Source organism: Rana temporaria, chromosome 2 (genome assembly GCF_905171775.1).
Source record: "Rana temporaria chromosome 2, aRanTem1.1, whole genome shotgun sequence".
Taxonomy (NCBI): Eukaryota; Metazoa; Chordata; class Amphibia; order Anura; family Ranidae; genus Rana; species Rana temporaria.
The window spans coordinates 507,632,738-507,704,826 of NC_053490.1; the positions used below are offsets into that span (position 1 = coordinate 507,632,738).

Consider the following 72,089-nt stretch of genomic DNA (forward strand, 5'->3'; position numbering starts at 1 on the left):
ATCCCAAAACCAAAATTTTTCCTGGGAAAATAGGGGGTCGTCTTATACGCCGAGTCGTCTTATACGCCGGAAAATACGGTACATTCAGTATACCTCAAACATGTACAGTATGCTGGTTTTTTTTTGGGGGGGGGTGTACATACGGTATTATCGGTATTTTCCTTCCGGTTTCCGGGTACTCACTCCCGCGGGAGTAGGAGTTACTGTGCAGTGCCGCAATGTCATCTGGGACTTCGCCCAGATGATTGACATGCCCGAGAAAAACTCCCCCCGGAGGATAAGGCGTGTCACGACTTTCCGAAAGTAGCCGAACTGCGAGCCGGTTCTATACGGCGCCTGCGCAGTCAGCTCTACACGGCTCCTAGTCGGTGCGCAGGCGCCGTTTAGAGCCGACTCGCAGTTCGGCTACTTTCGGAAAGTCGTGACATGCCTTATCCGCCGGGGGAAGTTTTTCTCAGGCACGTCAATCATATGGGCGAAGTCCCAGATGACATTGCGGCACTGCACAGGAACGCCCACTCCCGCGGGAGTGAGTACCCGGAAACCGGGAGGAAAATACCGATAATACCGTATGTACACCCCCCCCCAAAAAAAACGGCATACTGTACATGTTTGAGGTATACTGAATGTAGTGTTATATACAGGAACGCCCACTCCCGCGGGAGTGAGTACCCGCAAGTCGGGAGGAAAATACCGATAATACCGTATGTACACCCCCCAAAAAAGCAAAAAAAGGCTTTGAGGCTTTGAGGTATACTGAATGTAATGTTATATAGTTGGTTTTTGGGTGAACCTCCGCTTTAATGTCTGGAATGCCCAAGGTGTTCAAGAGTATCTACTGATTTAATGCAGATGCTTTGGAAGGGTCCCAAACTGTTCAGATATTGGCAGAATGTGGTAGAAACCATTAATCAGGCTTATCAAACCAAGATACAGGTAGACCCAGAATATATTTTCTAGGACATTTAGAAAAAGAACTATATACAAAGGAAATAATGATACCCATTAAAGTGGTTGTAAACCCTATTTAAAAAAAAAAAAACCTGCAAGACAAAGGCATAATGAGCTAGTATGCATAGCATACTAGCTCATTATGAATTACTTACCTTACATCGCAGCCCCCGCCGTGGTCCTCGCACCCCCCCCCCCACTTCGGCTGGTAACATCTCTCCCGGAGTGACTTCCGGGTATTGCGGGCTCTGGCGATGTGATTGGTCAAAGCCGCAATGACGATGATGCATGTGCACGGGAGTCACCGGTAACGGCACACTGACTGAAGCAACGACACATATGTTTGCTTTAGTGCGCATGTGCCGATGACATCGGCACATACAGGGGGTATCTCCTAAACCGTGCAGGCTTATGAGATATCCTGGGTAGCTCCAGGTAAGTCTTAATATAGGCTTACCTGTAGCATAAAGTGGTTGTAAATTATTTACAACCACTTTAATAGGGATTGGATGGGGTTAATAGACTATTTACCAGTTACAGAATAGTTAAGGTATGATGAATTAAGCAGATAGGATTGGTGTGCGGGGCTTTCTAATGGGACTGATTGGGGGAGAGGGATAGAGTATTTAAATATATATATATATATATATATATATATATTTTTTTTTTTTGGTAAAGTTGTTTTTGTATAGAATGAGAATTAGGGTTTCCAAAAGTATAATAAATGGATATAAATTAAAATTTCCAACATTTCCCTTATATATGAAACTATAATTATGTTTCTGGGACAAAGCATTTTTTAATGAGGTTATATAAAAAGAAACAAGCTCACATTGTATAAGTTTATAAATGGTGATGCCGCGTACACACGATCGGTCAATCCGATGGGAACGGTCTGATGGACGGTTTTCATCAGACCAAACCGATCGTGTGTAGGCCCCATCGGTTATTTATCCATCAGTTAAAAAATTTGAAACAAACAATCGTTTGTAGGCACTTCCATTGAATAAAAATCCACGCATGCTCTGAATCAAGTCGACGCATGATTGATAGCATTGAACTTCGTTTTTTTCAGCACGTCGTTGTTTTACGTCACCGCGTTCTGACACGATCGTTTTTTTAACCGATGGTGTGTAGGCACGACTGACCATCAGTCAGCTTCATCGGTTAACCGATGAAAACGGTCCATCAGACCGTTTTCATCGGATGGACCGATCGTGTGTACAGGGCTTAAGAGTTAAGCTGACCATTACAGCGATAGCTTAATAGAGAGGTGTTGCAGAATGGGGCTTATATTGAAGTCAGGAAAGCTGTGGCTCAGTATTTGCATACCACATATTTGGGAAATCTAGTGAATTGAAAAGCAAATCTGTTCTGAATCTGTGCTTACACCAGTTCACATATTTTCTAACATCATATTTAGAAACATATTTTTGTTAGCAATATTAATACAGTTCTGGCTTGATTTCACTGTGCTCATTATAACACGATCACACTGGAGTAACAGTTTTGCACCTTGTCCCACATTCTGTTGCGTTTTCCATAAACCGAACGTTGGCAACCCTAGGGCTGGTGAACAGCAGCTGTCAATTTTACATCCATGGATGCTAGAGGACGTTGTCTCAGCAATGCCTTTGGGTACTCCATACTTTTTAAACAAACATCCAGTTTATTGTCTTTCAGACTTTTGGGGGCCAGTGAGGGTAGACGTGTCCCAATGCCTCAGGTGTAGTGTTCATTTGCATAGTACCTGTGGTCAGTAGGAGGAATAATGCCCCATTATTGGTATTACTGGAAAAGGTCTAAAAAGCTGAGAACCCAAATCCACATCCCAATATGAAAGCGGAAAAAAAAAAAACACTGCACACTGTTTCTAATTCCCAGGTGGGTGTGAACCCCTCAACCCACTTTCCTATAAATACGTAAACAGCCAGACTCCACATCACAGCAGGGGGTACTCACCACAAGTGGAAAGTCCAAGTAAGTTACCACCATGGTTTTCACTACATTATGCTCATGATACTCCACTGAATTTGAACTGTTGTTAACCATTTACTTTTTGATTATTATCATTTTTAGATATATATCATCTTGTTAGTATTGCCTTACTTTTATCACTAACAATCCTTTTATTAGATCTAATCAACAGATATGATTTCTTTATAGCATACCATCCCCCAACAACCATACTTATGCTACAATATATCTCATATTTAGGGATCACTGTGGCATCTTGCCGATCCTCGTGGACTCCATTGCTTTTTGTGCCTCCTGACCCCTTTTTTTCCCCTTCCCCTCCCTCCCTCTTCCCCTCCTCTGGCCAACCCCAGCAGGTGACATCACTCACTCTTGATCGGTGCAACGTTTTGCAATTTGATGAAATACTACAACCTTACAACAGGGATCTCCAAACTACGGCCCTCCAGCTGTTGTGGGACTACACGTCCTATGAGGCATTGTAAAACTCTGACCTTAACAGACAAGACTAGGCATGATGGGAATTGTAGTTCTTGAACAACTGGAGAACCATAGTTTGGAGACCCCTGCCTTACAATATCCCAATACAGCCTTGTGTGACACGGATGATGGGACTGTAGAGTAACGCGGGACCTGCTTATGAAGTGGTTTCTAATGTGCCTGTGAATCCATTTAATGAATGGTCATTTTGCTAGTAAGTATCTTCAGACTTTAATTAATTGCCCCTCAATACCTGCCATGCTGTCCCCCTCCCCCCTCCATATTTTGCACATTTAATATACCTAATTAATTCTTCATATGTATTTTTTACGCTAGATTATGCAGCCTATCTTTAAATCCCTGAAGAAGGAATATAACAATTAACTCCGAAACATGTTGGGATTTCTGATTTTCATATGATTGATTTCAGTCTCTCACCTTGAGATCTTTTTCTATGACTCAGAAATCAGCTGTATATAACTCTTTAACATGACCATTGTAATTGTTTTTATAACAATCTTTTTATGTATATTCTATTTGTTTAACCACTTAAGGACCGGCCCCTTTATATTCATGTCCGTAGAATGGTACAGACAGGCAAAGGCACGTACAGGTACTTTGCCTTTAAGATGATACTGTGTGTGGCCGCACGCGACCCTTCCGCCTTTCCCATGAGTCGGACCGCAGGTCCCGCGGACTCGAACACCACGGGCATCCCCTCGATCGTCTCACGGAAGCAAAAAAATTATTAATAAAAATGCCATAAAACTATCCCCTATTTTGTAGACGTTATAACTTTTGCGCAAACCAATCAATAAACGCTTATTGTGATTTGTTTACCAAAAATATGTAGAAGAATACGTATCGGCCCAAACTGAGGAAAAAAAAAATGTATATATATTTTTGGGGGATATTTATTATAGTAAAAAATATTGATTTTTTTTTTAAATTGTCGCTCTATTTTTGTTTATAGCACAAAAAATATAAACCGCAGAGGTGATCAAATACCACCAAAAGAAAGCTCTATTTGTGGGAAAAAAAGGACACATCAATTTTGTTTAGGAGCCACGTCGCACGACCACGCAATTGTCAGTTAAAGTGACGCAGAGCCAAATCGCAGTGCCAAAAAGTGGCCCGGTATTTGACCAGCAAAATGATCCGGGGCTAAAGTGGTTAATAACATTTTGTAAAAAAAAAAATATTTATACTCCTGTACTCGGTTTCAACCCTTGTCCATGCAATTCCTGGGGCATCTTTCCCATCGTTGGTATCACTGGTAGTAATTGTTCCCCATACTTGGTGTACCCCATTATTGATATTAGTGGGAGAAATAGTGTCCCAACGTTGGTGTCAGTTGGGGGAATTATGCCTCATTGTTGGTATTAGTGTTAGGAATAGCACCTCAAATCAAGGGCCGGAAAAAGGCTAGCAAAGGGCCACATACGGCCGCAGTTTGGAGACCACTGCTTTAAACCATTCCTGTTTGGTGTTTGACGTTTCTTCTAAAGGTCTCATATCAACTGCAGAGAGATGGACATTTTTCTCTATCCCAACAATTACAACCCTCTTGTCATTTTGGAACTTTGCACTGTAATCAAAACTGTCCATGCTGTGAGTGCAACCCTTATAAAGTAAGTTTTTTTCAGACGAAAATGTGCAGTGCGTGCAATGGACAGACAGAAGCAAACTGGGTGTGGAAAATAGTTACAGGCTTGCTCACTAATTTTTTTTTAATACACCCATTAATGTGCCCAATATATTTTATGTTGATAAAAGAGAAAGAATAGCTGTGTCTGCAGACAAACCTATTAAGAGACATGACGCAACAAAGACTCTGTATCTTAGTTTTATCTGTTTATCTGGGTGTGAGTGGTTTCTTCCCTGCAAATTCAAAGCGTTGTCCAAGATAATTCTGTAAAATCATCTCCACTGAAGTCGTATTGTTCTGCTGGTTCTCCATTTGTTTTTCATTAATGATAAAATATTCTACATCAGCAGCAATGTACACCCACTGTCAAGGACCCTGACATGTTTATCAAGCAATAAATTAGGAATTTAAGATGTATTGACCGAGTATAGCCATGTTTAAGAGTCCCTACCCAATGCAAATGGATTCCTTTCAAATGATGGATTAAAATTCAATAAACACATCCAAGTATTCATGGGAAAATGTATTTAAAAGTTCTTTAGAATTCTTATTAGTCTGTTACAGACAAATAAAATAGTTTTTTTTTTATTTTAATATAATGCATGGGGATTGCAAATGTAAATCATTTTGTCATTACATAGAAATATCTAAAAATTGTTTAATCATAGAGCATCAGATGAATATTAGAAACCAAACGTAAGCAAAAGGGGAGAGTTAAAACCATGAAGGACCCTAAATAGTTCTTTGGCAACATTACATAAAAAGTCACCATTTTTACTTGGCTATGGGAGCTTTTGTACTGTGTTCAGAAAGAGGAGACTTTGGTTCACAATTGGCACCATCGATCTTATGCCACGTACACACGATCATTTTTCGGCATGAAAAAAAAATGAAGTTTTTCAGCATGTCCAAAAAACGATGTTTTTCCAACTTCATCATTAAAAACGATGTTGCCCACACACCATCGTTTTTGAAAAATGATGAACAAAGCGCGGTGACGTACAACACGTACGACGGCACTCTAAAGGGGAAGTTCTATTCGCCTTTGGGCTGCTTTTAGTTGATTCCGTGTTAGTAAAAGACGATTTGCGCTTTCTTGTCTGTTACAGTGTGATGAATATGCTTACTGCATTATGAATGGTAGTTTTACCTGAACGAGCGCTCCCGTCTCATAACTTGCTTCTGGGCATGCACGGGTTTAAAACTTTAAAAAACGACGTGAAAAAATTCAGGATGTTCAAATTATTTTTTTGTCGGAAGCCGAAAAATGATGTGAAGCCCACACACGATCATTTTAAATGACGTTTTTAAAAACATATTTTTTTTTAATGCCCGAAAAATGATTGTGTGTACGCGGAATCATGCTGTTTAAACTGTATTAGAGTCCATTTTTACCCACCTTGTTTAAGGTGCAGGCTGCTTTAATTCCTTTTTCCAAAATACAGTGGGCTCCCCCGTTCCTCTGGGTTCCCACAAGAAGCCTCTTGGTTCCGTAACACACTTAGGGAATATAAACTTCCTTGATTTCCAACCTTGTCAGTCCAAAGAGACCATGCTGATGAGATAGAGGTACCTGTGCATGAGATCCATCACCAGGTGTCTGGTCCCCCACTGTGTTATCCAACCTGCAGGCAGCTGGTTTGGGGCACAATCATAGGCGTGCGCACAGGGTGTGCTGGATGTGCCTGGGCACACCTTAATCACCCTGTGTGATGCAGATTTCCCTGCTAAATGCCCCTACCCCCATAGTAGCTGAGGCTACAAAGAAAGGAACTGGGGAATCTCTTCCATCAGTGCCTTTCTCTGTTATTTCACCAAAGCCTCTTAATGGGGCTCCTAGCAAATTGTAAAAAAAAATATATATATACAAAAAAATATTATTAAAAAAAATAAAAATTGTAAAAAATAATAACAAAATAGAATAAAAAAAAAAAAAAAAATGACTGACACACTATCATCCCTACTGACACCATCCACTGTGTGTGTTTGAGCTTTGGGGTACACACCCTAATGCAATAGGCTGCGCACGCCTATGGGCACAATAGCAGCTTCAGTCACTGCAAAGGACACTACTTCAACTATCTCCAGGGTGCTGAGCTTCCAGTGGGGTGGTCCTGCTCCTATAGCCATTCACTTGAGTATCCAGAATGAAGATTCCTTATGCTACTTTCCTGTGGAACAGCTCTGAGTAACCCTCCAGCTGGCCACCTGGAGGGGAAACTGCTCCTAGAAAGCTTTTGGTATTGTAATAGATGTATTCCCTATTATTTGTTCTGTGTTTAATGCATACACCCTTACCAACCTGTTTGCATTGTCAATTGTTCCTGCGTTCATTGCTTAAAAAACACCATTGCTGTTTGATCATTTGGCTGATACCTCTACACTACAAAATCAAGTCAGATAGTAGACTTATTTCACTCACTCACATCCAGCAATTGCTATTATCGACTCAAATTCTTCCCTCTATCTGCTATCAGTTGGGGAAAAAGCACTTTCCAGCTTTCCAGCTTCAAATAGATCAACATGCACCCCCTCTTCTAGTGCCATTCCCATCAACACACCCACCCAGAAATCCCCATGCTTGGGGTGTGCTGAATCAATTAGATGACAAGTGGTAGTAAACTGGAAAATAAAAAACCTTTACCATGCAAGGCATACTAGAACATTATGGGAAACTTGCCTTAAAGCGAATGCATGCCGCACGCGGATGTCACTGTTTACGGCAGAGAGCTCTAATGGAATTGCACAGGTATGGCTTTCCTTGAGAGCGTGCCATTGACATCACCGGCAGCTACACAAGTATCTCCTAAACAGTGCATGCCTTATTATATGCTTACTTGTAGGTAAAACATAAATAAATGGCTTTTACTACCACTTTAAAGTGATTGTAAAGTCTCGTCCCCCCCCCCTATAAAAATAACAAACATGTTATACCTACCTGCTCTGTTGCAGTGGATTTGCACAGAGCAGCCCAGATCCCCCCTTCTTGGGTCCCTCTTCTGTGATCCTGGCCCCTCCCTCTTGGTGAGAGCACACACAGCAAGCAACTTGCTAAAGGGCCCAAGAGACCCGAGTCACAGCTCCCTGTGTCCATTCAGACACGGAGCCCAGACCTGAGCTCGTCCCCTCTCTCTCCTCATTGGCTAGCTCTCCTCATTGGCTCGGTAGCCAATGGCGCCGCTGCTGTGTGTCAGCCAATCAGGAGGGAGAATCTCGGACGGCTGAGACACTCATGGGCATTGCTGGACCTCAGGTAAGTATTAGGGGGAGAGAGAAAGGGACCTCAGGTAAGTATTAGGGGGGCTAAACATAGAATGCATTAGGATGAAAAACCTTCTAACTTTACAACCCCTTTAAGCACTAGAGGAATCCTCCCCAACCTGACCACTTACACATAAAGAGACCTCTCTACAGTTCCACAACTTGTCAAGATTAGTTCAACAATGGTGCATTTTGTATGCAAAAGGTTTTTCTTAAAAAATAAACCTAATTCAACTTGCAATACACATACCATGCAATATAACTGTTTTTTTTTGTTTGTTTCTAATTTCTAACACGATCGGAAGTTCCGACAAGAAAAAACGTTTTTTCCGACGGAATGTTGGCTCAAACTTGTGTTGCATACACACGGTCACACAAATGTGGTCGGAAATTCCGACCGTCAAAATAGCGTTGACGTACAACACTACGACGAGCCAAGAAAAATTCAGTTCAATGATCCCGAGCATGCGTAGGATTTTTGTGCATCGGTATTGCATTCAGACGATCGGAATTTCCGACAAGAACTTTTCCCGTTGAAAAAATTGGAAAACCAGCTCTCAAATTTTTGCTGTCGGAAATTCCGACAGAAAATGTCCGATGGGGCCTAAACATGGTCGTAATTTCCGACCAAAAGCTCACATCGAACTTTACTTGTCGGAAATTATGATCGCGTGTACACGGCATAGGAATATTTATCAAAAGAGGAGCAAAGTGGACCACAAAAAGACTTATTGGTCCGTGTCCGGTTCCTCTGATTAAAAATTCCAGATTACGTTTAGCTCTTGAGCTCTTTTATTTGTGAAGTTTCCTAAAATGTACATCTTGTAGTGATTTCTGGCAGGCACTGGCGCAGGTGTAAACAGATTTGGTCTTGTACAGTCTGCTGAATGTCATATTGGCCGCTACCCTGATACTTTTCTTCATCACTGTGATAGTTGGAGATTCAAGAACTCCACAACTCTGATGCCAGTATCAGACTGGATTTCATTTTTGAGTAACTTGTTAAATCATATCAGGTTGTGGGGTGTATAATCAAATCAAGCCATCATTCATTTAAATCAAAGTTGACATTTAGTATTAAACATTGGAAAAGCTCTCGTAAATTTGGTAGGTCTCTACTTTTCACCTACATTTTCTCTTGTCTGTTTTAATTCTTTGTTTTATATACAACATTTTATGTAGTAATAATACATAGTCTGTGGTATAATCCTCAAACATAAACCCAACTGAAGTTTCAGCCCAAAATAAAAATGAAATCTGTGTGCAGCAGTTCTATGTTTCAGCTTTGTTGTATTTTGTAAATCGCCCCTCAGTCCCAACAGAAAAGTTCTATCCTCCCAGTGTGCTGTTCAGATATAAGCTATGGGAATCGTTGAGAGCAACGATTCCCATAGCTCCCTGTAGCTGGCCAGCTAAGACCTGTCCTAGGTTAAGGTGACCAGATTTATGATATGAAATCTGGGGACATATTTTTTTTTTTTTACTAGTAATGGCGGCAATCAGTGGCTCTCTGCCTGTCGCCGCCGCCGCTGCCGCCCGCCTCTGAGCCTCTCGAATCTTACTCTCCGGGCCCCGGCTACTACTCGATGGGGAGCAGAGGAAGATCACTCCACCAGGGAAGGCAAGGAGATAAGCAGGCAGGAGACTGGCTGGGACTTGAGCCAAGGCAGAAGAACATGTGAGCGGAGCTGAATGGGCATGCACCCGAAACTGAAGAATTTTCCCTCCGCTCCGACCAGCAAATGATCATCAGAATGGTGCTCAGATAATGGGAAAAAAATAGACCTCCCCCTAAGCTAGTAGGAGCGGCGGAGCTCCTGACTGTCTTTGAAATTGCCCCAGCCCCTGTTCAAATCCAATCCGGGGACAAAACTGGGGACAGACTTGGTCCGAGGACAGTGTCCTCAATCGAGGGACTGTTCCCTGAAACCGGGGATGTCTGGTCACCCTATCCTAGGTTGCTAATGTGACTTACATGCATATACAGCTAGACCTGTTAATAACCTTAATACAGTTCATATGCTCATATGTGAGAGATAAAAGCAGAGCCATTTACTGTGACTTTATATATGGATGCCATGTAACAGTTGTATATTGTATTCACAGAAGCAAAAAGAGAGAATATGCCTTTTAAGATTTGTTGTGTGACTGCAAGGTAAGCTCAAGACCCAGCAGAATTGAAACCAGAAAGCATAGAGTTAAGCTTTTGTGACTCATCAGGAGTCTTGGCCAATCACAGCCAATCTTGCATTGAGCAGGAGTCTTGGCCAATCACAGCCAGCCTTACACCCATTTTGTCTGGAAAATTCCCCAAAAAATTGTGCTGGGGTTCATTACACCAGAGAGAGAAGATCTAAGCAGACACACACCAGTGTTTTATGGAATCAAGTGGCCAAAATTTCCACCAACCTGCAATAGCAAATGTGCGCTCAAACAGCAAACTGCAATAGCAAATGTGCTATCAAATACCAAACATCAAACGAACAGCAAATTTAAATTCCAAACTGCTATAGCAAACGTGCTATCAAACTGCAAACAGCAATATAGAGCAAGTAAAACTATTGATTAAGCCTCAGAGAGATCATAAAGTGTTTAAATAATTTAAAGTAAGAGTACAGATACTGAAGAGAGAAATATATCTACCATTTTATGTAGAATGACAAGATTGAACAGTTGAACCGCCATTTGTTATACTTTATTCAACACGTGTTTGTACATGGACTGCCTGCTGCGAAATTGTCAGTGTTATATGAAGAAAAGCTGAAGTTAATAAAGAAGTTATCTCAAGAGTTTTGTGTGCTCTTTAAACCTACTGCTTCTGTAAAACGGCGCTAGAGGAATTATAGAGTAACAGATAGTCTTGTTTGGAATAAAAGATCAGAGAAATCAAAATTCTTCTAATGCCACAGCACATAAAGGCACTTCATAGTGCTGCGCCTGCCACACTCCCAACTGACCCTGATTTCAGGGGACTGTCCCTGATTCGGTCCCTCTGCCCCTCCTTATTTGTCCCTCATTTTGGTCTGATTTATAAAGATGTATAAGAAATGCTTTTCTTCCAATTTCTAAATGGCTGCATTTGTAAATTTCAAAAGCCAATATAAAGGAATAATAGTGGTAGAAAAATATAGTGAACTTTTATAAACCACAATGGTGTAGAGAGACTGGAAGGGTAGTACTGTAAAGTGTGCCAACCCCATTTTACCCAGATTTCACAAGTGGGCAACAAAAACAGTCAGATTAAAACTGACTGATTAAAAAAGTTCTGTGCTAGGCAGTCAAAAGACACAGAACATTTAACACAAAATAATCCTGCTATAGTGTCTGGCATGAATGCAGAGTCAATCTGGGAGAACTGTGGAGTAGCCAGGAGGGCTGATACGCCGTCGTATCCCTGTTTCTAACTATGCGGCTGATTCATAGAATCAGTTACGCATAGCTAGTCCTAAGATCCGACAGGTGTAATGGACTTACACTGTCGGATCTTAGGATGCAGTACCGCGGCCGCCGCTGGGGGCATTTCTCGTCGAAATCCAGCATCGGGTATGCAAATTAGCACTTACGGAGATCCACGAAGCTTTTTCCCTTCGTTAAGTCTCCGTAAGTGTTAGTTTGCAGTCGCAAAGATAGGGCTACTTTTACAAAGTGTAAAGTTAGTACACCATGTAAAAGTATACCTGTCTTTCCCGCGTCGCTGTCAAATTTATTTAAAAAAAAAAAAATTTCCGCCGCATCTCTTTTTACCCGTCGCGATTCACAAAACTCGGCGCAATGTAATGTAACGCAAAGCACGTCGGGAAAATAGCGTCGGGAGCATGCGCAGTACGTCCGGCGCGGGAGCGCGCCTAATTTAAATGGGACTCGCCCCATTTGAATTGGCCCGCCTTGCGCCGGACGGATTTAAGTTACACCGCTGCAAATTTCCAGGTAAGTGCTTTGTGGATCGGACACTAACTTGTGTAATTTGCGGCGGTGTAACTTAAATCACAAAAGTTACGTTGCGCCCGCTGGTTGTGGATCTGGCCATGGGCATCCGCTCCATAGGGCAAGGGGGGGCAATTGACCCCCCCTGGAAAATCGAAAAGGTGTTGAAGAGTCTAGTGGCCGTGGGTTGTCTGAGCGGTCTTGGCCCGGATGTCACACATTTACAGCGAGCAGAGTGAAGCCGCCTCCCCCTCCGGTGTTTATGTGTACACAGGGGGAGGGAACCTACTGTGCCTGTGCCGCGCTGATGGCTGATCTAAGGTACTGAATGAGATGGGGGAGGGGGGTCCATCTGTGCTGAAGGGGGGTCTGTGCTGAATGGAGGGGTCTGTGCGGAATGGGGGGGTCTGTGCTGAAGGGGGGGTCCATCTGTGCTGAATAGAGGGGTCTGTGCAGAATGGGGGGTCTGTGGGGAAGGGGGGTCCATCTGTGCTAAATGGAGGGGTCTGTGCTGAAGGGGGGTCTGTACATTCTCTAGGCTATATGTATATGGGCATGGAGTGAAGCTGAATCATCTCAAGAGCTATTTCACACTGCCAGATGACCGCGTTATCGGTTTAAGAAAGGGTTAAATGCGACTGTGTATCACTGCTGCCGAAGTGCCCCCCTCTGAAAAAAATTCAGCGGACGCCCATGGATCTGGCCCATAGTTTTTATTCATTTTCCTCTGTTAGGCAAGATGGCTACATAGAAGAAGGTAAGTGACAACTGTTTTTTTAAAGGTCTGCAGTTTTGACTAATAATAAACATCATCACATGATCCTACTGGGCCCCCCGCTGCTTCCTCTGCATCTGCTGATTCCTTTGGCCTCCCATTTTTCTGTGGCTCCTCCTGTGTCCTCCCTTTTTGCATTTTCCTCATTCCGATGCTTCATCTGGCTCCTCCTATTTTTGCTGTTTTCTCTGGGTCCTCCAGGTTCTGCTGCTTCCCATTGGTCCACCTGTTTCTGCTTTTTTCCATGGGTCCTATTATTTTGATGGTTCTCCTGGCTTATCGTGTTTCTGTTGAATCTCCTAAGTCTACCTATTTCTGCAGTTTCTTGTGGGTCATTCTGTTCCCTTCATGTCCTCTGGGTCTTCCTGCTTCTGCTGTTTCAACTATTCTCTCTGGGTAAAACTTTTTCTTCTGCCTAACCTTTGTTAACTTGTTTCTGATACTTATTGTGACGGTATGATATCCCCGTCAACGTTCCCTTCTTCCCATAACGACAATCACCCCAATATTCCACGAGGAGGGATATCCCTGGAATCGCCCAGAAAGCCACACATGAGACAAGCTTACTGCTGGAACAAGACAGTTTATTGACACAAAAACTCAGCTTATATGTGGTTACAGCCTGTTAGGAACGCCCCCCCTCACACAGTGGGGTTTCCCATACAGATTATAGGAGACAAGTCGGAGCCGACCATGCAGACACGTTTCTTTAGATAAAGACATCACTGGAGTTAATTACTACACTGAAGCAATCAGAATAATTAACATACCACTTCTCTAATCATTTAGCCTGATGATACAATACACATCTTTTAAGGGTAAACACAGATCTTCTTTACACAACACAATAGATCAATTAACCTTTAGAATAATGAGGGGACATTAGCACGTCAATAACCTGTCAGAGCAATGAATCACACATGAAATTCCTTTCTACCTCTAAACCATATGGCTAGCAGGGAGCAGTACACTGAGACATATAGGCAAATGTATCACAATGGCCCCCCTTTTGCTCCCTGCTCCGGCAAATCCGGTTGGACCTTCCCTGGTCCAGTAGGGTTGACGGGTTCAGAGCTTTTAGTCCGAGGTTAACTCCGTTTGGCATGACTGACCTCCCTTGACAACTGCTTCAGACTCAGGTATGTCACCGGGTCGTCAGATCACACGCCGGTCAGTCCCCAAGTCTTTGTGCGATCTGCAAAGTCACCAGAAGTCAGTGTGAAGCCAGCGAATGGGTCTGTGCGCCGCCGTCTAGGTGTCCCGCTATGGGAGGGGGCAGGTTATGGCTCGGAAGTGACAATCACAGGAGATTCATAAAAAGAAAAAGTTATATTTGTTGAAATGCTGTAGCACTGGTGCTCAGAGTCCGGGGGGGGGGGGGGGAAGGGGACTCAGAGCCCCATAAGGTCAGCCACCCCCTGCTCCCTCCGCAGCCGCCAGTTCTCCTCTTGGAGCTTCTCCAGCTCCATCTCCAGTTCATGGAGCCTGGGGGGGTCAGCCTGCTGTGACCTCAGGTGGTTGTTCTCCTCCTCCATGCGGCTTATGCACTCCTCCAGCTCTATGTACTCACGGATCAGCTCCTGCTTGCTCATGTCCTGCAGGCTCTCCACGTGGTCCTTCATCATCAGGAACTGGGTGGTGGTGTAAGGGGCCACCGGTGGGCCCTTGGCGAACATCTCGGCCCGCATCTGGGACGCCCGCTGCGATTCCATCTCCTCCAGTCGCTTCTTCTCCTCCCAGGTCCGCTGGTTAAATAACTTCCAGGACCTCTTCTTCTTGGAGGGTAGCTGGCGGTGCCTCTTTCTGCCCAGCTCCCTCCAAGGCCCCTCTGGCTCATGGCTGTCGCCCATGACCAGCTGACAATGGTGTTCCCTGTTGTCCGTAATAACAGATTGTACCATGAGGGCTTCGTAAGGGGTGCCCAATGGTTCTTCCTGACCCAGCTCCTGGGGATCCCAAGCTGAGTCTACACAATGGGCTGCTGCTGGTGGGCGGTACCCAGGTTGAGACCAATTTGACCTGGTGTTGTCATTCATGGGGCAATTCTGCTTGAAGTGACCCAACTGTTTGCACCGGAAGCAGCGTTGTTCGTTGTCCTCCTGGCGTGGGTAGCGAGGGCTATATGTCATCGGTCTGTTAGGCGGTTGGTATCTAGCGGCTGGTGGGTGTGAGGGCGCCGTTGGTTGTGGGGGTTGTACCCGTGGTGTGACCTGGTTTGTCTTGCGAGTATCCGCATATTCATCCGCCAACTTCGCGGCCTCTGGTAGAGTCATGGGCCTGCGATCTCTCACCCAATCCTTGACGTCCGTCTGGATGTGATTGTAAAATTGCTCCAGGAGCATTAGTTGCAAAATGTCCTCTGCGGTGGTGGCCTGGCTGCTGTTAACCCAGTTAGAGGCCGACAGGGACAGCTGGCATGCCCATTCCGCGTAAGAGTCTTTCGTGGTTTTGCGTGAGTCCCTGAACTTCTGTCGGTGGGACTCTGGGGTTACTGCATAACGAGCCAGGAGCACTTCTTTAACCCTGGCGTAGCTATGGATATCCTGATCTGGCACGGTCCGAAAAGCATCAGAAGCTTTGCCTGACAGTTTGCCTGACAATATTGCAACCCACTCTCCTCTAGCTATTCGGTGCAGGTTACATTGTCGCTCAAAATCCGTCAGGTAGTTATCAATCTCACAGTCCTTTTCATCAAAAGCTTTAAAAGCGCTAAACGGAATCTTCCTTGCGTCTGCTGTGCTGTACTCACTGTTCGTAGAAGGTGCGGCTGCTTGTTGGACTGCTGCCAGTTTTAACTGTAGCTCTGCGTCCCTTATTTCTTTAGCCTTCTGTAGTTCTGCGTCCCTTATTTGTTTATCCTCCTGTAGCTCTGCGTTTACTAACATGTCCATCACTTTCAGCACCACATCCGGCGTTGGGTTCGGGCCGAACCAAGCTAGCTTCTCTCTCATTAGCTTGTTGGCTGGCGATTCCTCCTCCTGAATCACTGGTGTCTCCATCTCTTGTACTGCTGGCGTTGCTGCAATCCCGTCCTCCTGGTCTAGCTCCATTGATTCTGCTATGATGACCCGCTTGGTTTTGTTGATAGCAATCCTTCCACGAACTTCCAGTAGTTCTTCCAGTGTCTGCTTGGAATCCGGGTGTAAAGGGGAATAGAAGGGAAGATCCCACTGCTGCCACCAATTGTGACGGTATGATATCCCCGTCAACGTTCCCTTCTTCCCATAACGACAATCACCCCAATATTCCACGAGGAGGGATATCCCTGGAATCGCCCAGAAAGCCACACATGAGACAAGCTTACTGCTGGAACAAGACAGTTTATTGACACAAAAACTCAGCTTATATGTGGTTACAGCCTGTTAGGAACGCCCCCCCTCACACAGTGGGGTTTCCCATACAGATTATAGGAGACAAGTCGGAGCCGACCATGCAGACACGTTTCTTTAGATAAAGACATCACTGGAGTTAATTACTACACTGAAGCAATCAGAATAATTAACATACCACTTCTCTAATCATTTAGCCTGATGATACAATACACATCTTTTAAGGGTAAACACAGATCTTCTTTACACAACACAATAGATCAATTAACCTTTAGAATAGTGAGGGGACATTAGCACGTCAATAACCTGTCAGAGCAATGAATCACACATGAAATTCCTTTCTACCTCTAAACCATATGGCTAGCAGGGAGCAGTACACTGAGACATATAGGCAAATGTATCACACTTATCCTGGGTCTACCTGTTTGTGCTGCCTCCTCTGGGGTCCACCTTTTTCTACTGCTTCGCCTGGGTCTATCTCTCTCTGCTTTTTTCTATGGGTTCACCTGATTTTTCTGCTTCCCCCGGGTCCACCTGTTTTCTGCTTTTTCCAGTGGGCCACTGGTGTATACTGCTTCTTCTAGGTCAGGGATCCTCAAACTATTGCCCTCCAGCTGTTGCGGAACCACACATCCTGTGATGCATTGTAAAACTCTGACATTCACAGACATGACTAGGCATGATGGGAATTGCAGTTCCTGAACAACTGGAGGGCCGTAGTTTGAAGACCCCTGCTCTAGGTGCTCCTGTATCTGCTCCTTTTTGAGACCTCCAGTTTCTGATGATTTTCCCCCGGTCCACCTGTTAATACTGCTTGTACTATTCCCGCTACTGTAGCCTACTTAGGATTTTTCCACACTCCTGACATATTTTTAGTGTCATGGAATGTTCACCAGCACCCCATTTACTACTCCAAATCTCTTTATCTAGGCACCAGGCCCGTCGCTACAAGGCAGGCAAACCAAGCAATTGCTTGGGGCCCCCGAGCTGGCCTGGGGCCCCAAGCAGGGTCCTTGCCGCGCTTCCTATATGCTGCAGCCGCCTGAGCGCTCTATAGAGAGCCTGCAGCACTGCTGCCTCGAGTCATCACTTCTCCTCCTCTGTAGAGTAGCCAAACTCCTCTTCCTTCCTCCTGTCAGTCCAGACTCCGGCTGGGTATCGCGCGGTACAGGAGATTCAGTTTCCTGTTCCCGGCCGGACTGACAGGAAGTGCACACTGAGTCAGTGCAGTCTTTATAGCATCATGGGCCCCTGGGCAAAGTAATGCTCTGGGGCCCCTACAATGATGACATACAGGTAAACAGACATCAAGTAGGTATCAGGCTTGACTGCCTCCCCTGTGTATCTATTACTCTCAGTGCCATCACAGGCCCCCAATTTTGGGGCAGCGTGGGCTCAAGGACCAGCTGCTTTGGGGAACGTGCAGGGGACCCCATGCAGCTGGGGCCCCTGGGCAGTGCCCAGGTGTGCCCTCTCATTAAGACAGCCCTGCACTGAGTGCTCACTTCCTTTCAGTCTGGCCGAGAACAAGAAACTGAATCTCCTTCCGCGCGGTACGGACCCGGGGCCCAGGGGGGCGTAAAAAGTACATAGGGATGAAGGGGGGGGGCAGGAGATTAAAAATAACATGGGGGGGGGGGTTTGCGTGTGTGGGGGGGGCAGGGGTTGGGGGGCCTCCATGTCCATTTTGCTTGGGGCCCCCAAATTCCTTCAAACGGCCCTGCTAGGCACTATAACTAGACTTTCTCAACCTACCCCAAAGGAACTCTTAAAATAGTTTACGGGTCTTGGGGAAGCCTTGCTAAAAACCTTTTCCTCTGAGATCATTGGCACAATTGCCTCTTATATTGATGGTTAGTGGGAAGAATACAACCATTACAATGTTGGTCAGTAAGCTACTCTTGCAGGCAGATTAAAAAGATAATTGATGTCATGCATCTGGCTCTGTCGCGAGGCATTGGTCCTGGAAGTATGCAGGGGCCATCAAATGGGAGGTCAATCAGCCACAGCTCAAGGAATCCCTGGACTACTCTGGACTACTCTGGATTTTTCGGAATTTCGGTTTTCTCTCTATGTCGAATAATCTTGGACTAATAGAGTTAGGTTAGGCACATTTGTCCACAGACTCGATAGACACAGATTGCTTTGCTATTGTCGCCGTCATGTCGAATCTTCTATCTATATGGAACTGTTGTCGAAACAAAACGAAAATAAAGCATTTTTTATGTTGGATTTTTCGGATTTCGGATTCTTCTGCGTTTGTTATTATTTGTTAAAACGAAAAGCGAAAATCCCCGAAATTCGGACGAAAATGCATTCAGATGAAAACAAATGCACATGTCTAGTATTTATGCCCCGGGGGACCTGAGGACATAACCACGCACATACAGTATAAGCATAACCAAAAGTGGGCTGCTATAGCTATAGTGTGCTGCAGCATTGACCATAGTTTGTGAGTTGGCAAACAACCCCTACAACCATATCCTAATTACACAATGCCTAAAAAACCCCAAAAAAGTATACTTTAATTTTGCTACATTGAAGAGAAGAAAATGCCCAATAAAGTTATTTTTTTACTAGGAACATTATGAAAATTCTTATATCAGAGTCTCCGGGGAAATAGAGGAATAGTGACAGATGTAATATCAATAAACATAATAATAATTGATTTCCAAGGGTGAAAAATGGGAAATTAGGAGCTTTTTTGGCCATGAGTACACGATGATTAATTTAATGTTCATCTTGTCTTTTGCTTTGGATTGAACAGTTTCGTTTGTCAGCAATAACAGCAAATTGCTCATTTAAATGGCCATCCCGAGGAAAATAGATTAGTACCAAATGATAATACCAAGAGGTGAGGAGGAGATGGATGGTTGCTTAACGCTTCATTTCACCTTGGTTTCATTTTTAATTATTTTTAAATTTATGCATTTAGAAATGTATGCCTTAGTGCAGAACTCAAGCCAAAAATCATAAGCTCAGGATCCTAATGTCAACCCATCAGTAACTTTTGAATTTGGATGAAAAAACTACTCATCTCCATATGTAGCAATAGTATAAACAAATCTACAAATTTTCTTGAGCTATAGTCAAGTGACTGGAGTGGGCGAGACAAGCACATTGAGAGATGTCAAAGCTTTGTTCAATCAGACTGGCTTGTTATTCAGGCAGAGCAGGCGCCATATAAAAGTTATGTGTAGAGACCTTTCAGGACCCCTTATACAGTACCTGTCAGTAGCACTTTTTTAGTTGTTACAGTAACAGAGTCTCTTTAAGGAGTTAAAGTGGATTTAGCATCAGAATTTTTTTTTTATGTTATGTACATGCATGTAAAGCAATGTTTAAGGGTAAAACTTCCAGATATACACTATGGGGCAGATCCACAAAGCGAGCACGCCGGCGTATCTACTGATACGCCGGTGTACTTTCAAATTTCCCGCGTCGTATCTTTGTTTTGAATCCTCAAAACAAGATACAACGGCATCTGGGTCAGATCCGACAGGCGTACGTCTTCGTACGCCTTCGGATCTAAGATGCAATTCTTCGGCGTCCGCTGGGTGGCGTTCCCATCGTAATCCGCATCGAGTATGCAAATTAGCTATTTCCGACGATCCACGAACGTACGAGCGGCCGCATTCTTTTATGTCGTCTCTAGTCGGCTTTTTCCGGCGTATAGTTAAAGCTGCTGTTTCGTGGCATATAGTTAAACCTGCTATGTTAAGTATGGCCGTTGTTCCCGCATTTAATTTGATTTTTTTTTTTTCGTTTGCGTAAGTCGTCCGTGAATCGGGATGGATGTTATTTACGTCCACGTCAAAACAATGACGTTCTTTGCGCAGTTCGTTTGGCGCGGGGACGCGCTTCATTTAAATGAAACACGCCCTACTCGCCGATTTGAATTAGGCGCTGTTACGCCGCGAGAGATACACTACGCAGCCGTAACTTACGGCGCAAATTCTTCCAGGATTCAAACCAAAAAAAGTAAGTTACGGCGGCGTAGCGTATCTCAGATACGCTGCGCCAGGGCAGATCTTTCTGAATCTGCCCCTATATTGTCAAAAGTATTGGGACACCTGCTTTTACACGCATATGGGGGTAGATCCACAAAGAAAGTACGTATCAATAGATACGCCGGCGTAATTTAAAAATTCCCACGTCGTATCTTTGTTTTGAATCCTCAAAACAAGATACGATGGCATCTTGGTTAGATCCGATAGGCGTACGTCTTCGTACGCCTTCGGATCTTAGATGCAATTTTTCGACGTCCGCTAGGTGGCGTTCCCGTCGTAATCCGCGTAGAGTATCCAAATTTGCTATTTCCGACGATCCACGAACGTACGAGCGGCCGTCGCATGTTTCTATGTCGTTTCCGCTCGGCTTTTTCCGGCGTATAGTTAAAGCTGCTATCTGGTGGCGTACTCAATGTTAAGTATGGCCGTCGTTCCCGCGTATAATTTTGAAAATTTTACGTTGTTTGCGTAAGTCGTCCGTAAATGCGGCTGGACGCCATTTACGTACACGTCGAAAACAATGACATCCTTGCGACGTCATTTGGAGCAATGCACCCTGGGAGTTTTGACGGACGGGGCATGCGCAGTTCGTTCGGCGCTGGGACGCGCTTAATTTAAATGAAACAGGCCCCCTACCCGCCCAATTTAAATTTCCGCGCCCTTACGCCGCGAGAGATACACTACGCCGCCGTAACTTACGGCGCAAATTCTTTCAGGATTCAAAGGAAAGAAAAGTAAGTTACAGTGGCGTAGCGTATCTCACATACGCTGCACCCACGCAGATGTATGTGGATCTTCCCCATGAACTTTAATGGCATACCAGTCTTAGGCTGGCCATACATTATACAATTTTCTTGTTCAATTTTCTTTAGATTTACCTTTAACTATGTAGTACAAGGACCTACCTGTTTGCGTACAAATGAAAAGTGTTTAGGTTTGACCTCATATTGTATTGTTTTGGTAAATCTAAAGGAAAATGTAACAAAAAAAATGTATGGCCAGCCTAAGTCCATAGGGTTCAGTATTGAGTTGGCCCACCCTTTGCAGTTATAACAGCTTTAACTATTTTGGGAAGGCTGTCCACAAGGTTTAGTAGTGTGTCTATAAAGAGCCAATGACAGCGGGCCCTTTACCACGTGATCAGCTGTCAGCCAATGACAGCTGATCACGGAATCAACCAGAAGACGGTTACCTTTTTTTTCACGCTGTTAGCGTGAAGAAAAGAAGAAAGCTGTTTACCGGCTTCTGTTAGAGGGACATCATTCTTCTTAGTGCCCAGTCCACCAGTGCTGCTAATGAGTGCCCTCCAGTACTGCTAATCAGTGCCCACCAGTGCCATCTATCAGTGTCCATCAGTACTGCTAATCAGTGCTCACCAGTGTCTCATCATCAGCTCCTCATCATCCGTGCCCACCAGTGCCACCTATCAGTGTCGCCTCTTCGTGCCACCTATTAGTGCCCACTGGGGCCACCCATCAGTGCAACCTCATCAGTACCTCCTGATCAATGCCCACCAGTGCCGCCTCATTAGTGCCCATCATTGCCACCTATCAGCACTCATCAGTGCCACCTATCAGCGCACATTAGTGCCACCTATAAGTGTTCATCAGTGGGCCTCAACAGTGCCCATCAGTGCAGCCTATAAGTGCCCATTAGTGTCACCTCATCAGTGCCTATCAGTGAAGGAGAAAAATTACCTGTTTGCAAAATGTTATAACAAAATGTGAAAAACGTATTTTTTTCTTTTTACTTTTTGGTCTCTTTGTGTTTGTTTAGCAAAAAAAAAAAAAAAACAGTGGTGATTAAATACCACACAAATAAAGTGCTATTTGTGTGAAAACATGTGTACAGTGTTGCTCAACCGTGCAATTGTCATTCAAAGTGTGACAGCGCTGAAGGCTGAAAATTGGCCTGGGCAGGAAGGGGGGTATAAATGCCCAGTAAGCAAGTGGTTAAAAATGATTCTGTTGCTGTATATTGGGACACATCAGGAATGAGTTCATGCAGGCCTGTAAAGTTACTGACAAATCCACTTTAAGAGAACTGCATTAGAATACCACATGACTTTTATTTTCAATAATTCCAGATTAGAAAAAAACTTTTACTGTCAGCAAAAATCTAAGCTTGTTTTCTTCTTAAAGTCAGTTAAACACATTAACATTTTTGCCTTCTAAATAAAAAAAAAGTCCATTCAATCCTTAGTATTTCATGGTTGACTTCTTTCTGGAATGTGATTTGTCTTATGTACAGAAGGGAAATAGCTGTACAAATTTAGCACTGTTATCCTAGTAAAACTTGCAAAGGTGGAGCCAATTATTTACTGATGTCTCGATGAGCCGGAGACATGCGTCTCGGTACACCCAGGAATGCTGCCCAGTGATGTACTGCCAACCATCGGGGTGTGGGGAAATTATAGAGCTTAGAAATACATATTTGGTAGTGAAAACTGGAAACCCCCATCTCTGGGAGAAATAATATTACCAATAAACAAGCAGTGAAACTGTAGTGACAACATCCCCATTAAAGCTTAAGTCCACTTTTATGTAAAAAAAAAAAAAACCTATTGCTGAGCAATTTTACAAATAAAAAAAAATTGCAGCTTTGACTTCCTTACACTGACAGCAAAACAACTTTACAGAGATTCTAAACCTACACTAATACACTACCGTATTTGCTGGCATATAAGACGACCTTTTGGATGCAAAAAAATGCATCCAAAGTCAGGGGTCGTCTTATACGCCGGATCTGTCTCCGTCAAGCTGCCTAGACTTTTTTTTTTTGGGGGGGGGGGGGTAGTTAGATAAGCCAACTTTTTTTTTTAATTACCGTATTTGCCAGCGTATAAAATGACTGGGCGTATAAGACGACCCCCTATTTTTCCAGGAAAAATTTTGGTTTTGAGATATACTTGCCGTATAAGACTACCCCCTTCCTACTAGTCTGTCTGGAAGCTGAGGGGTAGCCAGAACAACCGCTGACAGGAACAACCACTGACAGAAACAGGCATTTTTCAAATCTCACTGTGCCATTCCATTACATGCCCCACTGTGCCATTCCATTACATGCCCCACTGTGCCATTCCATTACATGCCCCACTGTGCCATGCCATTACATGCCCCACTGTGCCGTGCCATTACATGCCCCACTGTGCCGTGCCATTACATGCCCCACTGTGCCATTCCATGCCTCCACTATGCCATTCCATGCCCCTACTGTGCCATTCCATGCCCCCACTGTGCCATTCCATGCCCCACTGTGCCATTCCATGCCTCCACTGTCCATCACATGCCTCCACTGTCCATCACATGCCTCCACTGTGCCGGACAAAACGATCTCCCTACCTTATTTTTTTGCTGCGGACATCCATGTTTCAGGCTGCGGGCATCCATGATTTAAAAGCCGCGCCTCCTCCTCAGACTGTTCCGTGATAGGCGGAACACTCATTTTCCCAGCAGGGCCTCTGTTTAGTGTTCCGCCTATCACAGATGCCTTCTCATCCTCGCACGAGAGGACGTCCGTGATAGGCACAGTGGGGCATGGAATGGCACAGTGGGGGCATGGAATGGCACAGTAGGGGCATGGAATGGCATAGTGGAGGCATGGAATGGCACAGTGGGGCATGTAATGGCACGGCACAGTGGGGCATGTAATGGCACGGCAAAGTGGGGCATGTAATGGCATGGCACAGTGGGACATGTAATGGAATGGCACAGTGGGGCATGTAATGGAATGGCACAGTGGGGCACGTAATGGAATGGCACAGTGAGATTTGAAAAATGCCTGTTTCTGTCAGTGGTTGTTCCTGTCAGCGGTTGTTCTGGCTACCCCTCAGCTTCCAGACAGACTAGTAGGAAGGGGGTAGTCTTATACGGCAAGTATATCTCAAAACCAACATTTTTCCTGGAAAAATAGGGGGTCGTCTTATACGCCCAGTCATTTTATACGCTGGCAAATACGGTAATTAAAAAAAAAAAAGTTGGCTTATCTAACTACCCCCCCCCCCCAAAAAAAAAAAGTCTATATTTTGCAGCTTACCAGTCCTTGGAGGTGGTGGTTACATTCGTGTTCTTTATTTCAAGCTTGAAAGATTTTTAGTAAGTACAGAAAATTTCCTGTCGATCTTCTCAGAAATGTAGTGTCCTTCCTGTGAGCTAAAAAGAAAGTATAAACAACCTAAGCTCTCTTTTGTAAAATATGAGTCCAATCAATCACTCAATCAATCAACCTGTTATGGATATAAACAAAGGCAGTTTAAAGTCCAGCCTGTGTGACAATCATGGCTCCTTTCATTGATACAGTGGAGGAGCAAGTGTAGCACAAGAGGCATGAAAGGTGTTATTCACAGAATTATTATGTAAAAAGAAAGAAAACAAATACAATCACCACATCTAAGGACTGACTGGTAAACATCAATTTATACAGTATGTATAATTATTTGTTTTGAGGATTAATACTTAAAGCGGAGTTCCACCCAAAAGTGGAACATCTGCTTTTTGGAATCCTCCCCCCCCTCCGGTGTCACATTTGGCATCTTTCAGGGGGGAGAAGGGAGCAGATACCTGAGTAATCCAGGTATTTGTTCCCACTTCCGGGCATAGATCACTGTGGTAACCTACGCCACGTCCGGCGCCTACTCCGTCCCCCCCACTGTCTTCTGGGAGACACACAGGTCCCAGAATACAGCAGGGACCAGTGGGATTGCGCAGCGCGACTCTTGCATGGGCAGTAGGGAACCAGGAAGTGAAGCCGCAAGGCTTCACTTCCTGATTCCCTTACTGAAGATGGCGGTGCCTCCACCCGAGAGCCGAGGGAAAGATCGCCTTCGGGTGCCAACATCGCGGGTGCCCAGGACAGGTAAGTGTCCATATATTAAAAGTCAGCAGCTGCAGCATTTGTAGCTGCTGACTTTTAATATATATTTTTTTCGGCGAAACTCCATTTTAAAGTAATTCCACATGGCAGAATCAAACATTTTCCTGTTTTACAGTTCTTAACCTGATTTAAAATAATATGGTAGTGTGTACATACGTTTATATGGGATGACTGTATTTCTACAAATGATAGGAAAAAAAATGATAATTATAAATCTGTTACATCTGATAATAAACCTTATAAATCTGATATTAATAAATCTGATATTAATAAATTAAGTATACAGGGCCAGATTCACAGATGAAATACGCCGGCGTATCTACTGATACAAATAAACAAAAACCAAAAGGTTGACGCTGCGCTAAATTAAATATTGAATTATAAATGTAAATAGCTGCTAGCACTAAATTGTGTACAACAACTTGGTAACATAAAAAAGAAAAAAACAGTGCAGCGCTAGTGAGTGATATTGTGCTCATATAAATTAATAATAAACAAAAAAAGTCATTCTGGAATAAACTGAAAATATAGCCAGAATAGGAAAAAACATAAAAATGCAGATGGATATATGAAAAAAAAGTCTTAAAAAGCCACGAAACAAAGTTCATATGACTCTATCCAGTAATTTTCCTTGTGAAAGAGAAGTGGATTGTGCAGACAATGTGAAAGACTCTTGATTGATGTGAGGTAAGCTGTCACCAATACACCCGTGAGGAAGGATAAGATTGCCTGCTTACCAGATGAAAAGACTGTTTTGCATCAGTCTAATAGGGCCTGTGGGAAGTCTGGTCTCCCAATACCTTAGCCGTCAAGATAACCACGGTATAGCTCAGCATACAATCCAAAGAGTCATAAACCAAAAAAAAAGAGAAGAAGGACCTCTCATAGCGTATAACGTTTAAAAATAAAAGAGGGTTTAATAAAAATTGCACTTACAATTAGGCAATATAAATACAGCATGGATAGCAAAACGTCTCCGATCTCTTGTTCCGATGCTTCTCGCTACTCGGTCAGGAAAACACAGCCGGCGTTCAGGACGGAACGCGATGACGTCACGGCACCCTACGATCGTTTCGTCGCTAATGGACTTCAACGGGGGAGTAAGCCGGATGTTGACGTCAGCGCGCTAGGTGTTTAAATACCCACGGGTTCCATACTGGAAAACTCGGGGAGAGTCCTCATAGTGACTGAGGGCAAAATAATTGAGTAGCGAGAAATGGAAAAGTGTTCTAATCATGTTGTACATAACGTATCAGATTAAATAACGATATATATTAGTACAGAACGCGGGGGTGTTTAATAACTGGTAGCGGAGCATCGAATAATGAAAATAAGATCGGAGGTTAACAATATATGCAAAAAGATTGTATCATAAATTTGCATAATCATAAAAATCAATCTATATTTAATTAGAAAAGATCTATATCATAAAAATCATCTATATTTAATTAGAGAAGATCTATAAATTAATTTAAATTTTGATAATGATTATGATAATTAAAATTGGAATAAAAAATTAATAATTTTTTTTTTTTTTTTTTTTTTTTTTTTTTTTTTTATTATGAATTATTTAAAAAGCAGTTTATATCCCAATCTACGTTAAGTCCGAATGGAATAAAAGATTTCATAGAAAAAATCCAGCGAGTTTCGAGCCTAGATATGGCCCGAACCATATTAGTACCACGCCAATGAGGACGAATGTTATCTATGGCAAAAAAACTTGTCCCCTTTAATTGTCTCCCATGGAATTTATCGTAATGTTTCGAGAGGTTATGTTTAGGGAATCTTTTATTCCATTCGGACTTAACGTAGATTGGGATATAAACTGCTTTTTAAATAATTCATAATAAAAAAAAAAAAAAAAAAAAAAAAATTATTAATTTTTTATTCCAATTTTAATTATCATAATCATTATCAAAATTTAAATTAATTTATAGATCTTCTCTAATTAAATATAGATGATTTTTATGATATAGATCTTTTCTAATTAAATATAGATTGATTTTTATGATTATGCAAATTTATGATACAATCTTTTTGCATATATTGTTAACCTCCGATCTTATTTTCATTATTCGATGCTCCGCTACCAGTTATTAAACACCCCCGCGTTCTGTACTAATATATATCGTTATTTAATCTGATACGTTATGTACAACATGATTAGAACACTTTTCCATTTCTCGCTACTCAATTATTTTGCCCTCAGTCACTATGAGGACTCTCCCCGAGTTTTCCAGTATGGAACCCGTGGGTATTTAAACACCTAGCGCGCTGACGTCAACATCCGGCTTACTCCCCCGTTGAAGTCCATTAGCGACGAAACGATCGTAGGGTGCCGTGACGTCATCGCGTTCCGTCCTGAACGCCGGCTGTGTTTTCCTGACCGAGTAGCGAGAAGCATCGGAACAAGAGATCGGAGACGTTTTGCTATCCATGCTGTATTTATATTGCCTAATTGTAAGTGCAATTTTTATTAAACCCTCTTTTATTTTTAAACGTTATACGCTATGAGAGGTCCTTCTTCTCTTTTTTTTGGTTTATGACTCTTTGGATTGTATGCTGAGCTATACCGTGGTTATCTTGACGGCTAAGGTATTGGGAGACCAGACTTCCCACAGGCCCTATTAGACTGATGCAAAACAGTCTTTTCATCTGGTAAGCAGGCAATCTTATCCTTCCTCACGGGTGTATTGGTGACAGCTTACCTCACATCAATCAAGAGTCTTTCACATTGTCTGCACAATCCACTTCTCTTTCACAAGGAAAATTACTGGATAGAGTCATATGAACTTTGTTTCGTGGCTTTTTAAGACTTTTTTTTCATATATCCATCTGCATTTTTATGTTTTTTCCTATTCTGGCTATATTTTCAGTTTATTCCAGAATGACTTTTTTTGTTTATTATTAATTTATATGAGCACAATATCACTCACTAGCGCTGCACTGTTTTTTTCTGTTTTTTTCTTTTGTATCTACTGATACGCCAGCGTATTTTCAAATTTTCTGCGTCGTATCTTTAGTTTGAATCCTCAAACCAAGATACGACGGCATTTGGCTAAGATCCGACAGGCGTATGGCTTCGTACGCCTTCGGATCTTAGGATGCAATACTTCGGCGCCCGCTGGGTGGAGTTCTCGTTGTTTTCTGCGTCGGGTATGCTAATTAGCTGTTTACGGCGATCCACGAAGCTACGCGCGCTCGTCGCATTCTCTTACGTCGGCTTTTCCCGTCGTAAAGTTACGGATGCTATTTCAATGGCTTATATTTAGACTAGCCATGTTAAAGTATGGCCGTCGTTCCCGCGTCGAATTTTGATTTTTTTCTTTGCGTAAGTCGTCCGGGAATAGGAAAGGACGTAACGCACGTCGCCGTTCAAAAAATTACGTCGGTGCAACGTCATTTCGCGCAAAGCACGGCGGGAAATTACAAAACGGAGCATGCGTAGTACGTTCGGCGTGGGAACGCGCCTAATTTAAATGATACATGCCCCATTTGAATTAGGCGGGCTTGCGCCGGATGGATTTACGCTACGCCGCCGCAAGTTTACAGGCAATTGCTTTGTGAATCAAGCACTTGCGCTGAAAACTTGCGGCGGTGTAACGTAAATGGGATACGTTACGCCGCCAGAATTGTACATGAATCTGGCCCACAGAGTGCAGGGCGCCATTGATGCTGGGTATCATTTAGCCTGATAGAAGACTATTGATGGACCTCAGAGGCAGACTTATGCCTAGTACACACGATCGTTTTTTCCGACGGTCAAAAGACTGCCAGGAAAACCGAGGGAAAAGAAGTAGTTCTAATAAACAAAAAAAAATTAATCGGGAATCAGGTTTTAACATATCGTTATTACATCATAATAATAACAATATTAACCTCCTGGGCGGTGTTCCCGAGTCTGACTCGGGGTGAGATTTTTGGGCAAGGATCGGTAACCCCGAGTCAGACTCGGGCTCGCCTCGCTGGATGTACAGGGAGTTTTACTTACCTTGTCCCTGGATCCAGCGATGCCACCGCGCTGTGTGAGCGAGCAGGACCTCGCTCGATTCACACAGTGCCTCCGTGTGACGCCGATCTCCGTTCCCTGCGACGTTACGACGCACGGGGACGGAGAATGGCGCCAAATTCAAAAAAGTAAACAAACACTATACATACAGTATACTGTAATCTTATAGATTACAGTACTGTATGTAAAAAATACACACCCCCCTTGTCCCTAGTGGTCTGCCCAGTGTCCTACATGTACTTTTATATAATAAAAACGTTTCTTTCTCCCTGCAAACTGTAGATTGTCCATAGCAACCAAAAGTGTCCCTTTATGTCAAAAATAGTTTTAGATCAGCTAAAAAACAGCGATAATAAATTATAATCACTTGCAGAATTGTGCGATAGCGATTTGTGGGGAAATTCGTCATAAAAAAAAAAAAATAATGACAGCGACAATTCTGCAACTGAGCAAATTTCAGTGATTTTGATTTGATTACATTATTGAATAATTTTTATTATAATTATATTATTATTTGTTATAATTATTTATAATTATTTATTATATTATAATTTATAATTTTGTTTTTAAAAAAATGTCATACCCGGGATGCCTATTAGAAGCTTGTTTGGTCAGATTTAAGTGAGTTATTTCTAAAAATGACAGACCTACAATATAAAACGCCAAATTTCCTTGCAAATAATGGTACCGCTTTCAGCATGTTTTTTCTGAAAGAATCATACCACCAGGGAGGTTAATAATAATAATTATAATCACTGTCATAGTACTGCTATGAATTATTATTATTATTATGTCTTCTAATATTTTACCCACTAATAACAATATTAAACAATAGTAGTGTCAGTTCTGTACAGCTGCTGATCTTTGCACACTGCTTGTGCTCTGGCAATAATTCCATATCACATTACTAGCTCTTCAAAAGACTTTCACCTTGAAACTATTTACACACAGCTATTAATTATTATTCAATATTTCACTATGATTGATTATAATTTGAAAACCATATGGCTCACTTTATATATTGGTAAATAAATTCCATAGCATTCAATTATTGCTTTTTGTTTGTTTTTTATGTTTTTTAGTTACTAGTTATGAGGTATTTGAGTGTATTTTTAAAATATATTTTCTTGGTACTGACTTCTTTTAAAAAACTTTATTTAGTAGTGTAGTGGTAAATATAGGATCAAACATAGCATTCATGCTTATAAACTTAGCATTCATTAACTTATGGAAAAAAAAAATCAAAACAAATTGCTCGGAGCTGGGCTTTAAAAACAGAAAGCAACAGGTGTTTCCAGGTGTTGGGGACTCCATTGTGTAAGGCAATCTTAATATATTTATTATGTAAGTATCGATGATTGAAATAGCACTTACATTTTGCATATGTTATAAAGAATATTTGTGTACATTTACAATCATTATTGTAGATCATTCTCCCCTTAAAGTCCTCTTGAGGAAGTGGGTTCTTCATGCGAAACATGTTGCGGTATTAACAAGATGGATTGTGGATCCCCCCCAGTGTATCACATATTGGATGCAACACTGACAAATGAAGCAGACGTCCGCTAGATGGAATCTGTTTTTATTTTTGCATCCTAATAATAATGTACTGTATATTATTTTTTTTCAAATAAAAGTTTAAAAAAATGTATTATCTGTTATCCTCATGCACCTCACAATTCCACAATGTCCTCCTTTTTGGTATCATATTTGATTGGGATGTGGTACCATTGAACACTGAGGGGCAGATCCACGTAGATCGGCGCTTCTCTCCGCCGGGCGTAGAGTATCTAAGATACACTACGCCGCCGTAACTTATTTTTTTTCGAATCCTCAAAGAATTTGCGCCATAAGTTACGGCGGTGTAGTGTATCTTTGGCGACGTAAGGGCGCGGAATTCAAATGGATGTGATGGGGACGTGTTTTATGTAAATACGTTGTGACCCGACGTAAACAACGTTTCCTTTTAACTGCTCATGTGCCGTCCATGGGGGTATCCCAGTGCGCATGCTCGAAAATTAAACCGGAACAAGCCAATGCTTACGACGGTGACGTCATTCTACGCAAATCCCTATTCGCGAACGACTTACGCAAACGACGTAAAAAATTAAAAATGCGAGGCGGGAACGACGGCCATACTTAACATTGAGTACGCCACCATATAGCATATACCATATACGCCGGAAAAAGCCGAACGCAAACGACGTAAAAAAAAGCGCCGGACGTACGTTCGTGGATCGCCGTAAAATACTCTACGCGGAAATCGACGGAAACGTCACCTAGCGGCCGCCGAAAGAATGCACCTGAGATCCGACGGCGTACTAAGACGTACGCCTGTCGGATCGATCCGAGATGCCGTCGTATCTTGTTTTGTGGATACAAAACAAAGATACGACGTGCAAAATTTGAAATTAATCAAGAGATACGCCGGCGTAATTCTTTTGTGGATCTGCCCATGACTCTTGCTATATTTTACTACAAACCCCTATATGAATATGAAATCAAAAATAAGGTTTTAAAAATGATCACTGGTTAAACAGACCCATACCCTGGGCTTGTGATTAGCTATATGCTGAAAGTGCAATGCATGTGTATATAATGCCTCGTTTCCACTGAGCGTAATGGTTCGGGTCGATACAGTTTGGAAGGGTTAGAATGGTCCGTTCTATTCAGGTGAGCGTTTCCACTGCAAGGGGCCATACAGGGTTTAGAAAAAATGCCTAGAGTGTCCGCCAATCAGTGGAATTTATTGTACCATTTTCTATGGCCCACATCTGAAGCATGACCCAGAATGGTGCGGTATGGTTCGGTTGTATGGGCCGCTTTCATAATCGAAACACTCAAAATAGCATACCGTACCGAACCAACCTGAACCGATCCGCTACTAAGGATATTAGAATGGTAAAATACATTTTCATTAATAATTTTTTTTTCTTAAAAGCCTTCCCATTAACCCTCCTGGCGGTATCCCCGAGCGTGACTCGGGGTGGATTTTTTGTGCCAAAATCGGTAACCCCCGAGTCACGCTCGGGGTAGCTATGCAGAGCCTGCAGCGCGCGCTGGCTTACCTTGTTCCTGGATCCAGCGATGCCACTGCGCAGTGTGAGCGAGCGGGACCTCGCTCGATTCACACAGTGTCCTCCTGTGCCACCGATCTCCGTTCCCTGCGACGTTACGACGCACGGGGGCGGAGAACGGCCTCAAATTCAAAAAGGTAAACAAACACTATACATACAGTATACTGTAATCTTATAGATTACAGTATTGTAAGAAAAAAATACACACCCCCCTTGTCCCTAGTGGTCTGCCCAGTGTCCTTCCTGTACTTTTATATAATAAAAACGGTTCTTTCTCCCTGCAAACTGTAGATTGTCCATAGCAACCAAAAGTGTCCCTTTGTGTCAAAAATGGTTTTAGATCCGCTAGAAAACAGCGATAATAAATTATAATCAATTGCAGAATTGTGCGATAGCGATTTATGGGGAAATTCGTCATAAAAAAAAAAAATAATGACAGCAACAATTCTGCAACTGAGCAAATTTCAGTGATTTTGAGTTGATTACATTATTGAATAATTTTTATTAGAATTATATTATTATTTGTTATAATTATTTATAATTATTTTATATTATAATTTATCATTTTTTTTTTTTTAAATGTCATACCTGGGTTGCCTATTAGACTCTGGTTTGGTCAGATTTAAGTGAGTTATTCCTAAGAATTACAGGCCTACAGTAAAAAAACGCCCAATTTCCTTGCAAATAATGGTACCGCTTTCAGCATCTTTTTTCTGAAAGAATCATACTGCCAGGGAGGTTAAAGATGGATATGCATTACTTTAATGCCGCGTACACACGATCGGTTCAACCTGTCTGATGGACCGTTTTCATCGGTCAAAACCGATCGTGTGTGGGCGCCATAGGTTAGTTAACCATCGGTTAAAAAAAAGGCAACTTGTTTTAAAATTAACCGATGGATTCCTACCCAGTAGGACAAAACCGATCGTTAGTAGGCACAACCATCGGTTAAAAATCCACGCATGCTCAGAATCAAGTCGACGCATGCTTGGAAGCATTGAACTTCGTTTCTTTCAGCACGTTGTGTGTTTTACGTCACCGCGTTCTGACACGATCATTTTTTTAACCGATGGTGTGTTGGCGTGACGGACCATCAGTCAGCTTCATCGGTTAACCGATGAAAACGGTCCATCGGTTCGTTCTTATCGGATGGACTGATCGTGTGTACGCGGCATTAGATGCTCCAAAACATACCAAAAAAATGTGCAGCATTCTGGCAGTGCACTGCAAAACGCTTCTGCTGCCAAGGTGCGATGAGGTGCCACACAGAATCTCACCTCATACATTTCTAACCCCTTTTTTGTCAGCACATTCTCATCGTATCATATAGTTATTCTACAAATATCATTTCAATGCACTGAATAATATTGATAAGGGTCAGAGACTTCTTTTATTTAATGTGTGTCTTGAATTAAAGTGCACTTCTTCAGGAAGATCACTTATATTCCAATGGTGTAGAACTTGTAAGGAAGACACATACAGTATCTCACAAAAATATTTCCACCCCTCACATTTTTGTAAATATTTTATTATATCTTTTAATGTGACAACACTGAAGAAATGACACTTTGCTACAATGTAAAGTAGTGAGTGTACAGCTTGTATAACAGTGCAAATTTGCTGTCCCCTTAAAATAACTCAACACACAGCCATTAATGTCTAAACCGCTGGCTACAAAAGTGAGTACACCCCTAAGTGAAAATGTCCAAATTGGGTCCAATTAGCTATTTTCCCTCCCTGGGGTCATGTGACGTGTTAGTGTTACAAGGTCTCAGGCGTGAATGGGGAGCAGGTGTGTTAAATTTGGTGTTATCGCTCTCACTCTTACATACTGGTCACTGGAAGCTTAACATGGCACCTCATGGCAAAGAACTCTATGAGGATCTGAAAAAAAGAATTATTATTCTACATAAAGATGGCCTAGGCTATACGAAGATTGCTAAGGCCCTGAAACTGAGCTGCAGCAAAGTGGTCAAGACCATACATCGGTTTAACCTCGCCATGGACGACCAAAGAAGTTGAGTGCATGTGCTCAGCGTCATATCCAGAGGTTGTCTTTGGGAAATAGATGTAGGATTGCTGCAGAGGTTGAAGAAGTGGGGGGGGCAGAATGTCACTGCTCAGACCATACAACTCACACTGCATCAAATTGGTCTCTAACATCCACCAGCTCTGTGATTTCATCATAGAGGTATGGAAGAGGACTCCAGTGACAACCTATGAAGCTCTGGTGAACTCCATGCCCAAGAGGGTTAAGGCAGTGCTGGAAAAAAATGGTGGCCACACAAAATATTGACACTTTGGGAACAATTTGGACATTTTCACTTAGGGGTGCACTCACTTTTGTTGCCAGCGGCTTAAACATTAATGGCTGTGTGTTGAGTTATTTTGAGGGGACAGCAAATGTACACTGTTATACAAGCTTCATTACATTGTAGTAAATTGTAATTTCTTCAGTGATGTCACATGAAAAGATATAATAAAAAATTTACAAAAATATGAGGGGTGTACTCACTTTTGTAATATACTGTATATTGAATTTCCCAAATTCTTCAGTGCTTCCAGTAATGCCGCGTACACATGCTCGGAATTTCCAACAACAAATGTTCGATGGGAGCTTTTGGTCCAAAATTTCGACCATGTGTAGGCCCCATTGCACGTTTTCTGTCGGAATTCCCGACAACAAAATTTTGAGAGCTGGTTTTCCAATTTTCCGACAAAAAAAAAACATTCTCGTAAATTCCGAGCGTGTGTAGACAATTCGGACGCACAAAATTCCACGCATACTCTGAATCATGTACGAGACAGAGGCGCTCGGTCTGGTAAAACTAGTGTTCGTAATGGAGGTAGCACATTCGTCACGCTGTAACGGACTGAAAAGCGCAAAGCTGAAAAATGTGAATCGTCTCTCACCAAACTTCTACTAACACGAGACTTGGTATGAAACTTCTGTTTTATTGTGCCGTCATACGTTCTGTACGTTCTTGATGTTCGCAATTTCCGACAACATTTGTGCGACCATGTGTATGCAAGACAAGTTTGAGCCAACATCCGTTGGAAATGTATTCACGATTTTGTTGTCGGAATGTCCGATCGTCTGTACACGGCATTAATAGTTAGACTTATAGACAATCTGCAAAATATAATGCTCCAGTGGGTAGGGTAGGGTGGCTATCATCTCATGCCTTTGGTACCAGAAACATCCCAAATAAAAGGTATACATATTTTTTGGACATTGCAATACACAATATGGCTACAAGTTTCTGGGCACCCCTCCAATATATTGTGTTTAGGTGTCTTCAGTGAAGGGTGCTGTTATTGCTACAGCATACATAGCTATGACCTTGTGACATCAGTTTGGGCAAGGTACTTTCAGTTCTAGCATGACTGTCCCTGTGCACAATCTCAGCTCCATAAAGATATAGGTTGATGAGTTTGAACTTGAAATTCCTGATGTCAGCCCTATTGAACACCTTCGGGATTAACTAGATCACCATTTGCTAGCCAGGTCTTCTTGCCCAACAACAGTATCTGACCACATAAATTCTCTTTTTGGTCAAATGGGCACAAATTCCAGCAGACACACTCCAAAAACAACTTCCAGAAGAGTTGTTAGAGCCACTAAAGAGGACCAACTCCATATTAACCTCCTTAGTGGTATTCCCGAGTCTGGCTCGGGGTAAGATTTCAGTACCAAAAGCGGTATCCCCGAGCCAGACTCTGGGCCGCCTCGCAGCATCCACAGGCACAAGTTACTTACCTTGTCCCTGGATCCTGCGATGCATCCCCGCTGTGTGAGCGAGCGGCGTGCTCGCTCGATTCACACAGTGCCTGTGTGCCGCCGATCTCCGTACCTTGCGACGTTACGACACACAGGGGCAGAGAATGGCGCCAAATTCAAAAAAGTAAATAAACACATTACATACAGTATATTGTAATCTTACAGATCACAGTACTGTATGTAAAAAATACACACATGTACTTTTATAAAAAAAAAAATAGTTCTTTCTGCCTGCAAACTGTAGATTGTCCATAGCAACCAAAAGTGTCCCTTTATGTCAAAAGTGATTTTAGAGCAGCTAGAAAACAGCGATAATAAATTATAATCACTTGCAGAATTGAGCGATAGCGATTTGTGGGAGAATTCGTCATAAAAAACTAAAGTAATGACAGCGATAATTCTGCAACTGAGCAAATTTCAGTGATTTTGATTTGATTACATTATTGAATATTTTTTTTTTATAATTACATTATTATTTGTAATAATTATTTATAGTGATTTATTATATTATAATTTATGATTTTGTGTTTCAAACTTTATCATACCTCTACTAGACTCTTGTTTGAACAGATTTAAATGAGTTATTCCTAAGAATTACAGGCCTACAATGTAAAACGCCAAATTTCCATGCAAAATAATTGTAACGCTTTTGGTACATAATTCCAGACATAATCATAGGTCATATGTATGAGAAGTATCCACAAGCAAATTCTCTTTTTGGCCTAATGGGCGCAAATTCTAGCAGACACACTCAAAAAACTGATAGGAAGGCTTTCCAGAACAGCTGTTAGAGACACAAAAGAGGACCAACTCCATATTAATGCCCATGGTTCTGACATGGCTTGGAATGGTCAACAAGGTCATATGTGTGAGAAGTATCCACAAACTTTTGGCCATATTGCGTACAGGGATGTAGTTACCACAATGTGAACATTAGATTAGGTAAACAGAGTTTTCTCCAGATTTAGGATGACTCTATTGCTATAAGCTGAGAGTATACAGGGTAATAAATGTAGTCTTTAGACCCCCATTGCATAATCTCCTTGGGTCGTGCTCCTTTTTGAGACATGACTGCCTACATTTGGTTTCCGTACTCTCAACCACATTTGAGGCAGCTTCCCCATGTTATTAAACTAGCATTACCTTCTTCCATGCCTTTGGCTTGACTCATGCATTAAGAAAACAATATCAACTTCATATAACGGCTTTATCTTCCCATCATGCGGTTTTAAAGAGGAAACAGAAAGCATTTAGAGGGACTAAAATCAGCCAGAAAATTCTAGGCTTTCTCATTAAAAGCCTTACAATTAGACCTGTGTTGTTTTGCTCATTGGCTCCTGGTCCTTCTTGCATTGCATTTGGACCTTTAATAAATTATTAATCTCAAAGTTAATAATTAATGTTAATTAGTGCTATAAGCTAATTTTCACCAAGAAATGTGAACAAAGGTCGCAACTTGTTAACAGCTGATGTGAAAGCTTTAATTTCCCATGTTTTTTTTTTCTTAAAAATGGTGTATGATTTGCCAGACAGTTTTCAGTATCTGCAAGAAAAAAGTAGGCACTGGCCGAAGTCAGATCATATGAGTCTGTGTGTTAAAAGATTTCAAGAGTTGTTGAAATGCAGTTCATGGAATCTAAAGCAGAGAAAAACATATGGAGTAAACGATACTTGTAAAAACAGGTAAATTTCAGTTTATTAAACTAAACTTAAAGGTTATTTGTATAGCGCATTAATATTAATAGTATTATTATTATTTTTTATTATTATTATTAATAACAATAATAGTAGCAGTAGTACCTCATATACTACCTATTGCAATATTTTCACCATATTAGCTTTTTTTTTTTTTAAATATCGTTTCATTGAATTGGATTCCTTTTTTAATTTATCCTTATAGTTTTTGTTTTTCATTATTTAAAAAAAAAAAAGAATTTAAAATACAGTTGTAATTTAAAGAGAACAAAATTAGATGTTCAATTAGTTGAATACTAGTTTTTCTTCTATAGACCTGTGTTTAAAATAGGAGAAAATAAAGTTATAGTGATAGATTTTTGTTTTATTTTGCCAAAAAAAATAAAACACACAAAACCTGATTGGTCACCCTTTTGTGGAGAGCTTTTTTCTCCCTTTTTTTTTAAAGAGGCCTCATCATATAAATGTTTATGAAACAAAAAAAAACATTACAGCTAAAAGCAAACATAACAGCCTTTTAACTTAGATTTAACCTTTTATTATGAAGTATAAATCAATATTATGTTATATGATTTATAATACATTGTTTTTATTTTAAACACATGTTTTGTTTTTTGTTTTGTATGCTGCATTTTATGTATAAATTGCATTTGCTTGCTTGATATATATATTTTTTGCAATTTTTAGATTGACTTGGTCCATAAATTGGGAAGAAACAAATTCTGAACTACACTATTGTGAATATTCTTTTATTTGCTCTCAGTAACAAGGATTCTACCTTGTAAGCACTAAGTAACAAGGGGAGTCTTTGTCACTAAGGGGAATTAATAGCAAAAAGCAGTGAATGCTGAAGGACAATGTAATGGTGATGGTGTAAGTATAACTTACATATTCCAAGAATAAAATTAGTAAGCTGTTTTTCCTTCTTCTGCTGCCCGCTGTCTTATCAGATTTTTCCACATGCATATAAAAAGTATTACTCTTCCAACATGATAGAGTCAGTGAGCACGGTTATCTTTTGTGTTCAGTGCAAGAGGTTGCTCAAAGTTTATTATATTTTATTATTATATATTTTTATATATTTTATATATATTTTTAATTGTTTTTTTATATTATATATTTTTTTAATCTGAGCAGCTACAAATACTGCAGCTGCTGACTTTTAAAATAAGGACACTTACCTGTCCAACACACCCGCAATGTCGACACCCGAGGCCGACCCATCTCTTGATGTATGTAATGTAAAACCTTAACGTTTTACACCCACTAACACACAGCTCCGCAAGGTAGAGAGCGCCTGACTCTCCTGCTCGCCCCCTTCCCCCTCAAGGGAGGGGGCGAGCACGACACTCCACACCAGGGAGAAAGCCTTGCATTACTGTGTGGAGTTACAGACAGAAGAACAGGAAGTGAGGATGTCTCAGAAGAAATAAGGACATTTAAAAGCAAAATGGAAGGATGAGGTAAGTGAAGGAGGACTGCACTAAGGTAAAGGAAGCTATTTAGGGATTTTTTTTTTACCTTTACAACCCCTTTACGTTGATTTTTACCATTTATCACTTAGTGCCCTTATGGCAATTTATATGTGTTCATGTTCACGTTTATTTTTTAAGCTTATTGTCACATTTTAGGTTTAACGCGACTCTATACATATGTTTCCTAGCTTAGAGCTAAGTCTGCATGTAAAAGATGAGAAAAATTATAATATATATATATATATATATATATATATATATATATATATATATATATATATATATATATATAATACATGAAGAACTATTATCAAAAGGATTATCCACATTGATATAGCAGCATACAATATGTTTTGCTATGGTGGGCCTTTAAAGCTCAATTCCAGCCAAAACTATGGAAGAGTAAATATGTATGTTTTATTGCCATCTGTGGCCCCATTAGAGAGATTTCAAGTCATTTTCTGTTCCTGTGACAGCATGATATGAACTGAGGGGAACACTTGTCATTGTGAGAGAAAGGCACAGGCAGTAGTCATAACCTGGCAGAGGTTCTGATCTTCACTTAGTAAAATTTGTCATCTTAAGTTGCTCTTCAAACATCATTTCAGCTGCTTAGTGAGGTTTTTGTAGTTTCCATTTGTGCTTTGTGATAATATTTTTCAGATCAGAAGTTAAATACTATTTATAGAAAAGTCTTTTAAACTTTTTTGGGTAAATGAAAATGTGATCATTTGTAAAAGTTTATTTACAGAGCTGTATTCATAGACTAGCACTGAGACAAGAATAACAGTTTTTATATTGATGTGCCCTAGCATGATGCCTACTGTTGGGAAATATTCTCCCTATTTGAGCCACCAGATAACGCTTTGCACAGCTGTTGCCTCTGAATCCCAGCAGTTGGTGACAGCTCAGGTTCCCGATTACGTAACCACATGCTGGCTGCAGATGAAACTGTAGCCTGAAAATAGCATTCTTCGTCTGTATAATAATGTAACTGTCAAATACATTGACAGTATTAAAATAAAATAGCAGATTAAATATAAAAAATTGAAAAAGACAGGTTAACAATTTTTTTCAAGATTTTTGCCCATTGTCAGTCTACAGGGTGTCCCAAAAAGCTCCATACATAGGAAAAATTATGTATTTCTTGAATATTTCTATTGTACTTACTTGGTCACAGAAGACACAGGGTCCTTCTTCCTTTTAGCTTCTTGTGTGGCCCCTAGTGATGCTGTTATGATATCAGCGCTGTTCTTTGTAGAATTGTACTGTGAGTTGAGGCAATTGTGATAATGCACCCCCAGGAGATGGGTTGATGATGTTGTAGACTCAAAAGAATTGGTTTGTAGGAAGCATGTTGTCACTTAACCAGGAAGAGGACTGGTGGTGGACCATGGAGAAGTGAGTCCTCGTAGGACAACCCCGGGGAATATTGCAGTGAAAGCTGCTTTTTTGTATTTCTAAAGCTGTTAGGCAATAGATTAAGAAGAAAACTGGGATTGGGATTCACCTCCTGACGGTGCTCCTTTCCTTGTGACTTGTTTGATAGTTACAACAGTTCAGTAATCACTGGGGAATTAGAGAGGCAAGTGCAGTATTCACAAAGCACTTGCTCCGTAAGTTGCGGCGGCGTAGCGTAAATTGGCTGGCGTAAGCACGCCTAATTCAAATGTGGAAGAGGTGGGCGTGTTTTATGGAAATTATTCGTGACCTCACGTAAATGACGATTCGAACAAACGGCGCATGTGCTGTCCATGGACGTATCTCAGTGCGCATGCTCCAAATCACGTTGCAAAAAGTCAATGCTTTTGACGTGAACGTAACTTACGCCCAGCCCCATTCACGGACGAGTTACGCAAACAACGTAAAACTTGAAAAATTCAACGGCTGTCTGACGTCCATACTTAACATTGGCTGCGCCATCTTTTTGGTGGTTTATCTTTACGCCTGAAAACGCCTTACGTAAACGGCGTATCTTTACTGCGACGGCCGTGCGTACGTTCGTGAATAGGCGTATCTTGCTGATTTACAAATTCTAGGCGTAAATCAGCGTACACACCCCTAGCGGCCAGCGTAAATAGACAGCTAAGATACGACGGCGTAGGAGACTTACGCCGGTCGTATCTTAGCAATATTTAAGCGTATCTCAGTTTGAGCATACGCTTAAATATACGACGGCGCGGATTCAGAGTTACGACGGCGTATCTACTGATACGCCGTCGTAACTGTACCTGAATCTGGCTAAAAGTGCGTGCAGGTGGAAGGAAGAAGAGGACTTTTGTAAATAGGAAAGAAGTTGCCTGCCTCTGTGTTTGAACATTTTCAAGTTGTGCATCCCATAATTCCTTAACCCTATCCAAGTTATCATTCCCTAATAAAAAATAAAAAAACAACAAAAACAAGCCAAGGACTGTTTTCAGCAGTGGGGAACTGGGACATCAGCGACTCCTTCGGTGGTATTGTTACAGTCACTTGACTGGTGCTTGTGGACTGCTTTTTGATGAAAATGTTACAGATTAAAACAAATATGTTGTGTATTGCATGAAATGTATTAAAAAAACATGTCAAATTACCGAAAGGTCCCTTTTAAGATGTTACTGTATAATTACCAAGGTATGCACCGCTCTGGCAAAAAGTGTTCAATTGTTTATTCATTACAAACAGCAACTGCTAAAAACCACCCACCCCATTACCTGAAGCCAAGGGTTGGGTTGATATGTAACATTTTGGGAAAAAATACATTACATAGTAATATTTGCAAGTCCTATCAGTAATTTCTGAATAATCTGATCTCTGTGTTTGACCAAATTTAACTATTTCTTGTAATATTAGTTACCTAATCTTGCGCTCTTTTTTTAAGCAGTGTGTCACAATCACTCGCAGTCCCATTATCATCGATACGTCTTTGTGAATTCAATTCAGCGCTGGACACTCGCCAGTGGAATGTTGCCCTGATAAAAGCACCTTCAAATCTAATTTAAGGTCATCCTCCCTATTATCACCGGTGTTAGCATCATCTCCCTCCTCAACATCCGTTTGGAAATCTGAATTGTGAATGTTATTATTGCCGCTAATGATGTCATGACTTGGAACGCGGTTATCAGCATTTGTCTGCTTAATGGGACAATGTCTAACTTACTTATAACAGCGCATTAGCTGTTACCTTCTACTTAAATTTTTTTAATTAAATATTGTAGAAGATGGAAACAGTGCACATGAAGGTAGCAATATCCCGGCTAGGGTAACTCTATGGAGCCACAAAAGCCAAGCAATTTAGCGTTAAAGATTAAAGTAGAGCAAAGTGGCAGCTACTACAGTGATCCTCTGCTTCCACAGAGATGGACCAATAAACTATGCAAAATAAATACAGTAATACCTTGGATTGTGAGCATGAGTCATTTCGGAAACATGCTTATAATCCAAAGCACTCCTATATCAAAGCGAATTTCCCCATAAGAAATAATGGAAACTCAGATGCTTCGGGCCAGATTCACATAGAACTGCGGCGGCGTAACGTACCGTAGATACGTTACACCGCCGCAAGTTTTCATCGCAAGTGCCTGATTCACAGAGCACTTGCGATGAAAACTACGCCGGCGGCCTCCGGTGCAAGGCGGGCCAATTCAAATGGGCGTGTGCCATTTAAATTACGCGCGCTCCCGCGCCAGACCTACTGCGCATGCTCCGTTTCGCAAATCCCGTCGTGCTTTGCGCGCCGTGACTTCATTTTTTCGAACGGCGACGCGCGTAGCGTACTTCCGTATTCCCGGACGTGTTACGCAAACGACGTTCATTTTTAAATTTCGACGCGGGAACGACGGCCATACTTTAGACAGCAATACGTTTGCTGACTAAAGTTAGGGCACCTAAAACGACGACTAACTTTGCGACGGGAAACTAGACTAGCGGCGACGTAGCGAACGCGAAAATCCGTCGTGGATCCGCTGTAACTCCTAATTTGCATACCCGACGCTGGTTTACGACGCAAACTCCCCCCAGCGGCCGCGGTACTGCATCCTAAGATCCGACAGTGTAAAACAATTACACCTGTCGGATCTTAGGGATATCTATGCGTAACTGATTCTATGAATCAGTCGCATAGATAGAAACAGAGATATGACGGCGTATCAGGAGATACGCTGTCGTATCCCCTTTGTGAATCTGGCCCTAAGTTCCACAACCATCTATTTACTGTGTTTATTGGCATATAACACTCACTTTTTTCACCCTGCAAATCGGTTGCAAATAGTATGTGCGTGTTATACGCCGATACTGCCTTGGAGAGAACGGGGAGGGGGGCGGGACGAACGCCATCAAATTACATACAGCGAGAATCTCCTGTTTACTCAGCGGCCTCTGTAATAGGAAGTCCCATCTCCTGGGCCGGCATTGGACCAGTGTTCTGTCTATCATAGAAGCTGGTCCAGGAGGCGAGACTTTGTTTTAAAGAAGCCGCTGAGTAAACAGGAGATTCTCGCTGTATGTAATCTGGCGGCGCTCATCCCGCCCCCCTCCCTGAGATGGGCATTGATCAGGCTGCATTCATGGCAATGGGGAGGCTGCAGATGGGCATTAATCAAGATGCATTGATGAGCAATTGTGAGGCTACAGATTGGCAGTAATCAAGCGGCATTGATGGGAAATTGTGAGGCTGCAGATGGGCATTGATCAGGTTGCATTGATGGGCAATTTTGAGGGTGCAGATGGGCATTGATAAGGCTGCAGTGATGGGCACTGACCCTAATTTTGCTTCAAAGTTCTTTATTTAAAATTGAAGTTTTTCCCTGAAACTTCCCTCTTAAAATGAATGTGCGTGTTATACGCCTGTGCATGTTATATGCCGATAAATACGGTATATAAAAATGATTACAGCAATACAAGATACAGTATAAAGTGTACTGTAAAAATTAAATAAATTAACCTGCACTTCACGAGCTACAGAATATAAGAGAGAAGAGAGGCAGACAGTTCACACTGCCGCAACCTGAAAGTTGCCAGGAATCTTCGAGGCAATTTTGAGGCAACTTCCGGGGAACTTCAAGGAAAGCCTGGGTAATCTTCATCAGCACACATCAGTGTAGGAGGAAAAATATATTTTTTTAAATTGCTGGCAGAAACTAAGAAAAACTGGGTTGGTTTTTTTTCAAAATATTTGGTCTTTTTTATTTTTATTTTTGCAAAATATAAAACCTAGCAGTGATTAAATACCACCAAAAGAAAGCTCTATTTGTGTAAACAAAATTATAACAATTTTATTTGGGTACAGTGTTGCAATTGTCATTTAAAATGCGACAGCGTTGAAAGTTGAAAATTGGCCTGGGCAGGAAGGTGGTGAAAGTGCCCCATATTGAAGTACCGGTAGTTAAAGAGTTCTAATGCATCAGAAGACTTTGCTGTTTTATTGAAAGCCCCCTTTAATATTTCTATAAACTTTCTTTAAAAAATAATGTTTATAACGGTACATTTAAAGTGTTACTAAACCCAGAACCTGCATTTACTATGTTTGGTCTCCACAGAACATGGAATTGCAATTATTTTAGTAAATATAAACTGCTAAATACCTTTTCTCATTAGCAGTATATACAGTAGCAGTCTTGTGACTTCTATCAGTGTCTGGTTAAAGCTTGTAGGAGGAGTTTTCATTCTCCTCTGACTGTCCTCTAAAAGCTGCATGACCCCTGACCCTCTGTCTAGACAGTGCCTTTTGGCCCTGTGCTGATCACATGCACCCTCCCAAGAAAAACAAATTCTAGCAATACACACCAAACTGAACATGTGCAGAGTAACTTCCAAGGCTCTGTCTTATCAGGAGATGGATTGGGGACAGTGGAAATAGGGGATGATCAGGGAAGACAGGATCAAACATCCTTTTTACACAATGTGGAGGATTAACCCCTTAGGTTCTACAGTGAATATAACAAGCATGCTTTACTGCATATACACACTGGGCCAGATTCACGTAGAAGTGCGGCGGCGTAACGTATCGTAGATACGTTACACCGCCGCAAGTTTTCATCGCAAGTGCCTGATTCACAAAGCACTTGTAATGAAAACCTACGCTGGTGGCCTCCGGCGTAAGCCCGCGGAATTCAAAGGGGCGTGTGCCATTTAAATTAGGCGCGCTCCCGCGCCGGACCTACTGCGCATGCTCCGTTTCGAAATTCCCGCCGTGCTTTGCGCGAAGTGACGTCATTTTTTTGAACGGCGACGTGCGTAGCATACTTCCGTATTCCCGGACGGCTTACGCAAGAAGGAAAAATTTTCTAATTTGGACGCAGGAACGACGGCCATACTTTATACAGCAATACGTGTGCTGTGTAAAGTTAGAGCACCAAAAACGACGACTAACTTTGCGACGGGAAACTAGACTAGCAGCAACGTAGCAAACGCGAAAAACCGTTGTGGATCGCCGTAACTCCTAATTTGCATACCCGACGCTGGTTTACGATGGGAACTCCCCCCAGCGGCGGCCGCGGTACTGCATGCTAAGATCCGACAGTGTAAAACAATTACACCTGTCGGATCTTATGGCTATCTATGCGTAACTGATTCTATGAATCAGTCGCATAGATACTCTGAGAGATACGACGGAGTATCTGAGATACTCCGTCGTATCTCCTTTGTGAATCTGGCCCATTGATTTTACTGTTGTGGGTTAAGTAACACTTTAATTATCAAATGATATGTAGCTCTGCTTCTAAGTTGTATTTAGTACACTGCTAGTAGCACTGAAACACAACAAGCAGGAAACTTTATATGTAGCAGGTGAGACTTCTGTCTGTACATTCTGTGCCTCTTACCAGGCTCCATGTGAAGCTATATAGACATAAGTTGGCAGCTGTACGCTCTTCACGTTTCACTTGTAATGTTTATGTCTGTACAGGCTGGATCAAGGAGTGGAACAAATGAAATTTCCTCTGTCTTCATCCACATGTACAAGAATGCATGTGTATTGGCATTCCCCATTTATTTTTACATTGAATCTTTTCCACAATTTACAAAAGGTATCCCTCCCAGAGGTGGTGGGCATAGAAAGGTTAATGTCTGTGCAATGGGGGTCATTCAGGGACTGAGGAAAACATTCATATACATTGTGGTTTACTAAGTAGAGATAGATTATATAGTTCAGCCCTGGTTCCCATATGTGTGGCACGTTTACGGGCACACTTCACGGGTACAGCAGCCCATTCATTAGGGTGCGCTGCTGTACATGGGGGAAACCCATTTTATTACGCACTGCACCTATCTGAATGCTGCAGAACCAGGAGGTTGGGCACTCATAAAAACCATGTCACAGGTGCCGATGCATGGAGGGTGCCATTAAGAATTATTGAAAAACGTATGTGATAAAATATATAAATAATAGGGTCAGTTTAAATTGTGCATACTGTGGGCCAGATTCACAGCAGAGATACGACGGAGTATCTCAGATACTCCGTCGTATCTCTCAGAGTATCTATGCGACTGATTCATAGAATCAGTTACGCATAGATAGCCCTAAGATCCGACAGGTGTAATTGTTTTACACTGTCGGATCTTAGGATGCAATACTGCGGCCGCCGCTGGGGGGAGTTTGCGTCGTAAACCAGCGTCGGGTATGCAAATTAGTAGTTACGGCGATCCACGACGGTTTTTCGCGTTCGCTACGTCGCTGCTAGTCTAGTTTCCCGACGCAAAGTTAGTCATCGTTTTAGGTGCCCTAACTTTACACAGCACACGTATGTGCTGTATAAAGTATGGCCGTCGTTCCCGCGTCGAAATTTAAAAATGTTTCCTTCTTGCGTAAGACGTCCGGGAATACGGAAGTACGCTACGCACGTCGCCGTTCTAAAAAATGACGTCACTTCGCGCAAAGCACGGCGGGAAATTCAGAAGGGAGCATGCGCAGTAGGTCCGGCGCGGGAGCGCGCCTAATTTAAATGGCACACGCCCCTTTGAATTACGTGGGCTTACGCCGGAGGCCGCCAGCGTAAGTTTTCTCGCAAGTGCTTTGTGAATCAGGCACTTACGATGAAAACTTGCGGCGGTGTAATGTATCTACGATACGTTACGCCGCGGCGATTCTACGTGAATCTGGGCCAGTATCTCTTAAAAGTGAGTACACCCCTCACAATTTTGTAAATATTTTTTACTTTCAATAATTTTTATTCAAGAAAGCATACACATTACAATAGCAAATGTGGGACCATTTGTCCTGCTTAGGCCAACATGGCCAAAAATGAGCAATCAACAGGTGTATGGTAAGATGAAATGCACTTAGAATAAGTGACGAAAACATGTAATTACCATGACAATTATTAAGCAAAGGTTTGATAGCTTATAGTCATGCTAAATATCTGACTGGAAGAAAAATGTCGGGCCGAGGGTTATGGAGAGCAGTCCCGCCACCCCAAATGGGATCATACTGTGGCTGGAGCTCTTCTCCCCCTGGCCCGAAGGTACCTAGATCTCGTTCAGTCAGACCTAAACCTGGAAATAAACTCGAAGGTTATATCAAGGCACATAGCACAAATTGGATGGATAGAAGAGATGGGATAAACATCAAATGACCAAACAACAAGATAACAGTGATGGACATAACATGGTGACCCAACACCAGAGTTGACTGGGTCAGTGGCTGTAAATATTGTATTATATCTTTTCATGTGACAACACTGAAGAAATTACACTTTGGTACAATGTAAAGTAACGAGTGTACAGCTTGTATAACGGTGTAAATTTGCTGTCACCTCAAAATAACTCAACACACAGCCATTAATGTCTAAACTGCTGGCAACAAATGTGAGTACACCCCTAAGTGAAAATGTCCAAATTGGGCCCAATTAGCTATTTTCCCTCCATGGTGTCATGTGACTCATTAGTATTACAAGGTCTCAGGTGTGAATGGGAAGCAGGTGTGTTAAATTTGGTGTTATCGCTCTCACTCTCTCATACTGGTCACTGGAAGTTCAATATAGCACCTCATGGCAAAGAACTCTCTGAGGATCTGAAAAAAATAATTTGTGCTCTACATAAAGATGGCCTAGGCTATAAGAAGATTGCCAAGACTCTGAAACTAAACTGCAGCACAGTGGCCAAGACCATACAGCGGTTTAACAGGACAGCTTCAACTCAGAACAGTCCTCGCCATGGTCGACCAAAGAAGTTGAGTGCACGTGCTTAGCGTCATATCCAGAGGTTGTCTTTGGGAAATAGACGTATAAGTGCTGCCAGCCATGCTGCAGAGGTTGAAGGGGTGGGATGTCAGCCTGTCAGTGCTCAGACCATACGCCGCACACTGCATCAAATTGATCTGCATGGTTGTTGTCCCAGAAGGAAGCCTCTTCTAAAGATGATGCACAAGGAAGCCTGCAAACAGTTTGCTGAAGACAAGCAGACTAAGGAGATAGATTACTGGAACCATGTCCTGTGGTCTGATGAGACCAAGATAAACGTATTTGGTTCAGATCGTGTGAAGTGTGTGTGGCGGCAACCAGGTGAGGAGTACAAAGACAAGTGTGTCTTGCCTACAGTCAAGCATGGTAGTGGGAGTGTCATGGTCTGGGGCTGCATGAGTGCTGCTGGCACTGGGTAGCTACAGTATTTACAAAAATGTGAGGGGTACAGTATATTCAATGTGGTGACATACTGTATATATATATATATATATATATATATATATATATATATATATATATATATATATATATATATATATATATACAGTTGTATTCAAAATTATTCAACCCCCACTGAAATTGATTGTTTTGGCCAGTTTGACATTGATTTTGATCATTCAGTCATCCTGCTTACAATTTAATCAAAGAGGCACGTGTAGGTCAGACAAATATAACATAACATTTATAATGAAATAACCACAAATGTCTTTTCTGTGCTCACATCATTATCAGTTTTATTCAACCCCTAAGTGACATTCAATCTTAGTACTTAGTACAACATCCTTTTACAGTTATAACAGCTTTTAAACGTGAAGCATAGCTTGACACAAGTGACTTGCAGCGATCTACGGGTATCTTCGCCCATTCGTCATGGGCAAAAGCCTCCAGTTCAGTCACATTCTTAGGCTTGCGCATTGCAACTGCTTTCTTTAAGTCCCACCAGAGGTTCTCAATCGGATTTAAGTCTGGTGACTGCGATGGCCACTCCAAAATGTTCCAGCCTTTAATCTGCAACCATGCTCTAGTGGACTTGGAGGTATGCTTGGGATCATTGTCCTGTTGAAAGGTCCAACGTCTCCCAAGCCTCAGGTTTGTGACAGACTGCATCACATTGTCATCCAATATCTCCTGGTACTGAAGAGAATTCATGGTACCTTGCAAATGCTGAAGCTTCCCTGTACCTGCAGAAGCAAAACAGCCCCAGAGCATGATTGAACCCCCGCCATGCTTCACAGTGGGCAAGGTGTTCTTTTCATCATAGGCCTTGTTCTTACTCCTCCAAACATAGCGTTGATCCATGGGCCCAAACAGTTTCATCAGTCCACAGAACACAATCCCAAAACTTCTGTGGTTTGTCCACATGACTTTTGTCATACTGCAGTCGACTCTTCTTATTCTTTGGAGACAGCAAGGGGGTGCGCCTGGGAGTTCTGGCATGGAGGCCTTCATTACGCAGTGTGCACCGTATTGTCTGAGCAGAAACTTCAGTACCCACATCTGACAAATCTTTTCTCAGTTCCTCAGCAGTCACACGGGGACTTTTCTCCACTCTACGCTTCAGGTAGCGCACAGCAGTCAAAGTCAGCATCTTCGTTCTGCCACGACCAGGTTAGCGTTTCAACAGTGCCCTTTGTCTTGAATTTGCGAATGATGCTTCCTATGGTGTCTTTTGGTATGTTTAACATCTTTGCAATCTTCTTATAGCCATTGCCCTTCCTGTGAAGAGTAATCACCTCTTCTCTTGTCTTCCTGGACCATTCTCTTGACTTCACCATGTTTGTAACCACACCAGTAAATGTCTAGAAGGAGCTGAGTATCACAGTAATTTTAAAGCTGCCTAATTAATGCTTATTAGGCTTTATTGCTGCTCCCTGACATCCACAGGTGTTTTCAATACCTGATTGAATACACTTCAATGAACCTCTGTTCTTCAGAGTGGTAGTCTTTAAGGGGTTGAATAATTGTGTAAATGAAGAATTCACAAAAGAAACATTTACTGCTGTATTACAAAACCAATTGATGTCATTTTAGTTGCATATGGTTCTTTAAGAAGTCCTTGTAGGATTTCATTCTGAATACAATTACAAATGTACACTAAATTCCCTAAAACCCTTTACAGCATTGGGGGGTTGAATAATTTTGAACACAACTGTATATATATATATATACATACACACAGTTATGTCCATATTAGTGTTGAATTATTTTGAGGGGACGGCAAATTTACACTGTTATACAAGCTGTACACTCACTACTTACTACATTTTAGCAAGTGTAATTTCTTTAGTGTCGTCACATGGGAGGCCCGAGGACGTCATGTGACGTCCACCCAGGATGGAAGGGCCACCATGTAGACGTCATATGACAATTGCCGGTATTGAAGTGGTTAAAGCAGAATTACACCCAAAAGTGGAACTTCTGCTCATTTGTCTCCTTCCCTCCTCCGGTGACACATTTGTGGGGAAGGGGGGATGACAGGTATCCAGTCCCCACTTCCGGGAGTCTCGGCCGCGGCCATTAACGCCACCCCTGGCTCCACCTCCCCCTGCCGCCGAGCCAGTAGGAGAGCGCAGTAGGGACCCGGAGTGAAGCCGTAATGCTTCACTACCGGGTTCCCTTACTGGCTATGGCAGCAGGAGCACCCGACAGCTGATGGAAACATCAGCTGCAGTGCTGCCATTGCTGGACTCCAGGACAGGTAAGTGTCCTAATATTTAAAGTCAACAGCTGCAGTATGTGTAGCTGCTGGATTAAATTTCTGCAGCGGTGGGTGGACCTCCACTTAAATTGGTTAAATATTTTTTGTTTTTAAAGAAAAAACAAAAATGAGGAAAAAACACTTTTGAGTAGCTAGCATTCTTCACATGTCCTCACCACACAAAATGTCTGCCGGCATATTGGAGACAGAAACGCTTTACTAGTTACAGGCTAATCCCTGAGCTACTTTCTGTAAATTACACCCAGTCACCGGCAATTTCCCTCAGCCATATACCGTAAGAAAGAGTTTATTTGTCTGACAGATAGTAGGCCTGAATCCACAACAAGGCTCGGCCTGCCAACAGATTCCTCTCAGGACGTCTTGCTATAGAAGTGCAAAGAGCAAAGACAGGAAGTCGTCTTTATGAGGGGAATAAAAACACATAAGTAGTCTCTCATGACTGCCTTTAATAGGTGAAGAGGGTATTGAGCTAAAAAATCCAACATAACAGCTTGTTCTTGGCGCAGGCTACGGCTCATTTTCTTTGGCTCGCTCCAACAACCTGAAAAAAACAGGGACCGATAGGTTTCAGGAAGGAATTTTTTTTTTCTTTCTTCAGATTAAACTATTATTGTTTCCTATGAAGCTGTCCTCGCCGAGTGTATTAAAAATTCTTTAAGAAAGTGGCCCTTGAAAAGAGATTTGTCTTATAAGGAGCGAGGTGATTCATCCCGCGACTTCAAACGCCTAGGATCGAACCAATTTCCTTACGAAAGTGGCTGATTACCCTCGTAGATTTATACCGGGATGGAGTTTAAGCTGCCGCGGAGGTGATTGATGGCGAACCTGCCACTGGAGGAAGTTAGCAGTTTATTAAAGTTATTTTAAGATCACACAAGGAAAAAAAAATGTATTTTGGCTGCCAGCTGTTATTATAAAGAAGGTTAAGCTTCCCTGCTAAGCAAAACTGGTAGTCAAATGTTTTGTGTAAACACTAATAAAAATTGCATTTTTTCCTGCTCTCTCCAGCAGGAAATCACATTCAGCGTTTTAAAAGGTGATTTTGTATTAATATCTTATTTAACCACTTGGGTACCAACCTGTAATACCCCCTCCTTACCAGGCAACTATTCTCAGTTTTCAGTGCTGTGCTAGTCTGACTGATATTTATAGCTTGACAGATTTAACCAATTGACCTCTGGAAAGGGTTTTATCCTCCTTCATGACCATATTTTTGCAATTCAGTACTGCGCAACTTTAATTGGCAATTGCGCCGTCATGCAACATTGTACGTAAAGGGAATTTATATAATTTTTTTTCATAAAAATAGAGCTTTATTTTGGTGGTATTTGATTACCTCTGGGATTTTTTATAATCCTTATTTAATATTAATAGAAAGAAAGAAAGAATGTAATATTTTACATTCGAACATACAGGTAATATCAATATTCACTGCAGCAGGAAAAAAAAATCTAATAAAAAAACATTAATGAATAAATTGTCAGGAAAAATAAGACTTATGTGGTACATTATTACCAAAAAATATATACAGTACAGACCAAAAGTTTGGACACACCTTTTCATTCAAAGAGTTTTCTTTATTTTCATGACTATGAAAATTGTAGATTCACACTGAAGGCATCAAAACTATGAATTAACACATGTGGAATTATACATAGCAAAAAAGTGTGAAACAACTGAAAATATATTTCATATTCTAGGTTCTTCAAAGTAGCCACCTTTTGTTTTGATTACTGCTTGGCACACTCTTGGCATTCTCTTGATGAGCTTCAAGAGGTAGTCACCTGGCACAGCACCCCATTACTCTCCTTCTTGGTCAAATAGCCCTTACACAGCCTGGAGGTGTGTTTGGGGTCATTGTCCTGTTGAAAAATAAATGATGGTCCAACTAAACGCAAACCGGATGGAATAGCATGCCGCTGCAAGATGCTGTGGTAGCCATGCTGGTTCAGTATGCCTACATTTTTGAATAAATCCCCAACAGTGTCACCAGAAAAGCACCCCACACCATCACACCTCCTCTTCCATGCTTCACGGTGGGAACCAGGCATGTAGAGTCCATCCGTTCCCCTTTTCTGCGTCGCACAAAGACACGGGGGTTGGAACCAAAGATCTCAAGTTTAGATCCATAAGACCAAAGCACAGATTTCCACTGGTCTAATGTCCATCCCTTGTGTTCTTTAACCCAAACAAGTCTCTTCTGCTTGTTTCCTTTCTTTAGCAGTGGTTTCCTAGCAGATATTCTACCATGAAGGCCTGATTCACACAGTCTCCTCTTACCAGTTCTAGAGATGTGTCTGCTGCAAAAGGTGGCTACTTTGAAGAACCTAGAATATGAAATATATTTTAAGTTGTTTCACACTTTTTTGTTATGTATAATTCCACATGTGTTAATTCATAGTTTTGATGCCTTCAGTGTAAATCTACAATTTTCATAGTCATGAAAATAAAGAAAACTCTTTGAATGAGAAGGTGTGTCCAAACTTTTGGTCTGTACTGTATATATTTTAATTATCTATCTATCACTTTGCTACAATATAAAGTAGTGGGTGTACAGCTTGTATAACCGTGTCAATTTGCTGTCCCCTCAAAATAACTCAACACACAGACATTGATGTTTAAGCCGTTGACAACAAAAGTGAGTATACATATATAGTGAAAATGTCCAAATTGGGGAGCAGGTGTGCTAAATTTGGTGTTATCTCTCTCACTCGCTCATACCGGTCACTGGAAGTTCAACATGGCACTTCATGGCAAAGAACTCTCTGAGGATCTGAAAAAAAGAATTGTTACTCTACATAAAGATGGCCTAGGCTTTAAGAAAATTGCCAAGACCTTGAAACTGAGCTGCAGCACGGGGGCTAAGACCATACAGCGGTTTAAAACGACAAGTTCCACTCAGAACAGGTCTCACCATGGTCGACCTAAGAAGTTGAGTGCACGTGCTCAGCGTCATATACAGAGGTTGTCTTTGGGATATAGATGTATGAGTCCTGCCAGCATTGCTGCAGAGGTTGAAGGGGTGGGATGTCAGCCTGTCAGTGCTCAGACCATACGCCGCACACTGCATCAAATTGGTCTGCATGGCTGTCATCCCAGAAGGAAGTGTCTTCTAAAGATGATGCACAAGAAAGCCTGCAAACAGTTTGCTGAAGACAAGCAGACTAAGGACATAGATTACTGGAACCATGTCCTGTGGGCTGATGAGACCAAGATAAACTTATTTGGTTCAGATGGTGTTAGGCATGTGTGAAGAGTAGGTGAGGAGTACACTGATCAGTGGAATTTCTAGGCTATATCAGCTCAGAATAGAATAGTGCATCAAATAAGTCAACACAGCAACAAACAGTGATAGCAAAAAATAAATAATCCCGCAGAGTCTTCTGCAACCAGTAACCTATACTATTCTTTAGTAAGTAATTAAAGACTACAATGTTATATGTAGCTCCCTAAAATGTACCTCTGACTATGAGCAGCCAGGGCAAAGTTTCTGTAAAGCAGTTGGTTGGTAAACAGACTTTAGCTCTGAGTCTTCAGTTGGCTAGTGTTGGGGCCCAGACTTTAAGATGGTGCGCGTAAGTACAGTCCTTTTTAAGTCTGCATGCAGTGATTCAAACCACTGGTTAGATGGTAAGTCTCTCTAGTATCAGTCTCTGCTTGTAGCAGTAAAGCAATCACTGCCTCAGCCTCTCACCAGTCCCAGCAAGTCTTGACCCAGGTACATAGCTGTTAGCAATTCTTCCGCCTCAGCACTCCGGGACTCATCCCCAGTCACCGGTGGTAGCAAGCAAGTGTGTGTGCACACAATAGCAACAAGAGGAAGTCCTTTGATCTACAGCTTGGGAAAATGCAGCTCCTCTCACCTCCTCCTATCAGTCTTCCTCCTGGGATTTGTAGTCCACTGGCCCTTTGACCTCCATTGTAGGATCCTCCCTCCAAACAATATCTCTCAGGCCTCGTACACACGACCGAGTTTCTCGGCAAAAACCAGCAAGAAACTTGCTGAGAGATATTTTTTTGCCGAGAAAACCGGTCGTGTGTACATTTTCGGCGAGGAAACTGTCGAGAAACTCGACGAGCCAAAAAGAGAGCAAGTTCTCTATTTCCTCGACGGGAATAGAGAAACTTGCCGAGTTTCTCGACAGCCTGACAAGGAACTCGACGAGGAAAACGATGTGTTTCGCCCGTCGAGTTCCTCAGTCGTGTGTACGAGGCTTCGTAGTTCTGTGTGGTCAGCATCCAAATCTCTTGAGTTACCTTTGCTTATTAGCTCCCTTTGCTGGTTGAAAGTGAGATAGCATTAATCCATTCAGCAAGATAGCTCAGCGGGAGCAGAGAGAGCAACTGCAGTACAGTACCTAACTACACAGTGATACCATTGATTGTAGCTACTGTCTTAGGCATTTCTGTATCTCCTCCCCAGTACTCTTAAATTGGGTAGAGTGGTTTAGGCTAAATTGTCTTTGTTGTGAAATCCCTAATTGTGCTCATTGAGATTAAAATTTAACTTCCTGGGGGGAAAAGGTTTATTTTTTTAAGATTTTTTTTCGATAGGGGTGCCTTTAGGGTAATTTTGTTTATTTAATTCACTGTTCTTTGAATTCTTTATTCTTTTATTTTTAATCCATCTCTGGTTGCGATATAAAATAAATTGGGCTAAAGACATGCCAGATTTTTGTAGTTATCAAATGCATAATGTTGCTTACTAAGCTGTGTAGTAACTAAATTTAGTAGAAGCATGTAATGGAATGCCACAAAATATTTTGAAAGCAATCATTTCTGTTGATTAAAACAGTTGTCTCTTGTAAAAAAAAAAAATCTTCCGTAACTTCTCTGTTTTCATTCATCATATATATATACAATTTTTTTTTTTATTTTTTTTTTTTTTACAAGACGCCCAAGTAATTTCATTTTTCCTGGCTTCTATTAAAAAGATCAATACCTATGATTCCAGGGAGTCTCGACTCATAAAAAGATGGAGCTGGTTGGTAATCACATATGAAGGTATCGGTTGTCATTAGCACAAGGATTGATCTGAGGAGACAGTACACGTAGTGGCGTTTGAACATATCTAGCTGGCTTCTATATTGTAGCTTTGCCAGGCAACCTTTCACCCTAACAATAATTAGGTTTGAAGCACAGCTTTACTCTATAGGAGGAAATAAAATGCTAATATCAATTGAGTTCAGCTTTACTAAAGCAGAATACCACCCCAAATAATGGGCTTGTAGAAGAGGAAAACATACGTTGCAATAACTGGGATTTATAGGGTTTAAGTACTACACAAGCCATTTTGTATTTTAACATTATTACAAATGACCTTTGTTTTTCAGTCTGCAGACATAATCAGTTCTTAAATAGGAATGAGCGGCACGATCTCTGTAATATTGATTTTGCCCCAAAATTACAAGGTTTGCCATTGTCAAAATTCACTGAAGTGGCAAATTTGACTTAAAAAGAGAAACGACTCTTTCCATCCTTTTTTTTTTAAGATTTCTTTTTTATTTATTTAGAGTGTATGTTTTTATGGAGATTGGTTGCATTTATTTAGGTTTGTTCTATTTAGAGTTTGGTGTATTTGTGTTTTTGTGTGCATTTGATCTTTATTTGTGTACGCTCATTTTTTTTTTCACTACCTGTATTTTAATTTCTGTAAAAAGATTTTCAACTTCCCAAGCTCTCAGGAGCCGTTTAGAGCCCATAAGGTTCTTACGAACCACTAAAAATCAACTTGATTTCACTGTCCATATTGATCCCTATGCATTGTGTAAAAATGGCAAAATGTTGCCTAAATCTACCAATTTTCACAAAAATTGCAGGGAATTGAAATCCCTTGATTTTGCTCATCCCTAATCATAGATATAAAAACAAAATTTTCACTGCAATATGCAAATTGTAGTTAGTTTGTAGTTTGCCCTTAAAAATCCCACTGGCGTACTCTGCTGTTAAATACAGCATTTAATTGTGTAAAATAATTACATTTGATACCATGCATTATTATGTACAACCCACCTCCCCTTTTAAAACCATTTTAGCACAGCTTGATTAAAAGGATTTTATATTGACATTTACTGTAACTCACAGCATATTCCTCACTCTATTTAGGCAACAAAAGAATAATTTATAAAGTTTTTTTTATCTTTATTGCAGATACAGAGAACATTTGTTTACTACAATGAAATCAATGCAATTAGAATTTTAAAACAGTTACGTCAAATGCCAAGTTGTCTCTTTACAAGATCTTACAATCCATGTTACTTAGAAGCAAGTAAAGAATGATGCATTTGTCATTATGTTATCAATAACTGCAACAAAGTAAAGTTTATGAAAGATTGGCTCCATCTTTTGGTATCAAAAACATAATAGCCATTGAGTAAAAATCTTTGCAAACAAAAAAATAATGGGATATGTATGAGCTGGGTTTAGCAACTGGTGCTGGGGGTAAGGGGGGGGGGACACGTTGTCTCTGCCAATGAGGTGATATGCATACACTGACATGAGGCCCATCAAACTCTTGTCCAGTTGCTGCTCTAACTTAGCAGGAAACGGACTGTGCTTAATGGGAAGGGTCTTGAATATGAATTTAAGAGGACTCTGAAGTAAGGTCTTTTCACAAGAACTCTGGGGCTGCTGGGAAGGACCAATGCACTATGACAGTAGGACTTATGGGAAGGGTCTGTGCACCATGACTATAGGTCTTATGGGATGGGTGTTTGCACTACTACTGTAGGACTTGAAAGGGGTCTGTAGACTATGGAAATGTGTTTGCACTATGACTGCAATACATATGGGAAGAGTATGTGTACCATGACCGTATGACTTATGGGAGTGGTCTCTGCAGTACAACTGTGGGACTTACAGGAAGGGTCTTTGCACTACGACTGTAGGACTTATACAAAATGTCTATGAACTGTGACAGTAGGACTTGTGGGAACGGTCCTTGCACTATGACTGTAGGACTTATGGGAATGGTCTCTGCAGTACAACTGTAGGACTTATGGGGAGGGTCCGTGCACTATGACAATAGTACTTATGGGAAGGGTCTGTGTGCTATCACAGTAGGACTTATGGCAATAGTCTCTGCAGTATGCCTGTGGGACTTATGGGAAGGGTCTTTGCACTATGACTAATGTACTTATAGGAAAGGTCTGTGTGCTATGATAGTAGGAATTATGCTTACGGTTTCTGCAGTACAACTGTAGGACTTATGGGAAGGGTCTCTGCAGTATGACTGTAAGACTTATGGGAAGGGTCAATGCACCATGAATTTAGGACCTATGGGAAGCGTCTGTTCCCCATGACTATAGGGCTCATGGGAACCAATTGTGCTATGCTGATGCTCTATGTCTAATCGGAATGTTTGATTACTGTTGACAGACTCAGCAAACTTCTTTATGTATGGACAACCTTAAATTTGTCACTGCTTAGAGGAGACACAAATTTCTAGTGGTCTAAAATGCAATGCTGAGTAGCCGGCTGTAATGCGGTTAGGGTGACCACGTGTCCCGGATTACCCGGGACAGTCCTGCATTTTGCAGGTCTGTCCCGGGCACCTTCATTCCAGGACAATACAGTGTCCCGGAATAAAACTGAAACAGCCACCCCCCGGGCCAATCTGATGCCCCCAAAAAAGGCTGCCACATCACCACTTTACTCACTGACAGTAATTGTCCTGGCCTGGAATGCCTGGAGGAGCACAATCCCTGCCCCCTGCTTGTGATTGGAGAAATTATAATTCCCACCTCTTGTGTCCAATCACTGTGCTGTGATTCGTTACAGCACAAGCTGATTTTTGGGAAGGGAGGGTGTCCCTGAATGGTAGTTTGGAAATGTGGTCACCCTAAATGAGGATCATGTGACCACTGTGACAGCCAATCACAGTGGTCACATGATCGATGAGCCTTGCTACCCCCCAGGCATTCTGAACCATTTAAAGGAAAAAACGGGTGGGCGTGAACAAGTTAAGGTTATTGTTTTATGACACAAGAAGAGGTCAAAAATAAAAGAAAGTTGAAAGAAACTTCCCTAACCCTCATGAGCTATTTAAAGTCAACTGCATCCATAAAAACACACCAAATACCATAATTTTTCCTTTCCAATGAATGCCAGTGTGTTTTACCAAAATGTCCCCATTTATTTATTTTTTTAAGTTTTATTTATCAATTTTTGCACTGACAAATATACAAACAAGAACAACAAAGGCCACACACAAATTTAAAACATACACTTCTTTAGCAATTGCCTCATTGTATAACCCAGAGATCCATACCCATGAACAAAATGTCCCCATTTTTAATGAAAGTTCTGTAAAACAAATTCACTTATCCTTAGGTGTTGAGCAAAATATCCCTGAGGCCTAAGGTTCCTGTATCTACAGTATGTGCTCCTTGTCACCTGATTGTGCAAAGCATGACTTGAGCCATGTAAAGAAGGTAAATATCTAAATATGGGCACGCCAAAATTCCCCCCAAATTCACATATCTAACAATGCATCTTGGTCCCTCATCAAGCAATCACAAAGCCAATGCACTGTCTTGAGGGCAGTGAGGGTCTTGCCTATCCCTTTGAAAATGCAGAGTTTTTTTAAAAGTATTTGCATACGAGTTTTGGGGAAAATTGTATCTAAGCCCTAAGACCCCTTTCACACTGGTGGCGTTTTACAGGCGCTATAGCATTAAAAATAGCTCCTGCAATCTATTCGCTCCAGCTTCTCTGGACTCACCGCTGCTAATGCGCTCTTGCCCATTGAATTCAATGGGCAGCGCCGCGGTACCGCCGGCAATACACCGCCGTATCGGTGCATTGCGGGCGGTATTAACTTCTTCTCTGCCGCTAGCGGGGGTTAAAAGCATCCCGCTAGCGGCCAAAATGCGCCGCAAATCTGATGGTAAAATAGCAGCCTTTTACCACTGCTTTGCCGCCGATGTTATGGGCGTCGGCAGTGTAAAAGGAGTCGAAAGCAAACATTTATTGTATTGCAGCTTACTAGCCCTTTGATGTGGGGCTGCATTGCTTTTATTTTTTGTATTTTTGTATTTTCACCTGGTGATCCTTCTCATTTTACAACTTCTTTTAACACAGCAAGCTGTCCAGCAAAAGTTGCAGGTAGAGCAGTCACAGCACTGAAGGACCGGTAAGCTGCAATATATTACAGTTTTCGTTTGGGCTTAGATAGGCTTTAATTGGAACCATGTGAAACCAGGAACAACCACTTTGTTACTAAACCCACAACAGTAAATTTGATCTGTATATGCTGTAAAGCAGGGGTAGGCAACCTCGGCTCTTCAGCTGTTTTGAAACTACAACTCCCATGAGACATTGCAAGACCCTAACAATCTGAGGCATGACTTCTAGAGGCAGAAGCATGATGAGATTTGTGGTTTCACCACAGCTTTTTCCACTGTCCCCAATCCACCTCCTGATAAGGCAGAGCCTTTGGAGTTACTCTGCACATGCTCAGTTTGGTGTGTATTGCAAGATATTTTTTTTTTTCTTGGGAGGGTGCATGTGATCAGCACATGGCCAATCAGCACTGTCCAGAGAGAGGATCAGGGGTCATGCAGCCTCATAAGACAGTAAGGAGAAAATGAAAGCTCCTAAAAGCTTTAACCAGACACTGATAGAGGTCACTCTACAGACTACAGACAGAAGACCGCTATATACTGCTGATGAGAAAAGGTATTTAACAGTTTATATTTACTAAAATAATTGCATTTCCACGTTCTGTGTACTACGGAAGACTATATATAGTGAATGAAGGGTCCTGGGTTTAGTAACACTAAAGTTATTTATGTCCACCTAGTAAACTCTTGAATTTTTTTATGAGTTCATGAAGTCCCTGTATTAAAGTTTCAAAAATATATAATTATCCCAGACCTATTGACTTACAGAAAAGTATTAGTTGCCTATGAAAACTTTTTGTTTAAATAGGCAACAAACACGTCTCCATGAGTCAACAGGCCTGAAATAGATATATTTATTTTAATATTGCCAATAGGCTTGTGAAAAATGATAGAACTAACAAAATCCCAACAAGAAAATAATTATTAAGTGAGGTTTCAAACTCTTTTCCAGCATTTGTTTGATTTTAAAAATTATATTTGGATGTGCTAATTTTTGGCTTGTCCCCCGGATCAGATCAGGCAGTTTGTAAAGACTAGTGTGGTCCTGAAATTACACCGAAACACTTTATTTAGGCTGAATTCTGGTAAGAACTACTAAAATATCTATAACTAAAAATAAGTAAAGACACTGCGCTAAACAAAATGAGGAAATGCTGCCAGTACCAAAAATGTAGATACAAATATTTGGAAAATATGGTAAAAGATGAGGTACGTCGCAAAACCAATATATGTGAGAATTTGGTAATGCTACCAAAAAAATAAAAAATGAATGCAAGAAACTGAAAACAAACCACCACCTAACGTGATTAGCTCCTATAAATCATACATAAATATCAAAAACTAAATATGTGAATAACCATCGGATAATAACCAAAAGTGTACACATAAAAAAGTGACTTTATCACAAAATATGGTATGAATAAAAAAAATCCATAGAACAGTCCCAACTGAAGAAAAAAAATTGTGAAATGAAATTCAACAATCTTCTTATAGTGGGTGTTGTGATATTTAGGAATGGCACCTCCTTCCACCAAGTGTACACCCGAGTGTGAGAGATGCGGTCTCCTTACCAGACACTGTGACCGCAATGAGGCGGTCAGACCAGGCACAGGGTATTTTAGAGTCTCCCAATGGACTATAAGCTGGAGCAGGTTCCAATATAATCAATCAGATGCTGATGGGTATCTCGGGCAGAAACACAAAAAAGAAGCCCATATAGCTGGATTCAGGTAGCCGGGCGCATCTTTGAGGCGGCGTAGCGTATCGTATTTACGCTACGCCGCCGTAAGTCAGAGAGGCAAGTGCTGTATTCACAAAGCACTTGCCTCCTAAGTTACAGCGGCGTAGCGTAAATGGGCCGGCGTAAGCGCGCCTAATTCAAATGAGGATGAGGGGGGGCATGTTTTATGTAAATTACTTGTGTCCCAACGTGATTGACGTTTTTTACGAACGGCACATGCGCCATCCGTGGACATATCCCAGTGTGCATTGCTCCAAAGTACGCCGCAAGGACGTATTGGTTTCGACGTGAAAGTAAATTACATCCAGCCCCATTCACGGACGACTTACGCAAACGAAGTATATTTTTCAAATTTCGACGCGGGAACGACGGCCATACTTAACATTGACTAGGCCAGCTATTTGTTCGACTAACTTTACGCCAGGAATCGCCTTACGTAAACGGCATAACGTTACTGCGACGGGCGCACGTACGTTCGTGAATCGGCGTATCTCGCTGATTTACGCATTCTAGGCGTAAATCAGCATTCACGCCCCTAGCGGCCGGCGGAACTAGACAGCTAAGATACGACAGCGTAGGCTAGGTTCAGGACGCAGGTGTGGCCTGCGTCCTGACGTCACTACGCTCTCCTGAATAGACTGACATAGGAGAAGGAACGAGAGGGGACGCCGAGATCTTGTTTGTATACCGCACACGATACATCGTATTGGGCATGTATTGCATCGAATTTCTGTAAGTGCATTACCTTTTTTTATTAAAATTTGCATCGCAAGTCTACACTATGGGCTTCTTTTTTGTGTTTCTGCCTGAGATACCCATCAGCATCTGATTGATTATATTGGAACCTGCTACAGCTTATAGTCCATTGGGAGACTCTAAAATACCCTGTGCCTGGTCTGACTGCCTCATTGCGGTCACAGTGTCTGGTAAGGAGACTACATCTCTCACACTCGGGTGTACACTTGGTGGAAGGAGGTGCCATTCCTAAATATCACAACACCCACTATAAGAAGATTGTTGGATTTCATTTCACAACTTTTTTCTACACTTGGGACTGTTCTATGGATTTTTTTTATTCATACCATATTTTGTGATAAAGTCACTTTTTTATGTGTACACTTTTGGTTATTATTAGATGATTATTCACATATTTAGTTTTTGATATTTATGTATGATTTATAGCTAATCACGTTTTTTTTCATTTTTTTCCTTGCATGTGATTGGGTATTTATTGTAAAAGTGAAGCTTTATCTCATTTACTAAGGTCTGGAGCAACTGCACTTGCAAAGTGAACAGTCGTTTTGCCTTTAGTAAATCAACCCCATGGGGCACACTAAAAAATTTTTTGACAGAGCGTGTAACCTTTTCTTAGTCTACACCCCTTAAAAAAGTTTTGGCTTTAGATTTAAAGTGTAGCCTTTGCAAATGATTACTATTATAATTATTATTATACAAGATTTATATAGCACCAGCAGTTTTCTCAGCGCTTTACAACATGGGGGCAGACAGTACAGTTACAAATAATTCCATACAGGAGGCATCAGAGGGTCCTGCTCATTATAGCTTACAATCAGGGCCGGCCCTACCAAGGGACCCGATGGTACCATTGTACCAGGCAGCACTTTCAGGGGGGCAGCAAATTGACGCCATCCCATTCCGCCAGCTCCGCTCTCCACTCCACTGTGGGGCTAATTGCCACCCGACCGCTCCTCCCGTTCCGCTCTCCGCTCCACTATGGGGTTAGTTGCATGAATAGAGCCATAACAGGTCCTTTTTATACTCCTATATACATGTATAGAGCCATGATAGGTCTACTTTAGTTATCATGATATAAAATAATGGATGTGGGGGCATTTTGGTGGGCATATTTTTTTTTGGGGGGGGCAGCATTTCATTCTTGGTACCAGGCAGCACAATGTCTTGGGCCGGCACTGCTTACAATCTAGGAGAGAGGGTCAAGTGATGCAAAAGGGTAAAAACTGTGGGAAATTAGAAAAAAAGTGCAGTTGTTGGGCCAGATTCACGTAGATCAGCGGATCTTTAGATCCGCTCGATCTATCTGATTTAAGATACGATGCCGCAAGTTTGAGAGGCAAGTGGTTAATTCACAAACCACTTACCTCCAAACTTGGCGTATCGCAATTCCCCCGGCGGAATTCAAATTCCGCGGCTAGGGGGAGTGTACTATTTAAATCAGACGCGTCCCCGCGCCGATTTAAATGAGCATGCGCAGGCAGTGAATTTACCCGGCGTGCATTGCTCCCACTGACGTCACTAGGACATCAGTGGTTTTGACGCTTACGTAAACGACGTCCATCCTTATTACAGAACGATTTACGCAAACAACGTAAAAAAATTCAAAAGCGACGCGGGAACGACGGCTATACTTAACATTGGCTGCGCCTCATAGAAGCAGGGGTAAGTATACACCGGGAAAGCCACTACGGAAACGTCGTAACAACACTGCGTCGGGTCCGCGTACATTCGTGAATTCGCGTATCTCGCTGATTTACATATTATTCAACATAAATCAGCGGGAACGCCCCCCGCGCCATTTTCAAATTGAAAATAAGATCCGACGGTGTAACACAGTGTAACACTGTTAGATCTTAGCCATATCTATGCGTAACTGATTCGATGAATCAGGCGCATAGATACGACCAGTTTAAGTCAGAGATACGACGGCGTATCAGGAGATACACCGTCGTATCTCTTTGTGAATCTGGCCCGTTAGGTGGGTAGGCATGGTGAGGATAGGCTTTTCTGAAGAGAAATTTTTCAGGGATCGCCTAAAAGTAGATAGATTTGGAGATAGTCGGACAGATGTGGTAGGGTATTCCACAGGATGGGAGAGGCTTGGGAGAAGTCCTGCAGGCGAATATGGGAGAAAGTGATGTGGGAGCTAAGGAGCAGGAGGTCTTAGGAGGAACAAAGAAAACAAGTAGGTTGGTATTTTGAGATTAGGTCAGTGATGTAGCTGGGGGCAGAGTTGTGGATGGCTTTGTAAGTTATTGATAGTATTTTGAATTAAATTTGTTGGCTGAGTGGCAGTCAGTGGAGGGATTGGCAGAGAGGGGTGGCATATACTGAGCGGTTGGTAAGGTGGATGAGCCTGGCAGCAGTACTTATGATGGACTGAAGGGGGGATAGCCTATGTAAAGGTAAGCCAATGAGGAGGGTGTTTGCAGTATTAGAGATGAGTAATGACCGGGGAGTGGATTAGGAGCTTTGTGATGTCATTGGTTAAAAAGAGGCATATTTTGGACATGTGGTGGAGGTTGAGGTGGCAAGATTTGGGCAGTGATTGGATGTGGGGCTGAAAGGATAGTTCAGAGCCCAGGATTACACCTAGAACCTTGGCATGCAGAGATGGGCTGATGGCCCTTCCCCATCTTAAGCACCCTCCACACCCATTTATTTATTTATTTTTGATTATTTGAATGATATTGATATACGCTTTTTTCTGAAGGTCTTTTCTCTTAAGTCACATGACGAGTCCCCGTTCTCTTCATCTCCCCTGCCGAGTCCTAAATTCTGCCATTATGTGCCGCCACTCTGCAGCTTTCTTCTATGAGTTAAGGCTCAAGGGGTGGTTCCCTGTCAGGTCTGGTCTCACAGGAAGTGTTTTAAATAATGCTGACTTGAATGCTGGTGGCACCTAGTGGTGGATATGAATTACTGCAGAGGACAGCTCCGGAATGAGCTATCTTAGTTTAGAAGCTGCTGTTTTTATTTTTTTATACGTGGGCTCTTTTTTTATTTTTTTATTTAATGACTAGCCTTAATGCCCTGTAAAATCCGATGGAATTTTCCGTTGAAAATTCCGTTCAAGCTGTCTTGCATACACACTGTCAGACCAAATTCCGACCGTCCAAAACGTGGTGATGTAAAACACTACGACGAGCCGAGAAAAATGAAGTTCAATGCTTCCGAGCATGCGTCGACTTGATTCTGAGCATGCATGTTTTTTTCTCCGTCGGAGTTCCACACAGACGATCGGAATTTTCATCAAAACAAAAAATAAAACATGTTCTATTTCTAAACTCCGACGGAAAAAAGTCAGATGGGGCCCACACAAACACACAGTTTATGTTATTTTGTATTTTTCCTTAAAGGGGTTGTAAAGGCACACATTTTTTTCCCTATATAGCTTCCTTTACCTTAGTGCAGTCCTCCTTCACTTACCTCATCCTTCCATTATGCTTTTAAATGTCCTTATTTCATCTGAGAAATCCTCACTTCCTGTTCTTCTGTCTGTAACTCCACACAGTAATGCGAGGCTATCTCCCTGGTGTGGAGTGTCATGCTCGCCCCCTCCCTTGGACTACCGGAGAGTCAGGACCCTCTCTATGTTGCAGATAGACAAAGGAGCTGTGTGTTAGTGGGTGTTTTCTGAGTTTTCTCTAGTCCAAGGGAGGCGGCAAGCATGACACTCCCCACCAGGGAAAAAGCCTCTCATTACTGTGTGGAGTTACAGACAGAAGAACAAAAAGTGAGGATTTCTCAGAAGAAATAAGGACATTTAAAAGCAAAATGGAAGGATGAGGTAAGTGAAGGAGGACTGCACTAAGGTAAAGGAAGCTATTTAGGAAAAAAAAATTGTACCTTTACAACCCCTTTAAAATTCCTTAGATCTCACTAGTATTGAACATTAGGCACTCTCCATCTTCTATAACTTCCATCTAATACCAATACATCTGTAAAAAAGAAAATAATGAATTATTAATACAGTTAATGTGTACACGCACACACACACACACACACACAGTTATTTACAAGAAAAGGCAGATTAACCGCATTAAATACTAAGAGAACAATGAATGTTTTAAATCAGTCCCGGTGGCTTTGCAATGTGCTCCTATACATTACATTGATATTCCTAGCCTTTAAAACCATAGTTAAGAGCCAAACCAGGAAGTCCATTACAGAAATACATAAAGTTACTGATTAGTAATGAACAATTTATAATGAGTATAAGCACAGATCATAAGGCAGATGTAGCCTTGGGAAAGGAATCATAGTGAATTTGTTCATTGGCGTCTAGGTCTTTACTATTGTGGCACTACCCCCGAAGGAGCTGCTGGTTTGATTTGGTCTCGCCGGATTTGCTCTCCCTGCCGCCCCAAGGCCAGGTTCCGCAATACACCCCCTCCCTGCCAACCGAACCACCCCCCCCCCCCCCAAATCAACGGAGAATGGCAACCGGATGGCAGGTGAGTTCAAATATTTTTTGTTTCTTTTTTTTAACTTTTTTATCACTTTTTTTATTTATTTGTAGCTCGTCGTTTACTTTTTTTATTTTTGTATATTTTTCTTAATTATTTTTAATATTATTTTTCTTATTCTTTACTTTTTAATTACTTTTTTATTTTATTAATTTAATTATTTCTTATTTTTTTATTATTTTTTTCACTTAACTTTATTGCTATCACACAGGAGAAAACAATTCCCTGTGTGATAGCAATTGGAGGTGACAGGTTATCTTTATTGACCCTGTCACCTCCAAAACAGGAGTCCTATTACTGTGCTAGAACTCCTGCCACAGCTGAGATGGGAAGAGTACAGCTCACCCCTCTCACTGTGTACATTGGCGGCAGGGACAGGAAACAAACTTGGCGGCCGAGGGGAGGATGGAGCCCTGAAGACAGGGCCAGCAGAGAGAGGTATGTGGGGGGGGGGGGGGGGGGCGGGAGGACGGATTGTAGCACACATTTAACACATGATTTTGGCGACATTGCCGCAATCACTTGTTAACGAGCAAGCAAATTCCCCCACACTACATTTAGTTCTGCTAGAAAGCAACTTACCGCCCTTAACTGTATGTTTCGGGCATCGGGGAACTCCATGCCGAGGCCTGGCCTTGTGGGAAATCCGGCCTGGCCGCCGTCTAGGGTACTGGATAAGAGCTGTAATAAAGTCAATGTCCACATTTTCTGTGCTTTTATTACCGAGCTGGGTAAAAACATTAGGAATGGAAATAGGTGAAGAATAGAAGAAATGGAAATGGCGGATTTCAGGGTTAATTGGTTACTGGAAACAGTCATGCTTCCAACGACAAACTTCTTCACCACTCTAGCCAGAGTGGGTATAGTGCACCTGGATAGGCCTCTCTCACCAGCCTAGCAGCCAGAGTGCCACTCGGAACTTTAGGTTAAAGTCTCTGCCACAGAGAGGTGTGGAAACAATCTCGGTCCTTCTCAACTGGATTCAGCACCCGGATCTCCTTCTAACAGCTTTAGTTTCTTCAGGAACTTATAGGCGACCATCGTCCAGCCTCTCAGATACGAAGTGTCCTTCGATGAGCAGACAGGCTTCTCCTGCTCAGTGTCCCTCAGACAGGTTCTCCATCAATCGACTTCCTCACACTTTGGATGGACAGCACAGGACCACTTGTATATTTGTAGACTCAGTCTGCCTACTGAGCCTACGAGGTAGATCAATGCTCCGGACCAACGTGGTCCCGGAGCCAAGAACACTGCAACACACACACCCCTGCCAGGAGGGCCACACACGGGGGTGGTGGGACGACTGCCCAGGTGAAAGGCAGCAAGGCGATGACCACAACCAATGGCGTCTACCCCCTAAATACCCCTCCCTAGCATGCAACCCTTCTGATTGGCTGCCGAGGAGAAGTATCCACACGACTCTGATTCTACTGCTGCCCCCTGCTGTCTGGGGGATGACTGAAGTTCCCAGACAGTAGCATAGGCACCCAGCACAGCCAGAGCTGGAACAGAGGCCTCAATGTAGCCAAATTAACATGGGCAGAGTCAATTAACCCTCTGACCCCCTTCTGAATTTACAGCAGCGCCTGCTATGAAAAGTAGCCAAGCGCTACACTATCAATAATGGACATCCACTGCAGGCGATGTTTGGCTGGGATGGATTTGTATTGGCTGATCGTCTTTGTACTTCATTTCGATAGGCCAGCACTGAGAGTGTCTCTAGAGTCCTCAGAGATTCTCAGCAAACATGCCCCCCAACCTTAGCATAGCTGTGACCTCGATGAGCACAGGGTAGAATTTCAACTGGGCTGCCTGGAAGGGCAGAAGTTGGGAACTTCTCCTGGACAAGAACCAGGCAACTGCAAATCCCAGACTATGTATGCCCTCCCCCAGTCACCTACTGGACACGCTCCCTCAGGGATTGGGGACAACATAAATATTCAGGTTGCTGGATTACCTTTCCATCCCACTACATTCTGGAATCCTCCGGACGGCAGGGGGAAACAATCAAACCTGCAACCAGTGGAGCCCAGAACAGGCCAAAGTAATCACAAACTGCTCCACTCTTTACAGTGCGACCAAAAGAAAACTAAAATGTACCTAACTTTTATCTAGGAGGGTGCTACAATTGAATGTATACACCAAACCCAATTTTATTGCTAAACCATTTTTGTTATGTGGTGAGTTTACTGTACATATTTAAAATGATTGTACTAACAGATTATTAAACTGTGCAGGGGTTTAAAGCGGAGGACCCCCCGAATGTTTTTATTAAAAGCCAGCAGCTACAAATTCTGCAGCTGCTCAGCTGCTGGCTTTTAAAAAATAAACCCTTACCTATCCAGCGCGCCAGCGAAGTCGGCAGATGAGGACGAGCAATCGCTCGGTCCTTGGATGCTTCCGCCGCCATGCTTGGTGAGGGAATCAGGAAGTGAAGCCTTGTGGCTTCACTGCCCGGTTCCCTACTGCGCATACACGAGTGCGTGGCGCGCCATCACTGGTCCCCTCTCTCTCCTGGGAACACTGTGTTTCCCAGAAGACAGCGGGGGTGACGCAAAGGGGCGTGACTCCCGTGGGAGTCAATACCCGGAAGTGGTGCAAATACCGGTTTTATATAGGTATCTGCAACCCCCCTCCCCCCTGAAAAGTGTCAAATGTGACTCCGGAGGGGGGGAGGGTTCCAAAAACCGGAAGTTCAACTTTTGGGTGGAACTCTGCTTTAAGCTCCCTGAAAATGATCTATGGACGTACAGGACGTGAGCGCGAGAGTAACCGAGCCTGCCCGACTATACACGAGTGTACTGTGCTCGGTATATGCCGGCGCAGTATTCAAACTCGGCGCGGGAAAGCGGGGATCGAGCAGGGAGGAGGCCGCAGAAGGACGCCGGACCCGACGAAGAGGACACCCGAAGCCGCAGACGGACGCCGGACCTGACGAGGCCGCCGATGGACGCCACGCAAGACACCAAAACTGTAAGTACAAAAATCTTTTTTCCACAGGAATGCGGGTCCACTTTAGGGGTGTGCGCTATACGCCGGAGCGCGCAATACCCTGATAAATACGGTATTTAGAAAAAAAAAAACTTTACAACCCCTTTAATGCCTCCCTTTCTCCTCATCTTCATAACATAAGGAGGAGATGTTCTCTATACCAGCAAGGAAAAATGTGAACAGGGATAGACAACACTGCTTGAGAATTCAGTGCAGGCAGAATAATCTGTATTTTTCTGTACTTGCAGTACAGTAAAACCTTGGTTTGAGAGTAACTTGGTTTGAGAGCATTTTGCAAGACAAGCAAAATGTTTTAATATTTTAATAAGTTTTGCCTTGATATACAAGCGTTTTCTTGATATAAGAGTAGCGTCAGGTCGAAACTGAGTATAAAAAAGAAGAGAGGAGCCTCTAAAGGCGGCCATACATGGTTCGAATTTCAAAAGAATTTTCTTTCGAAAATCGTATCAAAGAATTTTCGTATGTGTAGCGCCTGTGTACTTTCAGTCCAGGTGCTATTCTAAATTTAAAGGGGATGAGAGAGTTAGTTAGCTCTCATCCAAGTGATTTGTACAGGTTGAGCCTCTGTTCCGGCTGGGCAGTGCTGTTGGTTCATTCTGTTTTCCTGAGGTGCCTTTCCACCCCGGGGGGCCGGGGGGCCGTGGCGGTAGTGGGGTCCAGGCTGGAGTGCCAGGAGGGGTTTTCCCTCGCGGGGCATGCCGGGGGAGGGTACTTCTGGAGCAGACGCCATTGCGCGGGGTCTTCTTGTTCCGGGTGCGGCACCCACCTTCAGGGTGACCACACATCACGGCCCCCGGAGATGTGGCCTACCAGGCCGGGTTGCGCGTGCCATGCGGTGTTCTGTTCTGTTCACTGGCGGGGGCCCAGTGATCGACTGGGACCCCAATTCTGAGAAGATCCCAAGCGAGATAGCTGTTCGGTGGGGAGTCCGTCTGAGGAGCGCCAATGAGAGGCTGGCGGTCCAACAGGGCCTATACAATCCACCGGGGATCGAGGTAACCGGCCACTGAGGGGTGGAAGTTAGCCACCTATCAGTTGGTAACCTAATTGAAACTACCTGAGTAAGATTCAGGCAAGAAGAAGTTTACTGAGGATAATAGTCTCCATATCCTAAGTTCTGAGGCCAGGTCTGTGGCAGAGACCTGTTCCTCTCAAGGTGCCGAGTGATACCCTGGCTGCCAGGTCGGTGTGAGAGGCCTGTCCAGGTACACTATACCCACTCCGGCTGGAGTAGCGATGAAAGTGAAGTGTTGTTGGAAGTAGGATTGCTTCCGTTCGGTTAGGCCTGAATCTGCTAATCCTTCTCCTCACCCATCTTTGATCTGTCTACCTCAAGTTTCACTGTTTGCCGTGTTGGGCAGAAATAAAAGCACAAGAAAGACACCTGCTGTTTGGACATTCCGTCATTGCTGCTCTCATCATCATCTACCCCTAGATGCTCATAGAGGTAACACGCCATCCCTATTCTATCCAGCGGCTCTTTCGGGGGTAGCGCTACATATGAATTTCGCACCGTTAGTGGGCTGCAGCAACAGCCGATTTTCCTGCGGCAATCAAATTTGAGAAACTTTTTGAAAAACAAACGATTTTCTGATCAGTGATGGGAGAATGGTGCGAGAAATGTAATAGAAAAAAAATGCGCATGTGCAAGAAAAGAATATTCCCGGAGAGAAAAGAATATTACCGGAAAGAAACGAATATTCCCGGCAACATGAAGGTTTGGTTGGCCGAATTTCGAAAATCAATGGTGGCATCATCGGATCAGAAAAAAAAACGAACTTTTTGATTTTGAAAAGAAAATTTGTTCAAAATTCGACCGTGTATGGCCTGCTTAAGTGTAGTAATATG

The 72,089-nt window shown here is 42.3% G+C and overlaps 1 long non-coding RNA gene across 1 annotated transcript; it reads left to right on the forward strand.

Annotated features, from left to right (window-relative positions):
• Positions 1 to 37,561: 37,561 nt before the first annotated feature.
• Positions 37,562 to 57,482, forward strand: LOC120927928. The gene is made up of 3 exons (XR_005747150.1): positions 37,562 to 37,777; positions 38,477 to 38,662; positions 57,292 to 57,482. It is a non-coding gene; the product is annotated as an uncharacterized LOC120927928 (long non-coding RNA).
• Positions 57,483 to 72,089: the final 14,607 nt, after the last annotated feature.